Source organism: Bidens hawaiensis, unplaced genomic scaffold, assembly GCF_021521415.1.
Source record: "Bidens hawaiensis isolate Kalapana, Puna unplaced genomic scaffold, B.hawaiensis_p1.1 tig00046040_1, whole genome shotgun sequence".
NCBI lineage: Eukaryota > Viridiplantae > Streptophyta > Magnoliopsida > Asterales > Asteraceae > Bidens > Bidens hawaiensis.
The window spans coordinates 73245-139416 of NW_027498193.1; the positions used below are offsets into that span (position 1 = coordinate 73245).

At 36.6% G+C, this 66172-nt stretch overlaps 1 protein-coding gene across 1 annotated transcript; it reads left to right on the forward strand.

The window, feature by feature from the left end:
* The first annotated feature begins 26889 nt into the window (after window positions 1–26889).
* On the forward strand, window positions 26890–59865 carry LOC143596094 (uncharacterized). The gene is made up of 4 exons (XM_077074953.1): window positions 26890–27075; window positions 58662–59002; window positions 59171–59457; window positions 59546–59865. The coding sequence occupies exons 1-4, from the start codon at window positions 26890–26892 to the stop codon at window positions 59863–59865; spliced, it is 1134 nt and encodes a 377-aa protein (XP_076931068.1).
* Window positions 59866–66172: the final 6307 nt, after the last annotated feature.

Sequence of the window (66172 nt, forward strand, 5' to 3'; positions counted from 1 at the left end):
AAACTCCATCAGTTGTAATTCAAAGAAAGTGGAGGATGTATCAGAAGTTGGAATTGGAACTGGTGGTGAATCTTCATACACAACTTCACACTCATCATCAGTGTCTAATTCTGATCCAATGTGCACTGCAGACACTGTAAAGCTTCCATCAACTTCCTCCATTACCTTATCCTTCCCACCTTCTACTTCCTTCTTTACTTTCCACTGAAATCATCTTGGTTCAAATCCTTGTTTTAACAGAAAATTCTCATCACCATTAAGAACACCTGATCTCTTCTTAGCCTTTTCTTCATTTGGAGATCTTCTGTTCTTGTCTGTTGTTTTCAGCATTCTATCATCTTCTTTCAGCTTCAAATTTGCTTTGAGTCTTTAGCCCAACACAGACTGATAGTTCTTCTCTTCAGATGGATTTTTAATTCCCTTCAAGTATCTCTCATACATTTCTTTGTAGCTTTTCATATCATAGCCACTAACCACATCTGGAATTTCAAAACTATCCTCAAGAATCCAGCAAGAGTCAGTGTGATGCCCATATGCATCAAATTTTGTGCAGAACACTTTAGCAAAGTTTCCCAAATCCTCAAGAAGTTTCTTGTCCTTGATCTTGTCACTTGGTTTAGGGAAATAAAACCCTAAAGATGTTTTTGAGTACAAAGTGTTGGAAAATTCCATCTTGATTGGCTTGCTGAGATCAATTGGTTGGGAACATTTTTCTTTAACAAAAACAATCTTCTTCAGCTTAGATGGCAATTTTGAAGAACTTTACTCTTGTTCTTTTGAACATCTTCTTATTGGAGCATAGTCCACATCACCCACATCAAATAATTCATGACTAGAGAAAACTGGGTAGATAGGTGGACGACTTTGATTATAAGAGAATTTGCTTTGTGTTTCTGTTCTCATCTTGATGGCTGGTGGTGATCTAGCACATATATCAAATGGAACATGCTCTCTTCTTTTTTTCTCATGATGCTCTCTCACCTTTGATGTCATAGTTAGCAGAAGAGGAATTCTGTCACCTTTCTTCTTCTTTGCTCCTTTCTTCTTCTTCCTCTTTGATGACTAAGAGCTTCCACAGCTACAATTGCTTTCTTCACTGGAGTATTCACCCCACTTCTTTTTCTCTCCTTGAAGCTGTTCATTCACCACAGTTTCTTGCTTGTCAGCCTTTTTCATTACAAATTCTCCATTATGATCTACCATCACATCATCATATTGCTTGATAAATTCTGGCTTATCATCAAACAAATTTTTGAACTGTTTGAGATACTCATTTCTGCTCTCTTTATCAACTTTCAATGGATAACTATCACAGAACGGGGGTGGAACCTTCTTGTACTTCTCTTCTTCAGTCATCTTTTCAACATGCCCAACAATGTTTCCAGTAGAGACTAGGTTTTCAAAAACTCAATTTCAATCAACAAATCAGCATTCTTGAGTTTCTCTTCAGCATACATCTTCTTTAGTCCTTCTATCTCAATTCTCATTCTGGATTGAACTTGATATGCTACCATGCAATCATCCTCCAAACCTTTGATTTGACTTTCATATGTAGCCTCACTTTCAGCATACACATTTAGAAAGACATCCTTCCTACCACATTCAGTTTTCCATTTTCCAACCGCCTGATTTAATTCTTTAATTTTAGCAAGAAGATCAGAAATAGAAGTATCATAATGTACCTGAGTGTTGAAGATTCAGCCTTCTCATTAATTTTGGCCATGAATGCAACATCTGCTCTTTCCATCTCAGCAGCATGATTACTCCAGTCAAACTCTCCATCCTAAGCCACCCTTGCAACGGCCACATTCCCTTGATCTCTTTGCTGATTCACACCATTTTGAGATGGTTTGCTTTGATTTGTATGAACCTGCACTTGATTAGTTCTCTGAGGTTGAAATGTTTGTTGCTGGGTTCTATTATGATTTTGATAGGGATTTTGATTGGGCATTTGAGTCCTTTGCTGCTGAAAGTTCTGATTCTGATTCTGATAGAACTGACTTTGATTGAGTTGATTTCCAAACTGTCTTGGCATGTTGCACTCTCTTGCAAAGTGTCCAGGTTGTTGACAGTTATAACAGATGGCCTTGGATTTGTCAAATCCAATTCTTTCATTTGTTCCATTGAAACTACTTCTTCCAGTTCTGTTATACAACCTTTTACTTCTTACTGCCAACATGGCCACTTGCCATTTGATGTCCATATCTTTTAAATCATCAGCATCAATTTGTTCTAAGTCTTCTTGCACGATGCTTGTGTTTATCAGATTCTTGGCCACAAAGGCATGATAAGACTCAGTGAACATTGAGAACAAGGCCTGATTGTCTGTTCCTTGAGTCTGGTTGTGATATGCAGAATTTGATTGCCCATTTCCAGTAGATGGATGGTCATCTTCAATCAGTTGCACATTGAATCTTGACTGATTGTTACATGAGGAGTGTGCATCTGATGGTTCCTCAACAATAGTCTGTTGATTCTTGACAGAGAGGTTGCTCATGGGTGCCACAAGTGCATTGTTCATTTGGAAGCTTGGCTTGTCCTCTCGAATCATGTGATTCTCTATCATTTCATGTTCAGCAGCCTTGAGGAAGGCAATCACATCATCTAGTTTGAAGGTAGGAAAACTTGTCTTTTCCTTTATGAACTTGCTTGCAGTATACCATTCCCCAGATAGAGATGATAAAAGCTTCTTGTTAAGCTCAAAGTCGGAAATCTGCAAATCAGTGGTCCTTATTTCATTTACAATGGTCATGAACCTTTGTAACATTGACTTTAGACTTTCTCCTTCCTTAAACTTGAACCTGTCCAACTGCTGCTTCAGTCGATCTTTCTTTATGTCTATTAACTCAGTATTACCTTCAAACATTTCAATCACTGCATCATACATATCCTTAGCATTCTTATGATGATTTACAGTGGTTAGAATCTCCCATGAAAGTCCCAACTTCAGCATGGCCAGTGCTTTGTCATCCCTCTTTTTCATTCTTAGATCTACCGCAGCACTGTTATTTGGAGCGACTGAAGGAGTGTAATTCCCTTCAGTAATAGCCATCCAAAGTTCTGGATCGTTGTAGTTCACAGCAGCCACAAACAACACCTTCCACTTTATGAAGTTCTCTTGTCCAAGTAATCTTGGAATCTTGTTGGTTGAAACTTCTTGATCTTCCATTTTATCAGATCTGATGTTATCAATAGCAATGCATAGTTAATCTTCACTCTTCCTCACAAACCTTTAGTCCCGTGGTCTTCAGTGAGCTTACTCAAGCTCTGATACCACTTGTCAGGACTGTCTATTGGGTGCAACCTTAGCAAAGGTTTGACAAGAACACACCGACTTAATTACTCAAAGACCAATTGAGTATCCCGGCGGAATCAGGATATTCAATGATTGAGAATGAAAGCTTGTGGAGAATTATCAAACACAAAACAATAAATGATAATCGGTAAAGACTATTTCAACGACAAAGATTCACTATATTAAATGATACGTCAATGATACAGTGAATGGAATGTCTAGGGTTTTGTGTGACGGCGGCTTTTGATATTCGTCTGCAAAGATTGTTAGTATGCGTGTCAAAAACCCTTAAAAAACCCGAGTCGTACCCTAGGATGTCTATATATAGACCCTAAAATTCCATGTATACGTCCTAGACATTACATAATGAAAGATAAATCTAATACAAGTGTTTCAGACCTCGAGCAAGGTATATACCTTGCTCGAGCAAGCTTCCTATACAAGGTGTGCTCGGAGAGTGTCCTCGAGCATACTTTACTTAGAATATATTCTCTTTCGGAGAATACATATTCTCTTCGAGTAAGCTTCATTCCTCTTGACTTGTTTAAACTTTGCTCGAATAAGTCCATCGAGCAAGCTCATTCTTCTTGATGTCTTCAGCTTTTCTTATTTAGCAACCTTTATCATGCTCGGATGTAATCTTGCTCGGTAACTGAACTGTGCTCGAAGTCTTTGCTTTGATTCATGTGACATCCTCTTATTGCATCCATGCTCGTCCCCATGTGCTCGATCATCCTGTGCTCGTAACACTTGGCTGGAACTTGTATGATCAAGCTGTTTGCTTGATTGGAAATCCATGCTCGATAGAAGAATACCCTTGCTCGTTGAAGTGTAGCTTGCTCGAAGCCTTCAACACTTAGGAAGAGTCAACCATTTAAGATTCAGAACCTTGCTCGAAGTAGTAAAACCATGCTCGATCATCTTGGCTTGCTCGTATTTCATACTTAGCCGTTTCTGAGGAGGTTGAGAAGATTCCAATCTTCCTTATTAAGAAATCCAACCCAACAAATAACTTTGAAATTCATTATGATATGCTTCTAATAACCTAATGGTCTGTAACACCCCGCAACCGCAGCGGAAACGTAAACGGGATGCGACAGACACCTCTGATATCAACCACATTGTTTATAAAGAAAACTGAATGCATTAATATACTTCAAAATTACATTATCTCGTATTTCATTACCGTCTAGGTGATACACACATCATACAATACGATACATAATTCTATCTGTTATAATGTATCCTAACATCCCGCACGCAAATCTTACACACATCAAGCACTTAGCACGTAAGCAATCACTTCATCTTAATTGTACCTGAAAAGCATGTGAGAAAACGGGTCAACTACGAATAGTTGGTGAGTTTCACAATTCGAGTAAACCATGATAAATCATTATCAAAATATAATATTATCTGGGGACACTGTTAACCCAGTACTGTACTCACTCTGGGGGCAACGTTAACCCAGAAACACTTCCAAAGACATCTGGGGACACAGTTAACCCAGTAACACTTCCAAAGACATCTAGGGACACAGTTAACCCAGTAACACTTCCAAAGACATCTAGGGACACTGTTAACCCAGTACTGTACCCATTCCGTACGATTCCCGTACAATCAAATATTTATAAATACACGCAAATCCATGCGTTCAGTATGTACTTAAACATCTCAGTAAAAACATGCTTCCGCCCCGAGAAAATAGTCAAAAACAGTTCAGAAAAAGGGGCTCGTGAAACTCACCTTAGCACATGCAAGCAGGTAACAACAATCATTATCAGTTAACACGTCCAATCTGTAATATGAACCCTACGATCGTTACTATACACTCATTATTAATATAACTTTAACCAAGTTAACCGATACATCTGGGGACACTGTTAACCCAGCACTGTACCCGTTCTGGGGGCAAGGTTAACCCAGAAACACTTCTCCGGACTCAGATTGTGATATCGTTTAGAGTTCCATGGTCACAACTACTTTTAGTCGTTTTTCTCGTTTTGCGTGCCTAGCACGGTTATCCGTTTTTACGTTTCAAAAATGAGTTTGGTCACACACGACCCGAGAGTAGTGGTTGACTGATAATTTAATTAAAGATGTGAAATTAGAGCTCGGTTTAGACGCCCCGATTGGCCGCGGGACCCGTTTCTGTATTTGGCGTACCCGAAACTGTTAAATCGGTTAAAAATACCCAAATCATCCGAATTATTTTCGGATGATTCATTTTTACTTGTTTAACTCAATTATATGAAAATAGTTCATTTTTAGGGTTTTTATACACCAGTCAGCTCGCTTAAGCGAACTTCACCGGTTTACGCGTTTTAACTTTAAAAGTTTGATAATTAGCACAAATAATTATCCGTTTAACCTCGGATCTTGAAATTTTGCACAAATAACATTTTGACAGTGAGGAAATTTATAGCAATATTTCCAGAATTAAATTTTATATTTAAAATTTATTTATCTATTTTTAAACACCATTTAAACACTAAATATGTCGTAAATACCAAACGACCTTAGAAAAATCCCAAATTTTTCCTGGATGTCTCCTGCCATCCACATAGTCCCCTGTAATTTTTCCAGAACCAAAATCTTCTTTTACATGTCATTTTTACTAAAACCGAGCTAGAAAACCCTAGAACTCGTTTAACCGAAAAGCCAACTTAGACTTCTCCAACTGACCTCAAATTTTGTGTGTGACTTATAAATGATATAAAAAACTTATCTGTAATTTTCCAGAATTTTTCATGATATTTAACTATTTTTCACCATTTTTAGCCAAAACCGAGCATTAAATTCACCAAATATTCATCATTTATCCAAAAATTACCAAAACTTCACAGAACTCTTATTTTCATGTGTAGAACATCCCTGTAAAATTTCATGACCTAACTCTAAACAATCAACAATCTGTCCAGAAACTCCAAAACCGAACATAACCGAATATACCTTTCGTTTTCCGCCACTACAAGCTACAAACTCGTCTTTCCGCCTTATCTACCACTAAGCACAGAGCCTACAAACAACATACCACAATACCAAGCAAGTGACACTCACGATCAAGCCTCTTACACTATAGTTTCGGTTATTGCTTTAAAAACAAAGATTTAACCGTAAAAATTCGTTCTCGGTTCGTTTAACTCCTTTCTTGGACCAAGATCCCTTGTATAACCCGTATACATCACTTGATCATGCAAGAATCGGTTTTCATCTTTGAAACCTCATTTTCTTGCAAACAAACTCAAGAAACGAAGATGGAAACGTGATTAACTCTATTCTTTACCTTGTTTTCTTGCTCCAAAATCTCGGTTTTTAGATGATGAAGTGGAGAGGATTGATGAAGGAGATGGAATGTTTGTGTAAAAAGAAATGGGAGGCTAAGGGAGCACTCCCAATCCGATCGGAACTTGAGAGGGTGGGGTGGGACCCACCTCTTTCAATTCTAGCCACACAATTGGATTTCCGAAATCCGGATAATGTTTTGGATAATCTGGTTCAGTTCGTTTTTCGGTTAAATGTTTAATTCGGCTTAAAACGAGGCTAAAACGGTCGTTTTTCGGCTTAAAAATGAAATTTATATAAAACCGATTTAAAACTTCAAAAACTTAAACCATGACATTTATTAACTTAAAACATCATATCATTAATTATCGCGCATCTTTTTCGGCTTGATCGATCATCTCTTGCTCGGTTTGGTATTAAAGGTTTCGTTTAATGTACCGACGTACCATTAAATCGAAATTCTTTTTCTGTGCCGTACTTTACTTATCCCGAAGCATTAATGCTTCGTAACATCACTAAATATTATAGATATCGTCTATAATTGAACCCTCAATTCGTTCGGGTTTCAATAATTATCGGTCGATTAATCGCATATTCAATGCGGTGAATTATATATTCACGTACAATCAATACAATGAACCATGTATTCTCGTATAATTACCATGGTAACTCATGTACCCGACATTAAATATGACGTAACTATCGTCTACCGGTTAGGGTATCCCTGGTTTCGTCGGAATCGTTACATGGTCCAACTAATCTAGTCTTCAATCCTTAAACTTTAACCTGCAGCACGTTTAAAATAATATATTTTGTCAACAATAATGTTGGTGAGAATTCATAAAGTTTTGCATATATATAATATGAAAAGTGTAAAATTCACAAGTCAAGATGTATCATCTCAATCATAAAGTAAAAGAAAAATAAATACATAATATTTCCATTCACTTGACATAAGTCAAATCTACTAAGGAACCCCCGTTCGCCGAGCTACTTGGAGTATAGAATATGATAATGATACCGCCATTATTTAACAAAAGTTAAGAAAAATGGATGGCACAGGTATGCCCCGTCAGACCCTCCCACTTTGCGCTCATGTATGTGTATGAGTCTCTTCCACCAATAAAAAATAAACAACTAGCACATAATCACATAATTTACAAGCAATACGATACGAAGCAAATACATACAAGATACATGTGTGAATTTTAGTTTAAAACATGAAACATGAAATAAAAGTTTGGAACTGGCTACACCCCAAAATGTATAAAAGTAAAAAGGGGGCTATGAGAACTCACCTTTGAAATAGATGATAAACGAGAAACGGAATCCGAAAGCAATCGAGAGTGCGTTTAAAGAACTCGAAGCGATTGAACTTTTCGAACTATAAAAATAAATATGAAAATTCAAAGACTAACTAACCGGACTGGTTAATTATATAGTTTTTAAACATGTTGTGTTATTTTATTATCTTAAGGCGTGGATTATTCTAATATTATTTTAAGTCTTAACAAAATTATAACTTAATTTTAATCGTTTAACGAAATACAAGCTAACGAAACTAATTATTAAAGTTAATAAACTATTTCATTTAAATATTATTTCGATTAATAATTTGTTATTAATAGGAGAATTTTTATTATATTTATGAAACACTAGTTTTAACGATATAAGTGTTATCCTGAAAATAATTATTTTAGCGTGTTATAAAGTTAGCAAAAGAAAACAAAGAAAAAAAATATAATATCAATCGGTTTTAAGAAAACAAAAAAAGGGTTGGTTTTTAGGTGAGAAGTGTTAATATGATTTATAATTAATTTTACGTAACTAAAAAAATAATTTTATTTGATTTTTAATAATTATTTAATTAACAAAGTATTAAAGGTATGGCTTTTTAAAAAAAATACATAAACTAACACTGCACTGACTCGGGTTCGAACCCGGGTCCTTCTGGACACATTCAAGGAAAGTAACCACTGGACCAGATTGCTTTATTAGATTAGAAATTGAATTAGAAAATATACATACAATATTAATAAGCTTCAACTTCATCATCAAACCCTAAGGATCCAATTGTTTAAGCCATACTATGTTTATTTAAATTACAATAGGGGTTTTGTTAAATGGCTAGACCTAATGAAAATGCATATAACAATTACCCAGGGTGGTGTTGTTTTGATGGAGAACCTGGACTTCGCCGGAAGATTACCTTCGAAGATTAAATACGGATTTCTTTAGTGTATTTTAGTGTTAGTAGAGTTTGTGAACGAGTTTGGTTCGAGGTTAGGATCATATTTATACCGGTTATTGGAGCGTAGGCTCGTTAAATGGTCGTTAATGAGATTGCTGATTTTTCGGCGGTTTCAGACAGGCATTACGGGATTAATGGACGGTTAAAAGGTTTTTATAATTCAATTAATTTTTTTTGATTATCGATTAATGACGAAGACCAAAGACGTTAAACTAAATTAGTGAGTCAAATCGCGTATAATAATGGGATTTTAAGGTTGCCGGACGTCGCAGGCGCCGGAAAATATGGTGCCGGGAAACCGTGGGATGAGGGTTGGGATTGATTACTTTTAATATTATTATATAATTTAAATATATTTGCAATATGCTCCCTAAGCTGTTTTAAGAATTAATTTAAAGTATTGTTACAATTTAAACCTAACACTTTGAAACGTTATAAAATGAAAAAGAAATTATTAAACTTGGATTGTTTACGTAATTAATAAAAATTTGATGAACGATAACTATGAATACATTGAAATGACGAAACGGTCGGCTTAACGAATACGAATAAAAATGACAAATATCAAATAAAATACGTGCAACGAAAATTAATAACATTATAATATACATATATATATATATATATATATATATATATATATATATAGGGGTGGGTTCTAGTGAAAACTCCTCTTAAAGAGAAAACTTAAAAACTCCTAAAAACTTCTAAAAAACTATTTTTTAAATTTTTTTTGAAGTTTCTTTTTTTTCCATTATTCTTATATGTTGTTATTTGTTCCAAAATAAAAAAAAACTTGTCGGTATAGTGCGCATGTGTAATTGTGTGCATTACATATATGCAAAAGTGTTTGTATTGCATAGAATACAACACTCTTGCACATATTTGATACACACCATTGTATATATGCAATATAAGACTATTACATACATCGAATACACATTAGTACGTATGTGTAATACAACATTAACGCACATGTGCACCACATCGACTTTTATTTTATTATTATTTTTTTTCCATATAATACAACACTACTACACATATACAATACACAAATATTGAATATATGCAATAAAACACTATTAAACTCAAAAATACATAGTAATACACATGTGTAATATGACGATATCGCACATTAATACGTATGTGCATTATAGCGGGTGTTTTTTATTTTTTTTAATTTGTTTTTATTTTTTTATATTTTTTGAGTGAAATATAAGAAAATATAAGAATGATGGCTAAAACAGAATTTTGAAAATATTTTTTTATTTTTAACTAAAAATAATTCTTTAAAAGTTTTTAAGTTTTCTCTCTAAAGGTGAGATTTCTCTTGATCCTCTCCCCATCTAACCAATACAAGAAGTTGTTAAAAATTTCTTTTAGAAATTTTATATACATAATTAAATAAAAATAATAACATCGATCTTTGAATGCCCCGAAAGACGTCACAAATGGGAACACGGCAAGGACACTTATATATAGGATGTACCAGTGGCGTATCCACCATGCCCTTATCATATTGCATTTGTCCCGTCTTTCAAAATTATTCCAGGTTTTGAGTTATCACACACAACGTACTTATTATTTCTTTCATGCGAGGACTTGGATAATTACGTGTCAATCCATAATTACCTTTATCGTTGGATGGTACACATAATCCGTCCCATTGTGTGGGTTTGGATGAAATAAATTATTATGTGAAAGCTTTTAAACAATAAGAAATGAAAAATAACAAAAATATATAAACAAGTCCTTGAAGTCAAGAATAAGCGAAAACATTATGTCCAAATAGTTGGAGTTTAAACGAAATAACAATGTTATTGAAATTCTAATGAAATAAGCTAGATTCTAGAGTAACCTAGAATAATAATAACGAATGGAACGTTAAAGTCAAGAACATCAACATACTTAAACGAAACATTGCAGTCGAGAATAAAAATAAATAAATGTGGCATTGAGCCAACAAAATATAAACGTATAAGTCGGTAAAGCATTGGGTTCGAGAATAAGATAGGTAAACGAAATTTTAATACACAACAAAGTAAGTTTTTTTTGGGAGTCAATAATAACTCGTTAATCAAATGAAAATTCCAATAAAAATATCAAAGTGAAACATTTCTCTCAAATTGATAAAACACTGAAATCACGAATAAATAGTTGAAACTTCAAGATCATCATGAAACATTGATCAAATTGATGAGATATTAAAATAACAAATAACAAGATGTTTCGATGAAACATTGAGCGAAAAGAGAACCGAACAAATAACCAAAGCAATTCCGGTAAAAAAAATCATTATAAACTCAACAATTACACGTGACTTCTATTAGACAGATATAAACTTTGCCTCGGTTTTAAGAAAATGAATCCATTTAGAGGTATCCAGTCATAGATAGTCAACGTAAGAATACAGTTTCTATTAGATAACTATGTACACAACCATGTTCATAGTCCCAATTTTCACTAAACAATTATGTTTGTGGGAAATCGGTCATAGACCGCGAAAAACAAAAAGTAAACAACTTCAACAACGCGATTATGTATTATAGATGATGCAGTATTTTGTGTGTTTCGTGCTTAAGAGTAATATAAATGAAATTAGGTCAACAATCAATAAATAACCAAACTAAAATATAAAGTTCATAACAACCTTTGAAGAAATTAGATGAATAGAATTATTTCGATTATATCCAAATAGAATTATAAAAAAAATAAAAATATATGAAGAAGAAGGAAGGAAAACAAAATGGAGTTTGCGATGCTTGTCTTCTCGAAGGTAGGTGGGGTTGTGGTATGAAGGCTAGGGTGGGCGGTGCCATGATTTCTTAACAGAAACTCATCTGTGTTAACAAAAATGTGGGAGAAAAAAAATGATATTTGAGATTCGTTTTAGTTTGTGAAAATCAGTTACGAAAACTGCGTTTATAATTCAAAATTTTTTTTTATGATGAATAAAAGTCCTAAATTAGCACTAACGCTTGAGAAAATTTATAAAACTTTTAATGTAAAGGTTTTCTTTTGGGAGGCATCCTATGACAACTTTATAGATGATCGCCAGATAAAATGATTCTTTGAAAATAGAAATATAATAGTGTTAGTATAATAACCAACTAAGGCTTAGGACTTATTTGGAACAAAAGTTTTTTTTTCTTAAAGATTTATTTAACCTTGAAAATATATATGTATACTTAATAATAATAATAATAATAATAATAATAATAATAATAATAATAATAATAATAAATAAATGTGAAAAGTTATACATTTTTTAAATAGATATGTTTGACGAGTATGATGGGACTACGTATTGGTGAATGGCTACATGTAAGCTTCAAGTGGTCACGGAATGGGGTTTAAGGTATTGCACGGCGGAAACAAGTTAGCTCTTCCTTAGCATTGCGGGTGTGCTTCGGTATCTTGGGTTTGTGTTGGGTTCTGGATTGGTTAGAGCATAGATTTGGTATTTGCTCATGTTGTTGTGGTTAGTGATGAATTTTGGGTTATCATGGTCGGAATTGCAATGGTCAATTGCTTGATGATCTGGGTTGTCGTTTTGTGGGTTGAAAACGAGAAGACATGCTACGAAGCGTGAAGATGGGACGTAAATATGAATTCATATAACCAAAAGAAACATTCTATGAAAGATTCCTACAATCGGAATCGATCTACATAATTTATAAAATAACAAAGAAATGAACCTGTAACACCCGTTAATTTTCGGTTTAAAGATTTTAAAGCTTGTAAAGTATATATATTTCTCGGGGAGCTACCCGGCATTCCTCGGTGACCTTACCATCTTTTCGGTACGTTAAATTCATTTAACTTTCCACCCAAGTTGCTTCACACTTCATTCTTAAGGGACTAGAGTGTAACTTGTTATTTTATAACATAAAACAAAACCCTAACCCCTCCCTTGGTCCAATCGGCATTGAGCAGTCCCCCCCCCACCTGCGATTTTCTTTTTATGCAGCCAAGTTAAGGTCTAAAACTTCAATTGAAGGTTAGTTCTATGTTTCCCCAAGTCTTTTACACCTTAATTGATCATTATATCACGCGTAGTGATCGTTAATTACGTGTTGTAGGCTTACCGGGTGGCTGTCAATTCTCACCTTTCCGAGACTGTTTTGGTGGAAGTTTTTGCACCAACATCTTTCTAGGTATGTCTAGTATAACATACTTTAAGATTATGTACATTGGTGTTAGTTTGATTGGTCAACTAGTTGTAGTTTGAAAGATAGTTTTCGGTTGACTAGAATGGTTGATTGTTGCGTTTAACGCTAGGGATGGAGTAAGTGATGACCAATTCAGTTCGGATAGCTTCGGTTTAATATACGGGCTGTTGGAAAATGATTTTTATAAGCATTGGGGCTGAATTGGTTGTTGGTTTAATATCCCCACACTTAAGACTTTTTCGTCCCTGAAAAAGAGTTCTACACAAGATCATATCCGAGTTCAACCGACAACTCTTGGCTTTATTTATTTACTATTATTATTAATATATATATTTTTTTAAGTATTAGAACAAGTGACCCGTTACCCCTTCCAACTTTCACCTAATAAGCTAGATTAGGTCGATTGCCGGTATTGCTGTCCACTTTAAACCCATGCCCCTAATACTTACCGAGGCAAATAAGGCGTGACAATTCTATTAATTTGTATGACTAAGTGGAACCCACACCTAAAAGCCCTGCTGCCACTTCACCAATTCCATTATGGTTTTACCGGGCCGAGCCACCCCAACTTGACTTAAACCTTTTGCCACATGATTAAACATTTCGACTCATATACAAACTATAAACTCTAGCTCTATTTCAAGTGCACGCAATTACAAATGCATTCTTTCTTTTATTTATTTTTCTTTTTCTGCCTTTTGGCTTTTTGCAATTTTTTTTTTCTTTTTGAAATCTCAAAGTACATGGCTTTGCCTGAATAGAAAAAAATACAAAAGATAAAACAGCTAATATAAACAGACGATCATGTGACTCGAGGCTTGAGTATGACCCGGCTTTTCATTCCAAACCTGTCACGAGCTTAGTTTAACAAACAAAACCCCTAAGATGTTTTCCACTATAGTCAGGCCATTTAAGAGGTTCAATTAGGTCAACAACCAAACCGCCCTTTCATTCTCAAAGGCTGAGCCTACCGACACACGATTACTGAGTCTAAGCCATTCGGTTACCATACATTACGTGCGGGTCTAATGAGCACTGTTCTTATTTATTATATATATATATTTTGAAAACACCAGGAAGTTATAAAATAAACACTACTCGGTAATAATGCCATCTCCTGTTTAACGTAGAGAAAACAAATTTCAAGGGACTATTTTTTTAAAATTTTCAAATATTTTATTTTATTTATTTATTCTCTTTTTTTTTCAAAAAAAAAAAATTTCTACAACTAAGTAAAATAAACCCCATCCCCACACTTAGAACGAAATCGTCCTCGATGAGTACAAGGAAAAGAAATAAAATAAAATAAAAATAAAACAGAAAATAAAAATAAAGTATACAAGACTAAAACAAAGAACGGGTTACTCCCCTGGTTTGTGTGCAGAATCTTCAACAGCTGAGTAGTATCCAAACGGCCGTATAGCATTTCATTCGCGGCCGCAACCTCGGGAGAACCTGTTCCAAAATGCCACCATAGCTACTATGCGCATAATGTAACTTGCAAAACTCAAACTCGCTCGCATGTAGCGGCGTACAATACGGAAAACAAAAACATAAAGAAATAAACATATTTTTGTGTTTTTTTTTATAGAATACTCCTTAAATAGACCGACTCGAATGGAGATTGAGTATAAGCGGTTTCATCTTGGAATAACCTGAAATAGAAAAAACAAAGAAAACAAATAGCATCACACAAATACATAAATACAAACTCTACAACTCGGGCAGTCTCCCGAGTGTGCATCCATCGCGTCTAAGTCTCGGAGAGCGCGTCAAGGTAGAATACCTCGACCGTCTGGTCAGTCACCGGCTCGCCAATGTAGTGCTTCAGTCTATGACTGTTCACCTTAAACTTCCCACCTTTATCCTCTATCTCGACAGTGCCGTACAGGAAGACCTCAGTGACCGTGAACGGTCCCGAGCATCAGAATCTCAACTTTCTCGGGAATAACCTCAACCCGGAGTTATACAATAAAACCAAATCCCCACACTTGAACTGCTTGTTACACTTTAACTTCCTATCGTGCAGTTCCTTCGTCCGCTCCTTAAACCTAAATGACTGTGCGTAAGCGTGATCTCTCAGCTCCTCTAACTCATGCAATTGGTGGAAACGAGTGCTCTCTGCGGCAGACATATCAAAGTTGACCCTCTATAGGGCCCAAGAAGCACGGTGCTCCAACTCGACAGGCAGGTGGCAGGCCTAAGGCCCACAATGCATCGTCTAACTTGTCGGACCAATCCTGACGATTCGAACCAACCGTTTTCTCAAGAATAAGTTTGATCCCCCGATTACTCACTTTTACCTGTCCACTAGCCTGTGGGTGGTAGGCGATCGTAAGCCGATGGGTGACCCCATAGCGTCGCAACGCCTTCTCCATCTGCACATTGCAGAAGTGAGTTCCTCTATCACTGATCAACGCCTTCGGGACACCAAAACGAGCAAAAAGGCTCTTGACAAAACGGAGTACAGGTCGGGCATCATTCGTGGGTAAGGCCTTGGCCTCAACCCACTTCGAAACGTAGTCGACCGCCACGAGTATGTACTTGTTTCCACGCGAAGATGGAAACGGTCCCATGAAATCAATGCCCCACACACCGAAAACCTCACAAACCTGAATAGCGTTCTGGGGCATTTCATTTCGCGAAGAAATGTTACCGACCCGCTGGCAACGATCACAACTCCTCACAAACGGGTGCGCATCTTTAAAAATCGAAGGCCAGTAAAAACCACAATCAAACACCTTCTTCGCCGTCAAACTCGCACCGTGGTAACCTCCAGTCGGTCCAACATGGCAATGGCTCAGAATCTGCCATCCCTCTTTAACGTCAACACACCTCCTAATCAACTGGTCAGCACCTATACGAAAAAGATACGGGTCGTCCCACAGGTAAAACTTAACATCAGCAAAGAAATTCTTCTTTTGCTGGTAAGACATCTTCGGGTAATACCCGTCCACAAGATAGTTCGCGACGTCGGCGAACCATGGGAAACCCTGATCTTGAGCTGAAACAAACATAAGACTCTCTGTCGGAAAGTGGTCATTAATCATGACCCCCGGCTCTCCTAACTCAGCTCCCTCAAGACGCGAAAGATGATCGGCCGCCACATTCTCGGCCCCCTTTTTATCACGGATTTCAATATCAAACTCTTGAAGCAAAAGGATCCAACGGATAAGACGTGGCTTAGCATCCTGTTTGCTAAAGAGATAACGAATGGCAGAATGATCCGTGTACACAATCGTCTTGGACAGAACAAGATAGGACCTAAATTTATTGAATGCAAACACCACAGCTAGAAACTCTTTCTCGGTGGTGGTGTAACTCTCCTGTGCACCATTCAGGGTTCGGCTCGCATAGTAAATCGGATGGAAGTGTTTATCCTTCCGCTGTCCAAGAACCGCTCTGATTGCGAAGTCGCTCGCATCACACATTAACTCAAAGGGAAGCGACCAGTCGGGAGCAATCATGATCGAGGCGTTAACGAGTTTGTCTTTTAAAAGATCAAACGCCTCGACACACTGCTCAGAAAATACAAACGGCGCATTCTTCTCCAAGAGTTTGGTCATGGGTCTCGCAATCTTAGAAAAATCTTTAATGAACCGGCGATAGAACCCAGCATGACCCAGAAAACTCCGGATGGATCTCACGGAAGTAGGCGGGTGTCACACCCCGACTAGCACAATGCGGAAGCGTAAAACGGGAATGTAACAGACACCTCTGATATCAACACATTGTTTATAAAGAAACATTACAAACTGATTTACAATTTATTACATTTCTTCATTCTATCATTGTTTTACAGTCTAGGCGATACAAAAAAAACTAATTCGTTAACTATGCATTCTTACTACTATCGCCCTTGCTTCTATTCACATAGCATCAACCACGTACCTCAGACAAGTAACAGATCACCAAATCATTCCAATTTAGGTACACCTGAAAAGCAGTTTAAAACGGGTCAACTACTAAAGTTGGTGAGTTTCACGAGTTTCAAGAAATCAGTAATGAGTATTCACAAGTTAACACTTGTAATCATGAAATAAGTATGTATGTATGTAAATGATGTAATTATGCTAAGCTACAGTGAAGCCTTGACTGTATGTGCTGCGTGCATCCATTTCCCACGCTCAATCAACCACTGTGGCTCCCCTTCCGCCCACAACATTGCCCGGTAGCTATGTCTAACACTAAATAGACTGTTTGTATAAATATGGTCATGTGCAAACGGCTCTATATGACACGGAAATCATGCCGATTCCGTTTGGGTTTGTCAAACCAATAGTACTATTCACAAGCCACCGGCTCGAAGTTAATCACTGTGATCGTGGGGACTTTCGTGTGTTAGCACTTAGATAATTCACATCAATACATGTTTCAGGTATGTATTTGTAATCAAACATGCTTTTCACCCAAAAGTTAGCAAAATTGTTTAAAGAGTAGGGTCATGAGACTCACGGTTTAGTAGATATTCAGTACTGTATCAACTCGTGGTTTGTTCAGTCCGCTATCAGTAGTTCCTATAATCAATATTATAATAATATTAATATTTTAATATTATTATAATCTCAATACTAAACTGGGCTGTATAACTAATCTGGGTGTAGCTGGAACTCCCAGAAAGTGGCAATAGGCTTAGGTTGTGATGTTGTTCAATGTCTAATACTTAAAACCGAACTTGGCTCAGACTCCCGTTTTCCCAGCTGGGCCAAGTTGCTCGTTTACGCGTTCAGAAAGCAGTTATGGGAAAATAAGCTTGGGTAAATGTATTGGTTAATAACATGATTAAGTTATAAAGAAAGATCACATACTGGGGTCCCGGATTAGCCACGGGGCCCGTTTCCGTTTATTCAGTTTGATTTGAGAAGAAACGCGCACAATCCACCCGGATTGTCCAGGTTTCTCATAGAAAAGTTCATTTTCACTTAATTAGTCCAAACATATGATTTTTTATCACTCTTGGTGTTTTGATTTTCCCGCAGGTTCACTAGTCGCGAACTTGCCGGTTGTTATAAAAACTGAATTTGTTTAATATTCATATTAGCATAATTAATTAACCGTTAATCATTAAATTATGAAAATTTAACCACTTATCAATTAAAATATGTAGATTTTTATAAAAATGTTTCTGGAATTTATTTACTGATTTATTAATTTATAAAAATTTATTTTATCAGCTATATTTCGCCTGAAAATCGTCCGTTTACCCCAAACAATTTCCAAAAATTCCACAAAAATTCCTGAATACTCAAATCATGTCCCAAAACAATCTGTATCAATTCCAGAATGTAAAAAGCTCGTGCAATATTCTTTTCGGCCCAAATTCGGCTGTAAAAATTCACACGAACGCAAATAAAAAAAACACCTTTAAACTTCTCTAAATGATCCAAAAATTCATATGTGATCAAAATAAATTAAATAAGAGTTCCCAGAAAAATTTCATAATTTTTGAAGTAATTTAGCTATTTTTCCCAAATAAACGTCCCAATTCGGTAATAAATTCGCCAAATATTCTTGGTTGGTCGATAAATTACCAAATTTGAACAGGGACTCATTGACATGGTCCCTGATGTCCCTGAAAAATTTTAAGTCCTAAAAATATGCACATCACAACCTTAACCTAAATAGCCAGTAAGCGAGTGTTTCGGCATTACCTTAGCGGGTTTGGCTCGTTTCAGACTTTTTAATCAAGATTTCAGGTTCTTGTGCTTCTAAGCAAGCTAGGTACAAGTCCTATATCACAAACCAAGCAATTTTTCATCAACATAACAGCCCTTAACTTAGGGTTTCGGCTAGTGCACAAAAACGAACTTTTGAACCGTAAAAACGTCGTTTCAACCCTTTAATCCGTGTTCATGGCCAAAAAAACTATCAAAACAGGTTCCTTACCACGTGTATGATCAAAACATGTTTATGGACTATTTTTAGGATTTTTACACGGTTAGGAATGATTTTTAGTAACCAAGACGTCTTTTTATGGTATTAAATGAGTTTAAACAAGCCGAAAATCGATTATTTAAGACCTCTTTACCTTGTTTTTGCTGGTTCTTGGCTGGAGAAGAAGTTGTGTCCAGAGTTTTCAAGAAAATTATGTTAAAAATATCTTGTATCTAGTTTATATGTGAAAGAACAAAAAGGGGGGCTGCTGCTGCGATCGGGATTTATATAGGCCCACCTTGGGCCTATTTTGGCCCAAGTTTCTGATTTCTCAAGCCCAAACACGAAAAGCACGGTCCAGATTTAGTTCGGGTTCGGTTTTTGGTAAACGTGGTTTTCTCCTGGTCATCGGGAGCAATAGGAATCTGAAAGTACCCGGAGAAACCATTTAAGAAGCAGTAATACTGCTGACCTGCCAAACGCTCCAACATCTGATCAATGAAAGGTAGAGGAAAGTGGTCTTTCCTCATGGCATCATTTAGTCTGCGGTAATCGATGCAGACTCTCCAACCGGTCACAGTCCTAGTGAGAATGAGCTCGTTCCTCTCGTTGGTGACGACAGTCATGCCACCCTTTTTGGGAACCACTTGGACTGGACTAACCCACGAACTATCAGAAATGGGGAAAATGATCCCCGCATCAAGGAGTTTGATGATCTCCTTCTTCACGACCTCCTGCATCCTTGGATTAAGCTGTCGTTGCGCCTGAACGACAGTCCTATAATTATCCTCAATGAGGATTTTATGCGTGCAAAACGAGGGGTTGATACCCTTGATGTCGATAATCTTCCATGCAATGGCCTCCTTGTGCTCTCGAAGCACCCTCAACAGTCCCTCTCTCTCGACCTCCGTCAAAGCAGATGCGACAATAACCGGCAACTTCCTCTCCTCGTCCAAAAATGCGTACTCCAGATGGGCAGGTAAATCCTTAAGCTCTAAGGAAGGAGGGGGGCTCTCGATAGAAGGTCGGTCCATCGGGTCGTCACGTACGATCCCAGCAGACACTTCAGACTCAGGGTGATGTGACTCGGCGTCATCTTCCGTTGACTGATCGGTCAAGGCAACCATCTCAGTCCCTATCGAGAATCTGAGTGTCGGAGGCAGATCCTCCACAGATCTCGCTGAAAAACTCCCCAACATGCTCCATGATGGTATCGATAAAGTACAGGGAGTCATCAGCAGACTTGGGGTGTTTCAGTGACTGTCGAACGTCAAAGGTGACGTTCTCATCCCCAACTCTCAAAATCAACTTACCCTCGCAGACGTCGATCAACGCCTGTGCAGTGGCAAGGAACGGTCGGCCTAAAATCAGTGGTACGCTATCATCGTCGTTCATGTCCAGAATGACAAAGTCCACCGGGAAGATGAACTTGTCGACACGAGCCAGCATGTTCTCGACCACCCCTCGAGGGTATTTCACAGAACGATCAGCAAGCTGGATACTCATCCTGGTAGGCCTCGGTTCGCCTAAACCCAGCTTGCGATACATGGAATACGGCATGAGATTAATACTGGCACCAAGATCGGCCAGCGCATGAATAACCGTATCATCACTCAAGATGCAGGGAATCGTGAAACTCCCTAGATCGGCCATCTTTTCCGGTAATTTCCACTGTAAGACAGCAGAACAGCTAGCACTCAATGGGATGGATGCGACCTCAGCAAGCTTCTCCTTATTCGAAAGGATATCCTTGAGGAACTTCGCGTGTTTAGGCATTTGAGTCAGTTCCTCAAGGAATGGAATGTTAAGGTGAAGCTGCTTCAAAAGATCAATAAATTTGGAATTCTGCTCCTCATCTCTGTCTCTGCGGAGTCTCCCAGGGTATGGTAATCTGGGCTTGTAGACTCTCGGCGGCTCGCTCGGTAGCTACTGTCTCTCGGCCTGTGCAATACTCCCTGGGCTGCTCCTCTGATGCACATGGGCCCGTGAAGACTCCATCTGAATCTCCTCATCCACCTACTCCTCTAGAACTACTGTAGGCTCCTTGACGACTCCTCTCTGCTGAATCCCGGGCTCCTCTCGTGCCCCTGCACCGCATCTCATTGTCACAGCTTTTGCAAATCCCTTCGGGTTCTACTTGGTGTTACTCGGTAGTGAACCCTGCGGCCTCTCGATCAATCGACTGGCTATCTTCCCCATCTGCCGCTCGAGACTCTGAATCAACGCTCCTTGATTCCTCATGAACTGCTCGTGCTCTCGAAGCTTCTCCTGCGTCTCCTTGTGTCGGGAATCCTCACGCGTCATAAGCTGCGACAACATCTGTGTCTGTTGCGCCATCATCTCCTCCAAAGTGGGCTTCTTCTCCCCACTGCTCGCTCCCTCACCGGCATCCTAAAAAAGGCTCTGACGCTGCTGAAAACCGGACTGCCTGCCGCTCCTCCAGTTGGAGCTCTGATTGCCTCTCTATCCCGAATTATAAGAATTGAAAGAATTTGGATTTCGGTTTGGATTTCCTATGAAGTCTACGGCCTCCTCCTGCGAACTGACTGGGCACTGAACGGTATCATGCCCCCCTCTGCAGATCTCACACAACTTGCTCTTTGTCTGCATATCCTTCACCATCTTCGCTAACGCCTCGACCTGTGCCGTCAGTGCGGTGCTCGTGTCCGCCGAATGCATGCCTCGTGAGATGGAATCGACGGTCTTACCTCCTCTGGCGGGTGGTCTCTGGTATCCACTCATAGCTAGCCCATTGAATAAAGCGATACACTCATCAGGGTCCTTAGTCGTCAACAGATTTCCTCCCTCCGCCGTGTCGAGCATACTCTGCGTCGCGTACGTCACTCCATTATAAAATTTCTCGACAACCGCCCAATCTTGCAAGCCGTGGTTCGGGCACAACGCTAATAGATTCTTGAATCGCTCCCAGGTCTCGTAAAAACTCTCGGTGTCCTCCATCTGAAAAGAATGTATCTGGTTAGGCAAACGAGCGGCCTTAGCCGAAGGATCGTATTTTTAAAGAAATTAGGTCTGCATGGCAGCCCAAGTAGCTATAGAGCCCTGTGGGAGGGACTCGAGCCACAGACTCGCTTGATCAGCGAGTGAAAACGGAAAGACGCGGAGCTTAACGGCGTCTTCGGAAATGCCCGAAAGATGGAAAGTGTCACAGATACGCACGATGCGGGTGAGATGAGAGTGTGGGTTCTCATGAAGCAACCCGTGAAACTGAGCAGAATGAGCAATGGTATTTCGAATGTTCGACAGGATCTGCCAGTTCGTAGCAACTCCAATGGCGGGTGGTGCGATGCTGGATCTCGCGCCAGCATTGGCCAGTCGGGCCCGGTCCACAACTGTCCTCCTAGGTGGAATGTCGCCCATGATCCTATCCCTATCGTCGGGGTCAACGGATGAAGAAGTGGACGAAGGTGAAATGGGGCGATGTCTCTCACAAAACTCTCTCTCTGGCTCGGGGAATGCCTCAGTGTCGGGTGGTCCACGAGATCGAGTCTGTCGCATAAAAACTATAATTAGAAATAAGATTATCTAAACTATTCTAACAAATAAGTAAAATAAAACAAAAATAATTACAAGTAGCACAAAAGGTAAGTCCTAACTCGGATTGCTCTCAAAACGCCTAAAACCGTGTCCCCGGCAACAGCGCCAAAAACTTGATGTGTGTCTAATAACCCTATAATAATGACCCTCACAACTAAGCTTTAAAATTAAAACGAAAATCCTAAAACCACACACAACCTGCAAGTGTACCGATCGCAAGTAGTATAGACCAAGGAAGTCCGAGTATCGAACACGTGGACACGTAAGATGCTAACGATTACTAACCCTAGACAAGACCTACCTTAGAATAATATTTAATTGATTTTTGATTTCTTTTAACTTAACTGAACTAACCTAACTGACTGACAAAACTTACCAAAAATAGAAAACTTAACGACAAACTAACTGTGTTAACTTAGGATGGAGAAAAACGTCTACCTATGTCTGAATCAAATTGTAGACCTAACAAGCAAATAGATTGGATGACTTCAAGACACCGGTCTTTAAAGATTACACGAGTAAGGATCGCTCGGGCTCACTGGATTACCTCTCGGTCTCACTCAATAAACCGAAACTACTTAAAATCGGCTAAAACGACCAAACCGGAAAATAATTGCTAACTTGTTCTAATGCTAGATCACCTCTCGGTCTCACCAACACTCGACCCTAATGGCAATGAATAATACACAACCAAGGATAGAGGAACAATTCAACTTAAACTAAAATAGATCAACTAGTCACTCAAAACACCTAAACCTGACAAGAAACAAACTCGCTCTCGCACAATCCTTATTCTAGCATGTAAAGGCAATGAGATGACCCTAACTTCCTATCACCTCTCGGTCTCATAGAAGGTGCCTAACTGTTGTACTTAAATCAATTAATCATGCAACAAAACCCTACGGTTGTTCCTACCGCAGACAAACCCTAAACACCAAGTCTAGAATCAAACAATGCACCGATCAATCAACACACGGGGTTTATGCAATAAATTGACCACTAATTCCAGCCCTTAAACACAACCTATTTGAAGTCTAAATCAAACTTTACAATAACAATTAAGGTCTATTAATCAAACAATCTATAAAACCTATCAAATACTAACAATAATCATCATTCCTAGGTAGAACTAGCAAGTTTAGCCTCTCATATTATTTGGACAGCCATGAACAATTAATAAAAACAACATTAAACTCACACCAAACATCATAACAATCATCCAACAATCAATAACAATCATAAACAAGTCAATCTCTAACACAATTGCAAAACTATGTAGTCATTTGAACAAGTAAAATAATATGATGAACAATGTAAAAGATGGAAGGATATTGAGTGATTCCGGGCTGCTCCTTGGCTGTAAAATTGATGGTGAGTGATCCCGAGACTTGTCCTTGCCTTCTTCTTCCTTCCCTAGCCGCCACAACTTCCAAACCCTAGCCGAAAAAAGATTTTGCTTTGCTTCCTTCCCTGCTGTGATTTCCGATCAGCCAAGGGCTGTGTGCCTAGGGTTTTTTAATTTTTTTTTATGTTATAATATAATAGGGTCTTTGGCCTCCATGATGCATATGGGTCGGGCCTTGAGTTGTTTACTTGAAAACGTATGCGTAAAATGCTCGTAAACTGCTCCAAAAGCTCGGTTTCTTTCTTTCACCCAAAACCTAAAAGATTAATAAATATATGTAAAACCTATCTAAAACGAGTTAAAACATATAAAATATAACATAATATGTAGATAAAACGTGCGAAAAATACGTGTGTTTTACAACACATCAGTTATCATGGTCGAAATTGCGATGGTCAATTACTTGATGATCTGGGTTGTCGTTTCGTGGGTTGAAAACGAGAAGACATGCTGCGAAGCGTGAAGATGGGACGTAAATATGAATTCATATAACCAAAAGAAACATTCTATGAAAGATTCCTACAATCGGAATCGATCTACATAATTTATAAAATAAACAAAGAAATGAACCTGTAACACCCGTTAATTTTCGGTTTAAAGATTTTAAAGCTTGTAAAGTATATATATTTCTCGGGGAGCTATCCGGCATTCCTCGGTGACCTTAGCATCTTTTCGGTACGTTAAATTCATTTAACTTTCCACCCAATTTGCTTCACACTTCATTCTTGAGGGACTAGAGTGTAACTTGTTATTTTATAACATAAAACAAAACCCTAGCCCCTCCCTTGGTCCGATCGGCATTGAGCAGCCCCCCCCCCCCCCACCTGCGATTTCCTTTTTTTGCAGCCAAGTTAAGGTCTAAAACTTCAATTGAAGGTTAGTTCTATGTTTCCCCAAGTCTTTTACACCTTAATTGATCATTATATCACGCGTAGTGATCGTTAAATTGCGTGTTGTAGGCTTGTCGGGTGGCTGTCAATTCTCACCTTTCCGGGACTGTTTTGGTGGAAGTTTTTTCACCAACATCTTTCTAGGTATGTCTAGTATAACATACTTTAAGATTATGTACATTGGTGTTAGTTTGATTGGTCAACTAGTTGTAGTTTGAAAGATAGTTTTCGGTTGACTAGAATGGTAGATTGTTGCGTTTAATGCGAGGGATGGAGTAAGTGATGACTAATTCAATTCGGATAGCTTCGGTTTAATATACGGGCTGTTGGAAAATGATTTTTATAGGTATTGGGGCTGAATTGGTTGTCGGTTACTCAAACGGGTCGATACAACACGCGTGTGCGGTTATTGAATAGCTGGTGCGTTGTACTTGCGAGTTACCAACCCCTTTGACTCGTGTAGCGTCATGTGGACATGTTGGATGAGAATTTATCATCTTGGGTCCACACGGGGCAGAGTTGGATGTTAGTTGCCTAAACAACTCTTTAACGCGCATGTTAGTATCACCTTGTGCTTCCGGGGGTAATTTGGGAATTCTTTATTCCTGGGAGTATCTAAAGGTCGTGTTGGTTAATGTCAGGCCCCAGGGACTGTTATGATTGAGTTTGATGAGGTCGAGGCTTTAGGTAACTCGAATCACGTAAGAACGTCTCGTAGGATAAACGAGTCCTCTCGATGTCATTAGTGATGATTGTATGTAAACCAACAGGAGTTTGAGTTGTGGGGCTACTTGGGGATTCTCTAGCCCGTGGTGAATACGGGTCTTGTGTCAGGTGAGTTCATGATGCCCCTTTTTACTCTTTTTAAGTTTTTGGGCTAGCATGCACACTTAAGCGATTTTGCTTGATGAACCGTTAAATTATTTTGTATGGGCTTACTTGTATAGGGTAGGCCTTGGGATGATGTTATTGTATGTTCGTACGTATGTTTGTACATATATTATTGTATGGCCAATGTTTGGCGATGTTATTTAGTCGTTATCGACTAAGGATGTTTACGTATGCCTACTTTGTGTTTGCATATGTTGGATGAGATGTTACGTGTTTGGGTTGTACGTGTGCTCGACCCTGATGTTATTACTTGGATGATATATATGTAGGGATATAAATATAAGGATGTCTATATATATATATATATAAAGATGATTACTTATTGTTGATGATGGCCTAACTGTTATATCCCGTTTATTTTGAAACTCTTGGAATGACTATTATGATAATTATTATAGATGTTAATTAATAAAACTTGAACTCACCCAGCTCAAGCTGACTTTGTGTGTATGTTAGTGTGAGTTTCAGGTTAGGAGGAGGATGCATTACCGCTGGGACGTGCACGAAGCTACTTGGACGGTGGAGGGCATACTTAGTCGGAAGTTTTAATAATAATAAACATTTTTCCTTTAACGTTTTATTAAATACATTTCAATTTGGTTTTGGCATGATCCCCGGGTTTTGGGAACTTGTTTTATTACTTATGATTTTCCGCTGAATTATACATTGAATTGGTTATTTTAATGGAATGAACTGTCTTTGAGTTAAAGTATTTTGTAAGTATTTTGTATGAATACCAACTGTAGGATTCCCGGGATTCGGGGTCTTACAAGTTGGTATCAGAGCCATGGTTCGAGGGATCCGAGCATCCCCGAATGCTTGGACTCGAACTATAAGGGAAGAGACTATTATGCCCACCGCGAGTAGCTGCACGCCAAGAGGTAACTTCAATTGTTTATTCATTCCTTTGAATTTTAAAGTTTACAGTATATGATTAATTGTCTAAGTGTTAGATAGAACGCTAATGTGGTTAGGGGCAGGGGTAATTAGGACGGGCGGGTAAAGTAAATGACTAATTACACTTGATCAACGTCATTAGCATTTTAACCTTACCTTACATGTTCTAAATGCCACTTGTACTTGACCGTGTTAAAATTCTGTCTTTGTAGGGATAAGTCATGGTTTACACTCGTGCAGCTAAGAGAGGCCATCCTAGTGTTCGTGGTCTTGGTCGTAAGCCACGTGCCGAAGCCGAGAGTGAGATCCCTACTCCCCAGCAGGAAGAAACCCAGATTCATGAGGAGGGGGATAACCCCGCCTTAGATCCTGCTATGCGCGCATCAATCGCGATTGAGGTTTATCAGGTTCTCCATAGAGCCATTCCCGAGATAGTTACTGAGGCCGTTAGAGCCATGGAGGAATCATTGGTCGGTAAGAGTTCGGATAAGGAAAGGAAGGGTAAGGAGACGCAGGTCGAGGAGGAAGAGGTTTATGTGCCGAGTGAGGATGAAGAGGAGGTTTGTTCTATTAGTGTATCTACTCGGGGTTGCTCGTATGGTGACTTTAAGAAATGTGATCCTCCTTCTTTCGATGGTACTAAGGATGCTTTGGCAGCACATCAGTAGGTGAGGGAGATGGAGGCCGTTTTGAGAGTTAGTAAATGCAAGGGGGATGACATGGTGACTTATGCTACTGCCTCGTTTCGTTCTGAGGCACTATGTTGGTGGGATAATCTGGCGCAGGCCATGGGTGATGTTCGATTAGGAGGATGACGTGGGATGAGTTGAAGAAATTGGTTCTTGATCTGTTTTGTCCTCCACATGAATTGGATAAGATTGAACAGGAATTCTTGACATTGGAGGTGGGTAGTATGACGCATCGGGAGTATACCACAAAGTTTAATAAGATGGCTCGATTATGTCCCGATCTAGTTACTCCCGAAGCTAAGAGGATTAAGAAGTATGTGAAGGGTCTTCCGGTGGATGTTCGTAGGGGTGTGGTGACCACCGACATGTGCTCGTTTCACTCGGTGGTACCCTAGCAGGTACATTTTATGATCAGAGGGAGAAGTTACCGCCGACCGAGACTAGGAAGACGTGGAACTCAAATTCGTACGGTAAGCGGCCGGGGAAAGCAATTTTAATTAGTCCGAGAAGAGGGTAAAGACTGAGCCTTCAGAATTTAAGAGGGATGCAGCGGTTGGTAATTGCAAGAAGTGCGGGAAACCGCACAAAAGGGGAATGTAAGGTTGGGCTTGGTTCTGTTTTCGATGTGATAAGGTTGGACACCCCCATTTCGAGTGTCCGACGTTGACTTGTTTCCGCTGTAAGGGTGCCTGCCACTTGGCATCAAACTGTCCTACCAGCAAGGCGGGGGGGTCCGTTCAGGGGACTTCCTCAAGGGGGAAAGTGGAAGAGAAGCCGAAGGTCAAGGAGAGGGCCTTCAACATCTCCAAGAGAGAGGCAAAGGATGATGCGGACGTTGTTTTAGGTACTTTTCCTTATTTATCTTTTATTCCACCGTTATAATTTCTCATTCCTTTGGAATCGTATGTGATGATCTTGTAGCTAAGCAGTAGTATAATATTATCCCAGGTACCTTTTTACTTGATGAATTACAGGCGTCGGTCTTATTTGATTCGGGTGCCAGTAGAAGTTTCGTGTCTACCGCTTTCTGTTCCTCGTTGAATAAATCACCCGAGCGCGTAGTTCATGTGTTTGAGGTTGAGGTCGCCGTAGGAAAGTCTGTTTCTGTGTCTAGGGCTCTTCGAGGTTGTTCCATCGAGTTGTCTGGGTATATATTTCCGGTGCGGTTGTACTTGATGCCGCTTGGCTGTTTCGATGTGGTGCTTGGGATGGATTGGCTCGCAACTGTTGATGCTCAGATCGTTTGTGGTCAGAAACTCGTATGTCTAAGGGCCCCGGATGGGACCCAAATTACGGTCTTCGGTGATCGGAATGGTGCGACACCACATATCATATCCATGCTTAAGGCAGGAAAACTGATGCAGCGGGGGTGCGGGGCGTATCTGGCGTATGCTATAAAAGTGAAAACGGAGGTGGCTACCGTCGGTGATGTTCCTATTGTTCGGGATTTCCTGGATGTATCTCCAGATGATTTGTCAGATGTGCCGCCGGATCGCGAGGTCAAGTTTCAGATAGACCTTGTGTCGGCGCGAAACCCGTTGCTCGAGCTCCTTACCGTCTAGCATCAAATGAAATGAAAGAACTTATGGCTCAATTGGAAGACTTGCTCAATAAGGGTTTCATCCAACCGAGCATCTCCCCTTGGGGTGCCCCGGTCCTACTCGTTAAGAAGAAGGACGTTAGCATGCGGATGTGCATTGACTACCTTGAATTGAATAAACTCACTATGAAAAATCGGTACCCTCTACCAAGGATCGACGACTTATTTGATCAGCTCCAAGGAGCTAGTTGGTTCTCGAAGATCGACCTTAGGTCCGGGTATCATCAGTTGAAAATTCGTGAGGAAGATATCCCTAATACTGCATTCCACACTCGTTATGGGCATTATGAATTCCTCGTGATGTCTTTCGGTTTGACCAACGCATCGGCTGCGTTCATGGATCTTTTGAACCGGGTGTGTAGGCCGATGCTCGATCGTTCGGTTATTGTGTTCATTGACGACATTCTCGTGTATTCCAAAAGTGAATCCGATCACGCCGGTCACCTCACGGAAGTTTTGGAAGCTCTGCGAAAGAACAAGTTGTACGCGAAATTTTCTTAGTGTTCTTTTTGGTTACGCGAGGTTCAGTTCTTGGGTCATGTTATTAACCTGAGTGGTATTTTGGTTGACCCTACAAAGGTGGAAGCCGTAACGAATAGGAATCTCCTAAGTCTCCGCCCGAAATCCGTAGATTTCTGGGCTTGGCGGGGTATTACTGCCGCTTCATTCCCGACTTTTCAAAAATTGCTTCGTCATTGACCAAGTTGGCCAAGAAGAGTGTTAAGTTTGTTTGGGGTACCGAGCAGGAGGAGGCTTTTCTCGAATTAAAGAAAAGGTTGACGCATGCTCCGATTTTAGCGTTACCTGATGGCACTGACGATCTAGTTGTCTAGTCTGATGCCTCTTACCATGGGCTTGGGTATGTTCTGATGCAGCGAGGCCGAGTCATCGCTTATTCTTCACGGCAGTTGAACCCTCATGAGGTGAATTATCCTACCCACGATTTGGAGCTGGCGGCGGTTGTGTTTGCGCTTAAGTTGTGGAGGCATTATTTGTACCGTGTTTCTTTGCGTTATCTATACCGACCATAAGAGCTTGAAGTATTTCTTCGAACAAAAGGAACTGAATATGCGGCAGCGTCGATGGTTGGAGTTGATTAAGGATTATGATCTGGAGATTATGTAACATCCCGGTAAGGCTAACGTGGTAGCCTACGCGTTGAGCCGGAGGGAAAGACCGAAACCTATTTGTGTGAAATCTTATCAGCTTATTCTTAAACCTGATATTTTGAAACAGATAGCCACGTTCAGAATGAAGCTTTACAGGTGGAATGGATTATGTCAGAGCGTATTTCGGGTCAAGAAAAATTGTTGGAAGACGTCGGTGATGGGGTGAAGTATAAGGATTGGCGTTTATGGGTACCGACGTATGGGGGATTCAGAGGTAAAATTTTGGATGATACACACAAGTTGCGCTATTCCATTCATCCGGGCGCGACCAAGATGTACCAAGACCTGAAGAAGAATTATTGGTGGCCTGCAATGAAGTTTGAGGTGGCTTAGTACGTGAGTAAGTGTTTGATTTGTCTGCAAGTTAAGGCCAAGCACCAGAAGCCTTTCGGGAAACTTCAACCTCTGGAAATACCTGAGTGGAAGTGGGAGCATCTTACGATGAATTTTGTGACTAAACTGCCTCGTATTCCTAGGGGTAGCTATGACACCATTTTCGTAATCGTTGATAGATTGACCAAGAGCGCTCATTTCTTGTCGATTCAAAAAACTTTTAGTTCTAAGCAGCTGGCCGATGTGTTTATTCGTGAGATCGTTTCTAGGCACGGGGTGCCGGTATCTATTGTTTCGGATAGGGATATGTATTTTACCTCCAGGTTTTGGAAGAAGTTTCATGAGGAGATGGGTACCAAACTTCTCATCAGTACCGCTTATCACCCGCAGACGGATGGTCAGTCCGAGAGGACCATACAGACTCTTGAGGATATGTTGCGGGCTTTTGTTATCGATTTTGGTGGTAGTTGGGATTGTCACTTACCGTTAGTCGAGTTCTCTTATAATAACAGTTATCACTCAACGATTGGGATGCCACCGTTTGAGATGTTGTATGGTAGGAGGTGTAGGACTCCAGTCTGTTGGGGTTCCATTAGTCTGAAACAGTTGGGTAGTTTGGAGGTGGTTGAGGCTACGACTGAGAAGCTCAATAAGATTAAGGCTTTTATGAAGGCTGCTCAGGATCGTCAAAAGTCCTATGCGGATAAAAGGCGAAGGCCTGTTGTGTTTGAGGCTGGGGATCGGGTTATGTTGAAAGTTTCTCCTTGGAAGGTTATTATTCGTTTTCGTATGAGGGGGAAGCTTAGTCCAAGATTCATTGGTCCGTTCCATATATTGTCCCGTGTTGGTGAGGTAGCGTATAGATTGGAATAGCCCGAGGAGCTCATGAGGATTCATCCTACTTTCCACGTGTCTCATTTGAGGAAATGTTTAGCAGATGAGGAGGCCCATGTGCCTCTTAATGACATTGAGCTTGATAGTAAATTGAACTACGTTGAAGAACCTATCGCTATTCTTGACCGTCAAGAAAGGCGTTTGAGGAATAAAGTGGTTAGGCAAGTGAAGGTGCACTGGAGGCACCGTAGGGGTTCCGAGGCTACTTGGGAGTCTGAAGATGAGATGATCAAATTCTATTCGCAGTTGTTCCTGTCGCATTGGGATTTGGGGACGAATCCCATTGTAAGGGGGGTGGACTTTTAACACCTGTTAATTTTCGGTTTAAAGACTTTAAAGCTTGTAAAGTATGTATATTTCTCGAGAACTATCCGGCATTCCTCGATGACCTTACCATCTTTTCTGTACGTTAAATTCATTTAACTTTCCACCCAAGTTGCTTCACACTTCCATTCTTGAGGGACTAGAGTGTAACTTGTTATTTTATAACATAAAACAAAACCCTAGCCCCTCCCTTGGTCCGATCGGCATTGAGCAGCCCCCCCCCCCCACCTCCCACCTGCGATTTACTTCTTTTGCAGCCAAGTTAAGGTCTAAAACTTCAATTAAAGGTTAGTTCTATGTTTCCCCAAGTCTTTTATACCTTAAATGATCATTATATCACGTGTAGTGATCGTTAAATTACGTGTTGTAGGCTTGCCGGGTGGCTGTCAATTCTCACCTTTCCGGGACTGTTTTGGTGGAAGTTTTTGCACCAACATCTTTCTAGGTATGTCTAGTATAACATACTTTAAGATTATGTACATTGGTGTTAGTTTGATTGGTCAACTAGTTGTAGTTTGAAAGATAGTTTTCGGTTGACTAGAATGGTAGATTGTTGCGTTTAACGCGAGGGATGGAGTAAGTGATGACCAATTCAGTTCGGATAGCTTCGGTTTAATATACGGGCCGTTGGAAAACGATTTTTATAAGTATTGGGGCTGAATTGGTTGTCGGTTACTCAAACGGCTCGGTACAACGCGCATGTGCGTTTATTGAATAGTTGGTGCGTTGTACTTGCGAGTTACCAACCCATTTGACTCGTGTAGCGTCGTGTGGACTTGTTGGCTGAGAATTTATCATATTGGGTCCACACGGGGCTGAGTTGGATGTTAGTTGCCTAAACAACTCTTAAACGCGCGTGTTAGTATCACCTAGTGCTTCCAGGGGTAATTTAGGAATTCTTTATTCCCGGGAGTATCTAAAGGTCGTGTTGGTCAACGTCAGGCCCCGGGGGCTGTTATGATTGAGTTTGATGAGGTCTAGGCGTTAGGTAACTCGAATCATGTTAGAACGTCTCGTAGGATAAACAAGTCCTCTCGATGTCATTAGTAATGATTGTATGTAAACTGACAGGAGTTTGAGTTGTGGGGCTACTTAGGGATTCTCTAGCCCGTGGTGAATACATGTCTTGTGTCAGGTGAGTTTATGATGCCCCTTTTCACTCATTTTAAGTTTTTGGGCTAGCATGCACACTTAAGCGATTTTGCTTGATGAACCGTTAAATTATTTTGTATGGGCTTACTTGTATAGGGTAGGCCTTGGGATGATGTTATTGTATGTTCGTACGTATGTTTGTACATATATTATTTTATAGCCAATATTTGGCGATGTTATTTAGTCGTTATCGACTAAGGATGTTTACGTATGCCTACTTTGTGTTTGCATACGTTGGATGAGATGTTACGTGTTTAGGGTGTACGTATGCTCGACCCTGATGTTATTACTTGGATGATATATATGTAGGGATATAAATATAAGGATGTCTATATATATATATATATATATATGATTACTTATTGTTGATGATGGCCTAACTGTTATATCCCGTTTATTTTGAAACTCTTGGAATGACTATTATGATAATTATTATAGATGTTAATTAATAAAACTTGAACTCACTCAGCTCAAGCTGACTCTGTATGTATGTTAGTGTGAGTTTCAGGTTAGGAGTAGGATGCATTACCGCTTGGACGTGCACGAAGCTACTTGGACGGTGGAGGGCATACTTAGTCGGAAGTTTTAATAATAATAAACATTTTTCCTTTAACGTTTTATTAAATATATTTCAATTTGGTTTTGGGCATGATCCCCGGGTTTTGGGAACTTGTTTTATTAATTATGATTTTCCGCTGAATTATACTTTGAATTGGTTATTTTAATGGAATGAACTGTCTTTGAGTTTAAGTAATTTGTAAGTATTTTGTATGAATACCAGCTGTAGGATTCCCGGGATTCGGGGTCTTACAGAACCACCATGACTTGTATGACATCCTTAGGAGTGTAGCCATATTCTTTTCATAAAGAGAACATGGTCACGTTTGAAAGCATAAAGTTGTGATTCATATGACGTTTGGTGTGGTATGCTTTGGCTTAATAGGTTTCATGCCATTTCCGAACTCTCCAGGTAAGCAACCGGATCCGCGTCTGATTGGATTTGTACGCATTGCTTATCCTTAGGTTTCAATAACCTTGGTGTCAAGATTTCGGAAACAAGCACGTCCCCCTTACAGTTTACTACATACCCGCCACGTAGAACCATTTTTATGAGGAAGAAATATCGGAAAACCCCAGAAAAAAATTGACTTGAAAGTTTTTGAAAATCTTTGTTTTAGGCCTAAGCCTTAGCGTTTGTGTGTGAACAGGTGTGCAGGCGATGTTAAAAAATGTTATAAATATAAGTAAAGGCGTATGTATGAACTTTTATTATAAGTGCGGGCACATAGCACATGGAGTATACATGCAGTTTAGGCCCTAAATAAACTATAACTATAATAGGCCGATACGTCAACAACCTATCTTATAGTTACGGCTCTTATACCAATCTGTAACACCCTGGTTTTAAGCGGAATACGCCCGGGTGTAACGTACAGATCACTCATAAGCTCGCAACGCTATTAAAGCAACAATAATAATATTTATTTCATTTCATTACATCAAAAATACACAGTTTGGCATAAATCAAATAACAATACAATAACTTTGAAATTCATTATGATATGCTTCTAATAACCTAATGGTCCAACTATTCTAGTCTTCAATCCTTAAACTTTAACCTGTAGCACGTTTAAAATAATATATTTTGTCAACAATAATGTTGGTGAGAATTCATAAAGTTTTGCATATATATAATATGAAAAGTGTAAAATTCACAAGTCAAGATGTATCGTCTCAATCATAAAGTAAAAGAAAAATAAACACGTGATATTCCCGTTCGCTTGACATAAGTCAAATCTACTAAGGAACCCATGTTCGCCGAGCTACTTGGAGTGTAGAGTATGATAATGATATCTCCATTATTTAACAAAAGTTAAGAAAAATGGACGGCACAGCTACTTGGAGTATGTGTATAATTCTCTTCCACCAATAAAAAAAGTAAACAACTAGCATATAATCACATAATTTACAAGCACTATGATACGAAGCAAATACATAAAAGACACGCGTGTGAATTGTTTAAAACATGAAACATGAAATAAAAGTTTGGAACGTGCTACACCCCAAAATGTATAAAAGTAAAAAGGGGCTATGAAAAATCACCTTCAAAATAGATTATCAACGAGAAACGAAATCCAAAAGCAACTGAAAGTGCGTTTAAAGAACTTGAAGCGATTGAACTTTTCGAACTATAAAAATAAATACGAAAATTCAAAGACTAACTAACCGGATTATACGGGTTAATTGTATAGTTTTTAAAGATGTTGCGTTATTTTATTATCTTCAGGCGTGGATTATTCTAATATTATTCTAAGTCTTAACGGAATTATAACTTAATTTTAATCATTTAACGAATTACAAGCTAACGAAACTAATTATTAAAGTTAATGAACTATTTCATTTAAATATTATTTTGATTAATAATTTGTTATTAATAGGAGAATTTTTATTATTTTTACGAAGCACCGGTTTTAACGATATAAGTGTTATCCCGAAAATAATTACTTTAGCGTGTTATAAAGTTAACAAAAAAAGGGTTAAAAAAAATATAATATCAATCGGTTTTAAAAAAACGAAAACAAAGGTTGGTTTTTAAGTGAGAGGTGTTGATATGAATTATAATTAATTTTACTTAACTAAAAAAATAATTTTATTTGATTTCTAATAAGTATTTAATTAACAAAATATTAAAGGTATGGGTTTTTAAAAAAATATATAAACTAACACTGCACTGACCCGAGTTTGAATCCGGGTCCTTCTGGACAAATTCAAGGAAAGTAACCACTGGACCAAATTGCTTTGTTAGTTTAGAAATTGAATCAGAAAATATATATACAATATTAATAAGCTTCATCTTCATCATCAAACCCTAAGGATCCAATTGTTTAAACCAGATTATGTTTATTTAAATGACAATAGGGATTTTGTTAAACGGCTAGAACTAATGAGGATGCATATAACAATTACCCGGGGTGGTGTTGTTTTGATGGAGAACCTGGACTTCGCCGGAAGATTACCTGTGAAGATTAAATACGGATTTTTTTAGTGTATTTTAGTGTTAGTAGAGTTTGTGAACGAGTTTGGTTCGAGGTTAGGATCATATTTATACTGGTTATCGGAGCGTAGGCTCGTTAAATGGTCGTTAATGAGATTGCCGATTTTCCAGCGGTTTTGGACCGGTATTATGGGATTAATGGACGGTTAAAAGGTCGTTATAATTCAATTAATTTTATTGATTATCGGTTAATGACGAAGACCAAAGACGTTAAACTAAATTAGTGGGTCAAAACGCGTATAATAATGGGATTTTAAGGTTGTCGGACGCCGTCGCCGTTGCCGGAAAATATGGTGCCGGAAACCATGGGATGGGGGTTGGGATTGATTACTTTTAATATTATTATATAATTTAAATATATTTACATTATGGTGCCTACACTTTGAAGTTGTTTAAAGAATTAATTTAAAGTATAGTTACAATTTAAACCTCGTACTTTGAAATGTTATAAAATGAAAAAGAAATTACAGAACTTGGATAGTTTTCGTAATTAATATAAATTTGATGAACGATAATAACTACGAATACATTGAAACGACGAAACAGTCGGCTTAACGAATACGAATAAAAATGACGAATGTCAAATAAAATACTTGCAACGTAAATTAATAACATTTATATATATATATATATATATATATATATATATATGTGGTGGAGTAATAACAAGAATTGAAGTGTGTCTAAAAAGTGTAAGAAGTAATCTGGTGCGTTAGATATGGTAATCCGTTGGTCTAGATGGAAAGTGTGTTTTTTAGGTTGTGTGTGTGTTTTTTTTTTAATTCTTGTTTTATAACACTCTATGGTCAAAGTCGTCAAGTGTTATATTATATATGGAAACATTATCAATATATAATTAATATTTTTTTATTAAAATTTTAAAACACATCACCAAAAAAATCATAAGACATATTATAGTGTGTTTTAACTTTAATCCAAAATTTAATCGAGTTTAAAACACAAGACCAAGAATATCAAGAACAATAACACACTATGTTGAACAAAAACACAGTAAAAATCATACTAATACATTGACTTTAAACACTAAAAACACCACTACCGCAATGCACGAATGATTAGGCTGGAACCCGCATTCCAGCATCTCATTAAACACATCCAACCCTTCTTTTAACAACCCGACCTGTAGATACCCGTTCATCATAACACTCCACGACACGTTATTTCTCTTCGGCATTTCATTAAACAATTGGCGTGCAACTTTTAGTTTCCCCAACTTCACATACCCAACACACTATGTTGAACATGATCATCAGAACCGTTTTTTGATAGAATGTAATCTCAAAAGGCATAAAGCAAACAACTTCTTGTAAAAGAAACACATGTTCAACCACAAAATGTGGTATGGCCCTACACTAAAAAAAACAGTCCAACACATAATCCATCAAAATATATATAGTTTGAACCTATGATTAAAGCAAACTTTTTTGAAAAATGATATTAATATAGTTTAATATGCTGTTGACTTCAAAGAAAATGCAAAAATGTTATGACAAAATTTAATTTCCATAAAGTAATGGTACAATACAATCGTAGGTAGCATTGATTAACTCCTGGTGGATTAACCAGGAAAGAAACCACCACAAGCCACGGCCGACGGTGTAGCCGACCACCATTGCTGCCCCCCAACCAGACCAAAATTCCATCAATGGCGGATCTCCGGCGAAGACTACAACAACCACAACCGTCAATCGTAGGTCCTCGATTGTTGATCTCCTTAATCTGTCACCGTCGAAACATTGCTTCCACCATAAAAACTTCGAACCTTCCCACGTCTTACGATGCTGGTTGTTGAAATATAGTATTGCGGCATGGTGGTGGTGATAGCCGGATTAACGGTGGTGGTTAAATGAGTGAGCAGTGGTGGGAAGATGTGGTGAACGGTGGTGGACTTTTTGAGGAAGAGACAGAATATATTATAATAAATTATAGATAAATACCAAATGTAACAACCTAAAAATAGGACTGGAAAAACTTTTTTTAAAGACCTTATCGTTAGACAACAAGATTGATATTGGTCGAACAGTCGAAGCAGATCGTATGTTGGCCCGAACCTTCAAAACAATAACTAATGGAATTGAACCAATGATTATGTATAACCCGATAGAGATATGATAAGCCAATAATAATACCACGTTTTATGTAGAACCTTGAGGCCCAAATAATCAAACGAAACCGAGATTCCGAAACGAAAATGACCCGATTACTCCAAACATTATATGAACTACAATATAATTATTTAAATTATACCGGATATCTAAAATATAAAAGAAACTCAAACATCAAAAGATCTCTTATATCATTGCCCGGTCACCAAACGAAATGAAATGAGGGCCAATTAACGAGATTAATGACACATTAAATTTATATATATATATATATATATATATATATATATATATATATATATATATATAATGAAAACCCACTTGAGTTGTGAAAACTCTAGAAACTCATTCTCAACCACATGTTTTTAATTAATGTTTAAATCTTGTGATCCACATTTAAAGTGAATAAAAAATGTAAATATAATACAACTTTTTCTCTCTTCTGAAAACATATATAAAAATTAGTAAAAAATTTTAAAAAATAGCAAAACATATTTTTTCGATGTTTCGATGTTTTGTATTAAATGTTACAACATATATTACATGTAACAAAAAAAAACCGATGTTACATAAGGTTTTCAAGGGTTTTCGCGGGTCTTCACAACTCAAGTGGGTTTTCATTTCAACCTTACCCTATATATATATAGGGGTGGGTACTAGTGAAAACTCCTTTTAAAGAGAAAACTTAAAAACTCATAAAAAATAATTTTTAACTTTTTTTTAAATTTTTTTTGAAGTTTCTTTTTTTTTCCATTATTCTTATATGTTGTTATTGGTTCAAAAATAAATAAAAAAAAAACCTTGTCAGTAACCCCGTCGGTATAGTGCGCATGTGTAATAGTGTGTATTGCATATATGCAAAAGTGTTTGTATTGCATAGAATACAACACTATTGCATATATTTGATACACACCATTGTATATATGCAATATAAGACTAATACACACATCGAATACACATTAGTACGTATGTGTAATACAACATTAACGCACATATGCAGCACATCTACTTTTATTATATTATTATTTTTTTTCCATATAATACAACACTACTACACATATACAATACACAAATTTTGAATATATGTAATAAAACACTATTAAACTCAAAAATACATAGTAATACACATGTGTAATACAACGGTATCGCACAGTAATACGTATGTGCATTACAGCGGGTTTTTTTTTTTTATTTTTTCATATTTTTCGAGTGAAATATAAGAAAATATAATAATAATGGCTAAAACAGAATTTTGAAATATTTTTTTATTTTTAATAAAAAATAATTCTTTAAGAGTTTTTAAGTTCTTTTTATAAAGGTGAGTTTTCTCTTGATCATCTCCCTATATATATATATATATATATATATATATATATAAAACCAGTTCCTATCTAGTATTATAAGTTAATTAGTGAAGTTTACAAAAATAACCAAACTAATATAGTAAAAATTAATATTTCCAAAGTAATCAAATCATATCCTACACACCTAATTGAACTCCCTGTCGCCACCTCCTGCCCTCTATCCACGTTCCATCTTTTCAACTCCCAACCAGATCCCTTGCATGGCCTCTGCTCCCAAGAAATCTATGCTTCAATATCTTTTAACATATCCAATTAATCGGTATTATTCTTTATTGTAACCATCCTCAAACTCACTGCTCCCTCTCTAGAAGAATTCGAATCAGCCAGGAACACCAATAAATCGGGCCCCGAAACCTCTTGTTATATGCTTGCGGAATCAGTTCAAGAACCGGGCTTAATCTCTCCCTTGTGTGATTTAGGATTGCTACCAGAACCCACATAAGCAAACCTCTGGAATCCGTCCACCTGTTCGAGGTAACCACGAGCCCTTCTTTACCATTCTTTTCGTTTATTTCTAACTATTTTAAAACCCATATGTTCTAAAAACAACCAGGCTTATACATGAAAAATCGTGCTCATGTACAGATCACAAAATCATTCCAGAACCCTAACTCGTTAACTGATTTTCACAGGCCTCAAATCCTAACCGAAAACTCAGTTCTTAAACCGAACAAATGGGGTATAAACAGTACTTATTAATCTTGTTAAACTTACCAGAACCCACAAAAATATAACCTGTTTTGTAACCAAAAGTCTAGGCAGAAACGATGGTGAAACCATGACCAAACTGGAACCACCTTAGCTGCCAAATTCGCGAGTAAAACAATTCAAAAACGAAACCAAACCAAGACCATACAATCTGGAAATTCTCCATACTTTCCAAAAGCTTATAACATCACGAAGCCCCTAAAATGTCTAAGTTACACTTTCAAATGATAGTATACACACCTTGATATTTAACTTAAAAACCATCACTTGTAAAAACCAAAGAACTGACTCGAAAACACAATCTCCATGTATGACATCTTTTATGTCCAAGAATGATATATATAATGGGGTTAGCGTAAGCAAGAAATTTGTCCAAAAGCTGTTAACGTTTCACACGCCGTTATCAAAACCAAATAAAAGGTGCTAACGGGCCAAAACGAACCAATAAGTGGCCATGTAAACTTTTGTACGTTTAAAATGTTTTTTTAAGAGGTTAAACATGTTTATTTTAAGTCCTTAAACCTGGAAAAGACCAGCCCCAACTGAAAAAAACAAACCGTGTATTTTAAACCCTTTTAACCGACATTTTATTGAGTTACTTAACTAAGAAATAAGCGCTGCAACCTAACTGATATTTTAACATCTTTTTACAGCCCTAAACATAAAATTTTTATGGTTTATAATCTAACCTAAAACTATTTTATATGAAACATACATTTAAAAAGCGAAATTATGTCCTTAACGGGCCAAAAACCGAAACCGCAACATTAATCGAAGCGCTAGTTGTTTTATGAACCAATATATGATATTACAACATGCATTTTTATATTATAGCAGGCCATAAATGGTTTGATGATCAAAACTAAATTTATGTTGATTATATAGCTAAAAGGGTATTTTTGAAACAAAACTTTGGTGGGTTATATCCCTAAATTGTGGTTCTATACAAATATTGTATCAAACTTAAAAATACATGACGTTTCAGCTAAAAGCAAGTTTTAAAAATATTTAGGACTAACTTGGACAGGAAAAGAAACCCGCTTACGAACCTAGACGCGTGTTTCGCTTAAAAACGATAATTAACCAACATATATAAGTCTAATTGTTTCAAAAAGATAAAATACATGTCTTTATAGAAAATATACTTCAAATATCTTATATTAATGATATATAATCTGACTGGAACCATTTTTTCATGAACCGTCGTTTTTAAAACCGAATTAAGACCCGAAAGATCTAAAACTGGGCCCGTTAGCAAAAATGCAGCCATGAACATCTTTTAAAACCTATGAAATGTCAAAACAACCCATTTTTATTTATTTTTAAAAGGTCCTAGCATGTTATATGACCAAAAGTGAGTTTTTGTAAAAAAAAATATAACGAAAGGGCATTTTTGGGAACGGGTTATTTCTCAAAAACTGTAAATATAAAAGTATTAACTTGAAACATAAATATATGAGTTAAATTTCTAAATATAGGTTATAAAATATTAAATGATTAGTGGATTTAGAAAAAGGGCTCGTTTGCAAGCTTAAACTTATTGTTTCGTTTAAAACCGACAACGAGCTGGACTTTAAAAGACAAAAATATATCAAAATTATAAAATGGATATTTTTTCATAAGGGATATGTAAAATAATTTATTGTAACTTTGCAAACCATTTTCAATATTTACAACATCCTTTTTTTAATGAAATTGCGTTTAAACGTGAGTTGTGATAAAACTGGCATAAACCAAACAAGCGTTTTGAAGGATACAAAATTATGAAGTTTTGGATTTCTAACAGAAGGTATAAGAAAACCATAATTTGAGTATTTACTTATTTTACAAAAACTTGCTAAGTCCTTAACCCAAGTTTTACCAAAATGAACATTAAACGAGAGTTTGGAGACTAAACCTGTTTTACACAAAACTTGCTGAGACATGAAAATAACATATTTTTGTATAATATATGTTTATGTAAAATTTGATGTTTTGATTATAAGACCATTCATTTACTTAAACTATTCTTTCAAAACATCTCGTTAAACCGACAACACTAGTGATAACCGACATTGTTAGCTTTTGTAAACACAAGATGTGGTTTTTTTAAACAAGAATCATTAAACTTCTTATATAAATATATTATATAGCTTCTAAGGTCATATGGTAACCCGAAACCTAACCGAAAGCCCGAACTTTCCGAAAATGGAAACTTTATCGAAACCCTACAAATGAACCAAGGTAACAAAAACCCTCGGAAGTTGAAATATATACCTAAAACACAAAACACCAATATTATAACATTATTTAAGTGGAATATTTCCATAAAAGGAAACTTTATTCACCAAGAACCAAACGTTGTGGCCAACACTTAGAATTAACTAGTATACAATGCCAATAACAAATTTTACATTGCTGCCAGTAACTTATTGTGAAATAATGATATACTAGGCATACTTGGTGATTTCTAGCATAGTGCAAGCTCATTGATTATCTTTCATATACATATTGCAAATGGACTGAGGTGATTTTCGTGCTGCCCTTTTTACTTAAACCTTTTGGGCTGGATACATGCTGGTTTTACTTATGGTGTAATGTTTATCAAGACTTGTTTTCTGCTATATTTTTGTCCCACTTTAAATTACGCAATCATTAACTCAGGGAGTGAGCCTATGGCTCGTATGGGTAGTACTATTTGCAAGACTCCACGCACAGTGACCCTATGTCGGGTAAACCACACTGAGGTCTGCGGACCGTTGCGGCATATGACCTAACGTTTGGATTATTTCTTGGCAGAGTAATAATCGGGGACGAGTGCCGTTCATTTGTAAGTCGAGGGGAGGCTTATGATCAAATGCATGAGTGATTGTGGACTTGATTGATATGCACCATGCTTTATACTTGCATACACGCAGACCTGCGCGCTTTTATAAATTAACTCTTTTATGTGTATGTGAGCTAAACTCACAAACTCTCCAACTTTTAAGTTGACACGTTTTAGCATGTATTCAATGGTGATTAGATGCCAAGGAGATTAGTAGAACTCAACGCGGATTAGAGGCATATGCCGAAGGATAGAGGCATATGCCAAACAAGAACAATGGAGATTAGATGCCAAGGAGATTAGTAGAACTCAACGCAGATTGCAGCAGTGTCAGAGAAGAGATAGTTGTGTAGTTGCACCTTCTAAATGCATAGTACAAATGTTATAGCTTATCTTTATTAATGATATTCCGCTGCTTACATTGTTACAAATTTCTCCATAAAATGACCAGGCCCCCATGACAGGGTGTGACAAATTGGTATCAGAGCCAAAGGTTTCAGCAAATTAGAATTCATTAGAGATTTCTAAGCTTTAACCGAAATGCTTTAAGGATCCTTACTCGCAAAGACTAAGACTCTGACACTGCAAAGTCCTTGACTAATTAGGTGTATGAAAACATTTAGGTGCGATCAAAATAGCTCTAAGGGTTGACTATTGGAATTGACTAGTTCTATGATTTGGCTTATAGACTTCGCTTAGGGTATTAACTACTAAGTGACGACCTGATTGATTTGAAAGTGTGCACATATGATAAGTTATCGATTTTCTCATGAATACTTGTAGGATATTTATGCACACATGATCAGTATTATTTGTAAATACGGCACACTAATTTAGTTGGAGCGAGTTATGCTCGAGAGTATCTGCCAATGCCAGAAGGTTACTATATTGAATGGAGCATGTTATGCTCGAGACTAATGGGGAACTTCGACCCCGTTTTTGTGTTAAGTATTTATTTATTCATTTTTTTTTTGCATGCTTAGCAAAGAAGGTTATTTGATTTACCTTCATTGCTACCCATAGAAAGCCATATACCGAGTAACATAGGGGCCCATATTGCATTACTAGGAGTGCCATAAGAGCTTGCTTAGGGAAATACAAAACAATAACTATGAACAAAAATTCATAAGACACCTAATGGGACAAAATTAGAGTGATCATGCAACACAAATTTATATTATGGGTGATCAACATAATTATAAATTTGCATGTGCCTGTGAATTCTAGTGACCCTGTTATGGTAACCAACACTCCCAACCAAACTATTACAAAATATCATGAATGTATATTTACAACTAAAACGGGCACATTGCTAATTCAAAATTTAAAGTACTTTGTGAGTTATCATCCATGATGGCATGATGGTACCTTCCATTTGGAGCATAATGAACTCTTTCACTTTATCAGTTCTCTTTATCCTAATGACTTCTGAGTAGTCGTTTTCAAAACTTGTTATAGTCATATAATTTCAAACAAATATTCCTATAAGTTGGAATTTCTGCTTCTTTAACATATATGTGTTAACCTTTCGCAGCGCACAACCTCTAATCCAACGCAACAGCCACACCAATAAGATTTTCAAGATTGTAGTAGTCCCGTCTAGCATTTTTGGACACTTTGATCGGTCAAGCACGCAGAACACTGATTTTGTTTTTCCTCTATTCATTAGATTCTCTCTATCTTAGCGCTTTTGATATTTTTTAGGCTACTTCATTCCCGTAGTTGGCATGCCTTGGTTCTACGCAACTACTATCAACGACTCAAGTGAAACTACCCAGACTTCCCTGCACTGATGCAACCTTACTCACGAGTGCTAGCTCATCATGAATCATATTTGAAATCAATATTAATATTATACCTAGGACTCGGAAAACCCAACTAGAGGTAAGTGACTGTCTCAAACCTCATTAAGATCTATTAAAAGGTTCTTAACTTATAACATCTGGCATGCATCTAAGTTTAGGGATGGCAATGGGTTGGGTTTGGGTCGGGTTTAGTCATTCACAAACCCATACCCGATTATGAAAGCTTGTCCCAAATCCGTCCCAAACCCGTAGGGTTTTAATCGGGTAATTATCCGTCGGGTTTCGGGTTTTCAATCAGGTTTTGTCAAAATACCCATTGAGTATACCGGCCCAAAACTCATAAGGTTTCCATCGAAATTTGACAAAATATAACTAATCTATTACAAATAATGATTACCATAAAATAAAATGTCTCAAATAATTGCTATAACAAGTTTCAACAATAATATATTTAAAATATTTAAAGTATACCATATATAAATATAGAAAAAGTTATGTCGAGTACATCGGGTATATAATCGGGTAAATGGGTTAATGTTATCGAGTAATCGGGTTGGGTAATCGGGTATATTACAAATCCCAAACCCGTCCCAAACCCACGAAAAATTTCAAAACTAATCCCAAACCCTAATGGGTCGGGCATTACCCGTCCCATTTATGTCGGGTTTCGGGATTTCCCATCGGGTTCGGGTTTTATTGCCATCCCTATCTAAGTTTCTCAATGTACACATGCCTCGATGGTGATAAGCCATCTATATGTTTGAACAAACTCACATGACGTGAGAACATGGCGACTCGAGTTTCATACACATTAGACCCATATATCATGTCCAGAGTTTGTCATATCCATGTGTGATCATGCTACATATGTTAGAAAGTTACCTAAAAGGGGTAGACGGTGAACTGTCCTTGACAAGTAACTTATATATAAAACTCAAAAGGTTAATACTAATGATATGTAAAACCGCTAAACAATCCAACAACACTAAGTGTTGAATTCATCAATATCCTCATGTGCCAACACCATCTCAATCATTCCATGTTAACATTTAGTATCCAATTATCATTTTCATCAAAGATAGTGTCGGACCAGCGAATCCTCGAAATTATAAACAAAAATTTTGGAATTTTCTTCTATAGAGAACTAATTTCGTAATCCACACAACGGCAATGCATACCTAATCCTTGGTATTGTTTTGTCTTTTCCTTTTATTATGCATTTAAAGTATGTTCCTTCATTATAATGTATGTATAACTAATTCTAAAAATACTTGTTACTTTAATCATTAGATAGTAATTAGGAATCTTTGCCTTATACCGTTTTTTAAATTCTCCAGTTCTAATGATTATGAAAATGATTCATACGAACACCTCATGAACCACGCGACGCACTACGACCAGGTAAGTTCGAACGTTAAGTCACAAAATTCCCAAATTCGTGATAGCATGATTTAGTGATCAACATACAATGGTGAGGTAATCTATATGCACCGATAAACTACATGAGTTTAGAACTCACCAGCTAGTTTCCAATACCAAGACCAAGGATTATTTCAACTCCCCTTATTTGCATTCTTAACCCAGGAGACCTTAACTTTTTAGTTATGTTCTAACCCTCCTTTATTTCTAAGAGTTAACTTGATATCCTTCTAGGATCACTCTAATGATTTTGATCCGTATTTGTATTAACAACAATATCACTAGTTAAACTATATTAATTCTGCGAATCTTGTTATGGATAACTAAGAGTTTCTTAAAAATATACAACCCATATATAAAGATTTATTAAAGTTGAACAAAACTTTTATGAAAGGATTATAAAATTTCTTTCTAAATTTTGTTAAAATTTACTAAAATTCTTTTTTCAAATCTACAAACTTAGTGCCAATGATTATATTAACAAAAACTCATGGTTTTTTTTTTAACTCTTTTACCTCATTCAAGTTTATCACTATCTTTTCATTTTGGTAGAACTTTTAAACGAAAAACGTATTTAGCGTCTTATCTGATTTTTTTTCTTTCCAAGATAACGGTTTAAGGACCTTTTAATCCATAAGTTTCTATTCAAAATGATTCGACGTTATAGACTTTTCATAACTTATGTAATCAGTACATACTTTATTCTAGTATGTCTAATACATATATTTTCACTGTTACACTTGTTAAACTGGTAGTTGAGAAAAATGTGACTTGAAATCAACATCCTCGTGATATCTTATTCACTTTATTTACAAGACAACTTTGTGAAACTTTTCTAAGACTACCCTAGCCTAAGTGGAGGAAGTTGTTAACACCCATGCCACATCTCGGTCTAAGTCCAACTTAGTTACTTCATGTCTATAGTGTTTAGTTATATCTTCTAAGCACAATTTGTTTTTCTTTTATTTCCAGCATGATAGCTATACCTAACAACCTCGTGGTGGATTCCCAACGAGACGTGGGATTGACCTTAGTTACCTTATGACTGCAACATCGCTTTGTTTCTCTTTGAAATATGTAATCTGCTCAGTATAAATATAAGTATATTGCTTATTTTCATTAGCATACTTCCTCATTGGAAGTAGCGGATTCGATTAAACTGAGTTTTCAAACTACTTTCCCACAATGACACTTCTCCTAGAGGATCGTGAGCGTCTAAATAAAGTCCATCCCGACAATCATTAGGAACATTCTTGAAATTCACTCCTCAAAATGTGGAATTTTCCTTCATTATATTCCATGATTTATTACTACTTGGAAAGGATTCAGCAACATCACAGGAAGAGTTTCGACATGGTAGTTACAACCGTCCCGTCCACCGGCTCACCGACATCAAACAAATTTTCTTTTGATTAAAACTTCCATCCAATTAGGATACCCTGCTTAACTTAGCCATTTCTAATAGTTCCATCATATTAGATAACCCCGCTCCATAATATAACCATTTAGTTTTGGGAAGGATACTGATTTCTGCCAATTCCTTGAATTACCTCTTGGTATGAATGCATTCCATTGTTTTGATCACTCCTAATCGATCCAAATTCTACAAATGAATAAGTTTCATGAACGAATTGATGCTCACGACATGAGACGATACAGTTCGACTAGAATTCTTGGGTAGAATATCAATTTTCATACCTACCGCATAATTAATATAAGAGTCTAAATCTTCCTTAGAATATGACAAATTACCCTGGGTGAAAAGCTTATGATCAAACCTGAAATAGGAGTCTACGCACCGACAAAAGCTTGTCTACTTATATTTTGACCACATCATCCTAATCCAATCTTGAGGAATATAACAAATAGGGCGTCTTTCGACTTGGCATTCAATGATTTTCAAAAACCTCCTTCAGGACAATAAAGTCCATAAAAGGAAAAATATAACCTTTATTACTAAACCGTTATGTTCTCGACTAAACCGATTGCTATATCATTACCTCTCATGGAATTCCATTATTTTCTTATAAGTCAAAATGGCTAATCATATTTCATTTAGTGATTCTAAAACCTCTGGATGGTGTCAATTATTTCAATAATTTGTTTGGTCTCGTGGTGAATTCCTAATCCAAAACATCCTAGTCAACTTCTAAAAGCGGGTATATTAAATTAACAAAGTTATAAACTATAAAACAAGAAAAATACGTGTTACTCTCAACTATATAACCTACACTGAATTTCTAGGACGAAATTCCTGTAAGTTGGGAAGACTGTAACAACCCCAAAAATAGGGCTAGAAAATTTTTTTAAGGACCTTATCGTTGAACAACAAGTTTGATGTTGGTCAAACAGTCAAAGCAGATCGTATGTTGGCCCGAATCTTCAAAATAATAACTAATGGAATCGACCCAATGATTATGTATAACCCGATAGAGATAGGATAAGCCGATAATAATACCACGTTTTATGTAGAACCCTGAGGCCCAAATAATCAAACGAAACCGAGATTTGTCTAACCGAAACGAACATGACTCGATTACTCCAAACATTATCTGAACTACTCTATAATTATTTAAATTATACCAGATATCCAAACTATAAAAAAAACTCAAACATCAAAAGATCTCTTATATCATTACCCGGTCACCAAACGAAACGTAATGACGGCCAATTAACCAGATTAATAACATATTATATATATATATATATATATATATATATATATATATATATATATGTGTGTGTGTGTATAAACCAGTTCCTATCTAGTATTATAAGTTAATTAGTGAAGTTTACAAAAATAACTAAACTAATATAGTAAATATTAATATTTCCAAAATAATCAAATCATATCCTACACACCTAATTTAACTCCCTGTCGCCACCCCCGCCCTCCATCCACGTTCCATCTTTTCAACTCCAACCAGATCCCTTGCATGGCCTCTGCTCCCAAGAAATCTATGCTTCAATATCTTTTAACATATCCAATTAATCGGTATTATTCTTTATTGTAACCATCCTCAAACTCACTGCTCCCTCTCTAGAAGAATTCGAATCAGCCAGGAACACCAATAAATCGGGGCCCGAAACCTCCTGTTATATTCTTGCGGAATCAGTTCAAGAACCGGGCTTAATCTCTCCCTCTGTGTGATTTCGGATTGCTACCAGAACCCGCATAAGCAAACCTGTGGAATCCGTCCACCTGTTCGATGTAACCACGAGCCCTTCTTTACCATTCTTTTCGTTTATTTCTAACTATTTTAAAACCCATATGTTCTAAAAACAACCAGGCTTATACATGAAAAATCGTGCTCATGTACAGATCACAAAATCATTCCAGAACCCTAACTCGTTAACTGATTTTCACAGGCCTCAAATCCTAACCGAAAACTCAGTTCTTAAACCGAACAAATGGGGTATAAACAATACTTATTAATCTTGTTAAACTTACCAGAACCCACAAAAATATAACCTGTTTTGTAACCAAAAGTCTGGGCAGAAACGATGGTGAAACCATGACCAAACTGGAACCACCTTAGCTGCCAAATTCGCGAGTAAAACAATTCAAAAACGAAACCCAAACCAACACCATACAATCTGGAAATTCTCCATACTTTCCAGAAGCTTATAACATCACCCGAAGCCCCTAAAATATCTAAGTTACACTTTCAAATGATAGTATACACACCTTGATATTTAACTTAAAAACCATCACTTGTAAAAACCAAAGAACTGACTCGAAAACACAATCTCCATGTATGACATCTTTTATGTCCAAGAATGATATTTAAAAAGAGGTTAGCGTAAGCAAAAAATTTGTCCAAAAGCTGTTAACGTTTCACACGCCGTTATCAAAACCAAATAAAAGGTGCTAACGGGCCAAAACGAACCAATAAGTGGCCATATAAACTTTTGAACGTTTAAAATGTTTTTTTAAGAGGTTAAACATGTTTATTTTAAGTCCTTAAACCTGGAAAAGACCAGCCCCAACTGAAAAAAAAACAAACCGTGTATTTTAAACCATTTTAACCAACACTTTATTGAGTTACTTAACCAAGAAATAAGCGCTGCAACCTAACTGATAGTTTAACATCTTTTTACAGCCCTAAACATAAAATTTTTATGGTATATAATCTAACCTAAAACTATTTTATATGAAACATATATTTAAAAAGCGAAATTATGTCCTTAACGGGCCAAAAACCGAAACCGCAATATTAATCGAAGCGCTAGTTGTTTTATGAATCAATATATGATATTACAACATGCATTTTTATATAATAGCAGGCCATAAATGGTTTGATGATCAAAACTGAATTTATGTTGATTATATAGCTAAAAGGGTATTTTTGGAACAAAACTTTGGTGGGTTATATCCCTAAATTGTGGTTCTATACAAATATTGTATCAAACAGAAAAATACATGACGTTTCAGCTAAAAGCAAGTTATAAAAATATTTAGGACTAACTTGGACAGGAAAAGAAACCCGCTTACGAACCTAGACGCGTGTTTCGCTTAAAACCGACAATTAACCAACATATATAAGTCTAATTGTTTCAAATAGATAAAATACATGTATTTATAGAAAATATACTTCAAATATCTTATATTAATGATATATAATCTGACTGGAACCATTTTTTCATGAACCGTCGTTTTTAAAACCGAATTAAGACCCGAAAGATCTAAAACTAGGCCCGTTAGCAAAAATGCAGCCATGAACATCTTTTAAAACCTATGAAATGTCGAAACAACCCATTTTTATTTATTTTTAAAAGGTCCTAACATATTATATGATGAAAAGTGAGTTTTTGTAAACAAAAATATATATAACGAAAGGGCATTTTTGGGAACGGGTTATTTCTCAAAAACTATATAACAGTATTAACTTGAAACATAAATATATGAGTTAAATGTCTAAATGTAGGTTATAAAATTATCAAGGATTAGTGGATTTAGAAAAAGGGCCCGTTTGCAAGCTTAAACTCATTGTTTCGTTTAAAACCGACAACGAGCCGGAATTTAAAAGACTAAAATATATCAAAACTATAAAATGGATATTTTTCCATAAGGGATACGTAAATTAATTTATTGTAACTTTTCAAACCATTTTCAATATTTACAACATCCTTTTGTAAAGAAATATCGTTTGTGATAAAACCGACATAAATCGAAAAAGCGTTCTGAAGGATACAAAATTATGATGTTTTTGATTTCTAACAGTGGGTATAAGTTAATAAAACCATAATTTGAGTAGTTACTTATTTTACAAAAACTTGCTAAGTCCTTAACCCAAATTTTACCAAAATGAACGTTAAACGAGAGTACGGGGACTAAACCTGTTTTATACAAAACTTGCTGAATAATTAGAACTGAAAATAATATATTTTTGAATAATATATGTTTATGTAAAATTTGATGTTTTGATTATAAGACCATTTGTTTACTTAAACTATTCTTTCAAAACATCTTGTTAAAACCGATAACACTAGTGATAACCGACATTGTTAGCTTTTGTAAACACAAGACGTGCTTGTTTAAAAAAAGAATCATTAAACTTCTTATATAAATATATTATATAGCTTCTAAGGTCATATGGTAACCCAAAACCTAACCGAAAGCCTGAACTTTCCAAAAATGGAAACTTTATTCACCAAGAACCAAACTTTGTGGCCAACACATAGAATTAACTAGTATACAATATGAATAACAAATTTTACATTGCTGTCCAGTAACTTATTGTGAAATAATGTATATACTAGGCATACTTGGTGATTTCTATCAGAGTGCAAGCTTATTGATTATCTTTCATATGCATATTGCAAACGGACTAAGGTGAGATTCGTGCTGCCCTTTCTACTTAAACCTTTTGGGCTGGATACATGTTGGTTTTACTTATGCTGTGATGTTTATCAAGACTTGTTTTCTGCTATATTTTTGTCCCACTTTAAATTACGCAATCATTAACTCAGGGAGTGAGCCTATGGCTTGTATGGGTAGTACTATTTAGGAGATCCCCACGCACAGTGACCCTATGTCGGGTAAACCACACTGAGGTCTGCAGACCATTGCGGCATATGACCTAACGTTTAGATTATTGCTTGGCAGAGTAATAATCGGGGACGGGTGTCGTTCGGTTGTAAGTCGAGGGGAGGCTTATGATCGAATGCAGGAGTGATTGTGGACTTTATTGATGTGCACCATGCTTTATACTTGCATACACGCAAACCTGCGCGCTTTTATAAATTGACTCTTTTATGTGTATGTGAGCTAAACTCACAAACTCACCAACTTTTTAGTTGACACTTTTTAGTATTTATTCAGGTACCTTGTGGATAGCAAATTGGATTAGCATTGTACTGAGTATGCCTAAGGATAGAGGCGTATGCCGAACAAGAACAATGAAGATTAGATGCCAATGAGATTAGTAGAACCCAACGCGAATTGCAGCAATACCAGAGAAAAGATAGTTGTGTAGTTGCACCTTGTTCTAAATGCATAGTACAAACGTTGTAGCTTATCTTTATTAATGATATTCCGCTTCTTACATTGTTACCAATTTGTCCATGAAACGACCAGGCCCCCATGGTAGGGTGTGACACCAAAAATAAAAAAACATCTATGGACAATCATACCCCTATGTGTTTTAATCCATCCAATGGCCAAGATTACTTCATACTCTTCTTAGATATATATATAAACAAAACCGAAAAGTCTAAATGGGTTGGGTTTTCGGGTTTGAAAAGTAACTAATGTTACAAATTGGGACTACGAACATGTGTTGTGCGTAGTTATCTAATAGGAGTCATATGTACAAATTTTACTTTGACTACCCAGATTCCCCAAACTCACTTCATTCTCATGGTACTATTTTCTCATCCGTTTTTATAATCTTGACTTCAAGCCTCATCTATTATTATATTTATTTAATCATATGATTTGTTTGTTGTGTGAACCTATCTATCTGTATACATATTCGTGAATATGATTATCTTCGCAAGTATTATATACATCGAATGTGTAAATTACTTATCTAATTTCAAAATTTCCTCCATCTAAATTTTTTTTCTTTTTGTTGTTATTATTATTTTCAATGGTTAACTTCAACAATTTTGTTATATTTTATTTATTTTTTTTTCTCTTTCTCAAAGTTTATTTACTCGTTATTCATGATCATCAAATTTCATGTATTTATTTAGTTTCATTTCTCTTGAGCAATTAATGCTATTTAAATTTTGATTTAAAATAATAATAATAATAAATTCTTACCTTGTTTTCGAACCCACGCGACGGGACAAACTATGTGAATCAAGCGACGATCTAAAAAATTATGAGTGCACACATAATTACCAAAATCCTCGCATGAGACTCATAGTGAATACGGTTGTGTCATAACCCAGAACCTAGGGTGATTTGGGTAACGATACAAATATTGACGTGATAAGAGCATGATGGATACGCTGCTAGTACATCCTATATATAAGTGTAATTATCATTTTTTCCGTTTGTAGCGTTATTCGGGTCATTCGAAGATCTATGTTATTTTTATATTAAAAGAGAGAGAGAGAGATTTCTCTCCTCTTAACTTTCTTCATTTATGTTATGTTTACTTTAATTTCGGGACGAAATTTCTAAAAAGTTGTAAATACTGTAACATTTGTTATTTTCAAACCCGAAACCCGTCCATTTTTTTTAAATTCTATTATGTGGATTCACGCGTATTTAATAAAACAACTAATCCTTATGACTAATATCATTTTCGCTTATGCACATTTTAACCCCTACACTTAGTTCGAGCAATGTTTGATCTGCATCCTAAACTCCAGGGACCAAGTTGCAAAAACAGTTAAAACATTTTATTATTATTGTTTTTCTCCCTTCCTTTCCCTCTCGCCACCAACAGCAGCACCCCCCTCCCCTTCGTGAATTGACCCACAAATCAAGCAGTAGAAGACAGTACTTGGCTGGAATTCATTTTCTTCGTTGACACGTTGTTGATACATAAGGTAACTTCACGTAATTGACAGCCTACGTACTCCAGTCTCATCCTCAACAAACCATGGTCTAATCATCCCTGTAACACTAGAAATATACGGTCATATGTTAATTAATCGTGCACACACCATCCTCTCATCATCGCTAAACTAAACCCTAAATCAATCGCATATTAGAAGCCATTTAAGGTCAAGTTGGGCTTGTGTTCATATCAAAAACCCTAGGTTACGGTTCCCTATCAAATCTGCATCAGTGCTGGTAATTCCATTATGCTTTGATGTAACGTCCTCGTTTCGCTAAACAAATCAATAAAGTATTTCGAGTTTATTTTAGTGATCGTGTCGAGAGACGGCATTTAAGTTAATTAAATAATAAGAAGAGTATAGATAATACTAATAGAGGTTATTGGACTAAGGGTGATTATGGGCCTAAAAGCCTTTGGGCTTTGCCTATTTAAACCCTAAAACCCTAAATCTATCCTTATCCTCATTATTCCATCCTCATTCTTCCAATCATTATCACCCCCATACACACACACCAACCTCCTATACACCAAACATTCCAATTCCAATCTCATCAATTCAGGTTATTCAAGTTTAATCAAATCCAAAAGGTAAACCTTATAATCATTTCAATATATTTCTCGTTAAGATTGTTAACACGTATACTGAGCCAAACTGACATAAAACGAACCGGGCTAAACAAGTTTCAAACAAATCTAATAACAATAATATCATGAGATGTAACATAATACAAATAACAATAATAAACGGTGTAAACGTGTGTCAACGAGACCCAGATCCCGAGCAGCTCGGTAGCGAAGAGCTCGAACAGAACCCAAACGGGTCCGTGAGTGAGCCCATAGAAAAGCTGAACCCGAAATGAAACCCCACTGTTGAAACAAACCCGAGCCCAGATCTGAATCACAACTGACTTGACGAACCTCGTAACCAAACCCTTTCCCCTGTGTACGCTGGTAGGTGGTCGTGGGCAGCCGTAACTAAGAAAAACCCGCAGCAGATCCAAGACTATTAAACCATTCGCATGAAACCGACTCCGTGCGAATCACCCCCAAAGCGAAACCCCTCCATGTGAATTGATGAATTCACATCTCGTGCGAACCCCTCCATGCGAACTGATTGAATTCGCATCCTGATTCGAATCCTGATGCAAATCCAGCCGTGCGAAATCCCGTGCGAATTCTCCCTTGTGCGAACCCTTATATGCGACATGCAAATCATGCTTCTGTGGCGCGATGGTGGTCATCGGCTGGTATGGCAGTAGTGGGGAGGCCGTGATTAAGGAAGAGGAAAGGAGAGAAAGAAGGTAAGGAAGAAGGAGAGTGATGTAAGGTGTTAGTGACGGAGGTAGGATCCAAGTGTCGCCAGAGATGGAAGCGGCGGCGTGATGTGTTGCCTGAGAGGGTTGGGTGGCGACGGTGGTGTGGCAGTGAACAAGAAAGGAAGAAGAAGAAGAAGATTGAAGGAAGGGGGCGGGCGGGTAGGGTAAATAGGAAGTGGGGTTAGTTGGGTGGAGTAATATAATAGTAGCAGTACCAGTAGCAGTAGCAGTAGCAGTAGCAGTAGCAGTAGCAGTAGCAGTAGCAGTAGTAAAGCTAAGATAATTAAGAATAATAATAATAAAAGTGTAAGTGGGATACAAGAACTTAAGCAAGACCCGAACCCGTCGTTTAGCGCCTCGTGACTCGCCTCAAGCAAAGGAATGAAAGTTGAATATGAACCCACACGTTAAAGAAGTGAAATCTTTAATGAAGTTAGGTGTAGACCCGACACGAACCCGAGACACGACTCGTTTAGAACCCGAACTCGCTTAAGGACGTTAACTCATAAACGCATTAAGGACATGAGTTAATAATAATGAAGTGGATATAATATAAGTATATAATAGCAATAAATGAGGTTTAAAGTATATTAAATTAATATGAACAGTTAAAGAAGAGTACATGTTGGTTCGGTTAACTTGAAAGTTAACCCCGTTAACTTAAGAAATGGATAGCAGGAGATTATAGAGGATTAATATGTGTCCGTTATTAACAGTTAGTCGAGCACAGTTGAAGAGAGGAATTAACATTAATTCGGAAAGGAATCGCTTACAGGTGAGTTCTAGCCCCTTTTATATGTTATGTTTTCGGGGCTGTGTGCATACTACGACGTGTTAGATTAATACACTTACCTTAAATGGTAAGTGTAGTAGATATGATTGTGTATGTATGTGAACATTATTGAATGATTAATTTAGTATGTCCGTAGTTATAATTAAGTATATTATAATTGAAGGATAAAGGTATGAAACGAATGAATATATCATTGTATGGTTGAACGGTTAATAAAGGGTTGCGGACCCTACGAATATCTGCGAAGAGTAAAGGGTTGCGGACCCTACCAATATCTGCGAAGAGTAAAGGGTTGCGGACCCTACCAATATCTGCGAAGAGTAAAGGGTTGCAGACCCTACTAATATCTGCGAAGAGTAAAGGGCTGTGGACCCTAATAATATCTTCAAAGAATAAAGGGTTGCGGACCCTAATAATATCTGCGAAGGTTATAGGGCGAAAGGCTCTTTAAAATATAGAAGGGACACGTATGTATTAATTAAAGAAAGTCAGATAGAGTATGGAAGATTGTATGTATGTATAATTTATGTATGTATGTATGTATGTATGTATGTAGGTATGAATTTTAGAATAATAGGTAACTAATTAATACGTATCTTCGGACACGTATTAATAAGTAAGTGGATGCAATGTATGTTAATTAACTAGAACTCACTCAGCGTAGCTGACTTTTAGTATGCACGCAAGTAATTAGAATGAGGCAGGTTGCTTAGAGTAGGACACGTGGCCAATAAATGAATACTGGCATCGAAGAAAAGAAGAGTCACGTATTATTTATGTTTTATATTTAAGACTTACATCATTTCTGTTTAAGACAAATTAGTTAAGTTATGTATGATAATTAACTTTTTTTCCAAGAAATGTTTTAATTAACTCTGATTTCCGAATTATGTGAATGAGTAAATCCAACCAGCGTGAAAGTAGGGTTCCCGGGATCGGGAGCCTTACATTTGAGTTTGTTTTTAGCTGGAAATCATTAACCCCAAATTAATTATAAACAACAATAACAATTTAACTTGAATTCGGATTCTAGGGTTAAGATTTGGGGAAGAACACGATCTGGTTATCTTTATTAATTTCCGTTTCTGTCATCTAACCATCCCAAGACACTGGCCTGATGGCCATGCGTGTTTGTTTAAGGCTATGGAATGGGCCAGGGCGCGGGTTCGAACCCCCTGGACCCGTTATTGTTATTATTATTATTATTATTATTATTATTTTCTTTTCTTTTATGTTAACAAATTTTAATTACAACATATTGACTCAAGAAACTTTATTTTAAGGAAACCGAACCCGGAATTTGTGTTTTTCTTGTCTTGAACCCTTGTTTTTCTTAATTAACTTTTAATATATATATACACACACACAAAATATAAGTCTTATACAAAATATATATATTGCATAAATAAATATGTTAATAACATTTTACCATTCGCTTAACGAACCGAATTATCTTAGACGACCGTAATAACGTTTTTCTTTTAAACCTTCCCATATGCATATAATACTTATCTACTTTTCAATAATTAATATTTTTATTCATAAATACCAACTAATAATACTATTAATAATAACAATAATAAACCACTAAAAGTATGATAAATAAACTAATAGTATTCTAATTATAAGTTATTTAATTCCCGATCACATCCCAAATCGGTCGTAAGTCTTGTTATTATTTCGTCATAATTAATTAATATTATTGTTAACAATTAGGGACTCTCGTTGAAATTTTGAGGAACTCAACCGCTTTTATGTTAATTTCTTAACGCAATCTCATCTTCATTAATCCACTCGTCAAGGTGAGTTTGCATACCCCCTTTTTCTATCTTTTATATTTTGGGGGTAGCGTGTATACCTTAGTCACTTTTACTCATGTTTTTATTACCTCATCTATTCAAAACTCAATTCAATATATGATTATATGAGTTCATTGCATGCTTTATGATTATGCTCAGTGTTTATTTTATGTTTAGTGGTTATTATTTCATCCTCATCTATTCTCATCTACTATGATCATACACTTACCCAAGTACATTAATTTCGTATCAATAGGAACGGGTCCACATCTATTTAGTTGTTTTAAATTTTCATAAGAATTGTAATGCTCACCATATTCATACGAATTGTGATTTACTTATCTATGTATAAAACAAAACTTATGTATTCTAACCAGCATTCGTGTTAACAAACTCTATTTTCGTACATGCTACAGGTACAAGTAATTGATGTTGTTCAAGATCGAAGAGATTAGTTTTTGCCTTAGGATATTTATTATAAATTCAAAATATGTATTTGATTCAGTTATTGCAATTGTGTACTTGTTTTGATGTTATTGAATTAAATAATTATTGTCACTTTAATTAGTGTCTTTTGAGCTACTATCCAATCAATACGTTAGGCCCCTGCATGTTCCGCCGGCTTTGGTCTGGGTGTGACATATAGAAGACACGATTCGGGTCAATTTGTTCAAAAAGGAGACATCCAATTAGATAACAGAAGAGTGGTCCCCTACAACAAGTACCTATTAAAACGATATCAAGAACATAGTAATGTTGAATGGTGCAATCAGGCATCATCTATAAAGTATTTGTTTAAATACATCAACAAAGGACTTGATCGAGCTACTATTTATTTTTCCAAAAATGATACACAAGCAGACGTCGAACAGCCAGAAGTTGATGAGATCAAAAAAATTTATGATTTTCGCTATTTATATGCTTCTGAGGCCGCCTTGCGTATTTTCGGATATGATGTCCATTACAGAATGCCTTCTGTTAACCGACTACCTTTCCATCTTCCAGTACAAGAACATGTAGTTTATGGTGCGGACGATGATCTTGATAATGCGTTGGACAAAGTTAAAAGTGTCTCATCTTCCATGTTTACTGCTTGGATGAAGTGCAACCAAAAGTATGCTAACACGTGTAAATTGACTTATGTTGAATTCCCTAATGAACGTGTTTGGCATGCTCTACCCCTTCCTTGGGAACCAAGGAAATTGGAATTTTCCATACGTAGAATTCATGTAGTGTCTCCTGCTGATGAAGAAGCGTACTTCTTATGAATTCTTTTGAACAGAGTTGAAGGTCCAAAATCGTTCAAAGAAATCCACACTGTTAACGGTCGTCTTCAACCTTCGTTTAGGGACGCTTGCTACACTCTTGGATTATTAGAAGACGATCAAGAATGCATTGAGGCAATTGAAGAGGCAAGCAATTCACTGCTGGGTCATGGAGTATGCACGTTGTTCGCTACGATGTTGTCAACTGATAGCCTTTCTAGACCAGAACATGTCTGGATAAATACTTGGAAATGGCTTTCTGATGACATTCTTTACAACCAACGACGTCTTTTAAACTCACCAGGTATCAGTATTTTGGAAGTGAGTTTTACAATCTTTAATTTTCATATATAGTCATTAATATTACCAAATTTTTTATTCAACTTTTACAGAGTTATCGTTAACTAAAGATCAAATCAAGCAGCTCACTTTTTTTAAGATTGAAAAAATCTTGCTGCGTAACAACTCAAGCTTAAGAAAATATAAAACCATGCCTTTCCCTGATGCCGAGTATATATCTATTGCATCTAATAGTTTGATTCATGAAGAGGTGTCGTACAATCAAAACTTGCTAAAAGTAGAGTTCCAAACTCTATTTAATTCAATTACTCATGAGCAGAAAAATGTTTTCGATCATATAATGATGGATGTTCAGCAGAATAAAGGGTGTGTGTTCTTCGTATGTGATTTTGGTGGAACAGTTAAAACATAATTGTGGAAGACCTTATCAACTGCCATAAGATCAAAAGGCGAAATCATCCTAACTGTTGCTTCAAGTGGAATTTCTTCGCTATTGTTAACTGGAGGTCACACAGCACATTCTAGGTTTCATATTCCGATAAATCTGAATGAGGATTCAACTTGCTACATGGATCCAGGCACAGGCGAGGCACGTTTATTAGAAAAAACCAAATTAATAATTTGGGACGAAGCTCCAATGGCTCACAAACATGGCTTTCAAGCTCTTGACAGGTCTTTAAAAGATGTTTTGTCTTCTAATTTGTTATTTTGAGGAAAAGTTGTTGTATTTGGTGGAGACTTTCTACAAATCTTACCTGTGTTTCAAAAAGGCACTAGACAAAACATAGTAAACGCCTCTCTATGTTCTTCTACATTTGGAGTGAATGCAATGTCTTGAGATTAACATAAAACCTAAGGTTAACTATGGGTAGGCCATCATTTGATGTTAAAGAAAACAAATTATTTGCGAAATGGCTTTTAGATATAGGTGAAGGTAATGTTGGCGGACCTAATGATGGTGTTGCAACGATAGATATACCTGACGATCTACTTACAAAAAAGATTCTGTTGATCCTATATCAAAACTTTTTGACTTTGTATATCCTAATATTCTACAAAATTACGAGAACCAACATTACTTTCAGGATAGTGCCATACTTGCACCAACAAACAAAATTGTTGATGAGATTAGTGATAGTTTGCTCAAGTTTTTCCTAGGTGATGAAATCGAGTACTTAAGTTCAGATACCATATGTAGTTCAAAATATATCAATGACACGGCTGATACAGCTTTATACTCGCCTGAACTGCTTAATGGTCTAAGAATATCCAGACTACCAAACCACAAGCTTGTGTTAAAAGTTGGTGTTCCTTTTATGCTCCTTAGAAATCTTAACCAGAAAGAAGGCTTATGCAACGGTACTCGACTACAAATTATATCTTTAGGTAATCGTGTAGTTGAAGCAAAAATTATTTATGGAACTAACATTGGACATAGAATTTTGATCCATAGATTACCACTGACTCCAACAGACAACAAAATAGCATATAAGTTTCAAAGACGACAGTTTCTCCTTGCAGTATGTTTTGCGATAACCATAAACAAAAGCCAAGGTCAATCATTAGGGTTGGTTTGTACTTAAAAGAACCCGTGTTCTCACATGGACAACTATACGTCGCCTTGTCAAGAGTTACAAGCAGGTGTGGGCTAAAGATTCTGATTCTTGATAAACAAGGTAATCTAACCAATACACTCACAAATGTAATGTACAAGGAATTTTTTTCTTATTTATAAAATACTTGCGTAATGTTTGTTTTGTAATTCCTGTAATTTTAATGTAAGTTGTAATTGTATTAACAAGATATGATAATTATGTTACTGATTGTATTTTGCTTAATGTTTAAATATTATAATTTTCATTAATTCCACGTGTAATACATGAGTCTCAAACTAGAATATATAGGGGCGTCAATGTTAAATTAAGACATTTGAATTTTTAAGTAATTACAGCATTCTTAATGCATGTGGTGTATATCCTAAAGCTACTGTAAGAGGGGCAAAATTGTATTTTACATAATATAATTAACGGTAACATTTTTTTCTTCAAATAAAGTTACAATATTGTCCCCTCATCGCTACTAAATTTTTGTTAATTTAAAAATATTACACTTTGTCCCTCATCTTTACTCATATGTTACTTTTAATTTTTTTTAAACCAACTTTCAACATACAATTTTTACACGGCTATGACTTTTTCATGCGCTGATATTTTTTCTTTAAAAAATGCACCATAAAAAAGAGCATCTTGTTTACTTTATTTTAAGTATGCTGTCCATTTAGTTTTTTTTTTTTAATTAAGAAAAAAACTAACATGCTATAAAAGGGTGTTCACGGTCCAGTTTTAATGATCGTTATGTTAAACCATAAGCCAACCGTTAAAGAAAACCGTTTGTTATGGTTTGAAAATTTTGAATCCGACCAATTAAAAGTTGAAGAAAAAAATCAACCGTGAAACCAAACTGATGGCCAGTAATTAAATTATTTCATGATTTCTAACCAAACAAGAAACACTCATAAATTTATTAAATGATAAGGAGGGTTTAAATTTCTCGTCACATCATCCGGACACCCACAACTGAAACAATAAATATATATGCAAAGGGTTGTTATTATCAATAGGATTTAAGATATTAAATATAACGGGCATGCAAATTTATGTTATAATTAATAGTATATATTTAATCTACATAATAGTATATATCTTTAATCCTACACTTATATCTACATATTTTCGTCCTTTACAATGAGGTGTACTAATATGAATCCTGAGTTTTTTTAAATGGAGATTGAGGTTCAAACCCCACTGATAGCATTTTGGAGTGGGCATGGATGACTCAATGAAGGAATAATGAGTTCTTTTTTTTTATCTCTAGTTCGATCCTGACAGCGTCTAGGTTTTACCACCAGTGGGCCTTCGGGCATGTGGGTTTTCTCAGGAACTGGAGATAACTACGAGTTGCTTAAGGGCTCTAAATGGCTGGGTTAGGCCAGCTGACGGTTGCCTTTTGCCATTAGGTCGCCCCGTACAAAATACTTAGCCAATTCTCTGTTTATTGGCGGTTAAAAAATAAAGAAATAAAAAATCTACATATTTTCATCTATGAGATATTTTCTAACACCTTGGTTCCACTATGTCAAAAACCGCCACAAACCCCTTGATAAGTTTTAATTTTTTTTGAACGGCCAATTTTATTGATAAGTTTTAATTAAATAGTGTGTTATTTTGCAAATAACGACATATTTCTACTGTTTGTCGCCGTGATATTTATAAATATACATATACGGGTGAACTTGGCATTACTATGCAGTACACTGTGCTTGACTGATTGTAACCAAAAGCCTGGCTTATACGTGCTACACGTGGTCTGGTACGTGGTTTTATCTAATGACATGTTGTACACCAACTTTCCAAATGTGTGGTCAATAAAGAATGGCAAATGTTATCTTTTGGGTATTGAAAATAAACCTTCATCTTTCTCTCCTCTCATCTCGATTGTGCTTTTGACTCACTTATCAGTTCTCGATTGCCGCCGTGTGTTGCCGGGTTCCATATTGGTAACCATAGGCGGCCATAATGGTTTGAGGTACATTGGCTGTCTCTGTGTTCCGTTTTGGAAACCCTAAGCGACGGCGATGTGGAGTTACACGACTGTATGATGTTTCGTATAGAGAGACACAGGATTGTTGTCATGTCGTTGTCATCAGCTTTCCAGCCGTCTATGGCACCGGCAGCGGACGTCGACTGTTCTTATGGCTATTTCTTCTCTGATTTTGCATTATGATATTGCCACCGTTTCCGGGTTCCATTTAGGAACCCTAGGGGCGGTGGGTCGACGAGAGTGTGACATCATAAACGACTCTCTTATTGTCACTGTTTTCGGGTTTCATTTAGGAACCTGACTCTCTTATTTAGACAAAGAAATAAACGAGAGTGTGATAGTGATGATTATCTGAGTCTATATTTGGGTGATTAAGGCTAATGATGAGTTTGGCCTCATCTGAGCCACAATAGTTGTTAATTCTTTATGTTGATGATGATACAAAACGACTATGTTTTGAGGTTATGATGATAGTCCATTATCTAAGCCTACTTTTGTGATATATGTTTTTATATGGGTTTTTTTTTTACTTAATTTGTGCTTATTATTTGGTTTTATTTGTGTGTCTTGAATTCATTTTCCAAGCGCTAAGTTAATTCAGTTGATATTTGTTATGAGGAGAAATATTTGGCATACCATGACCAACGGTGCTTGATTTAACATAGAGTTTTTGTAGTATATATTGCAAGTTAGGAGGTACGAGGATGAGAAATTTTAATCAGCATTCAGTGTTCTTCGCTTAGGTTCGTTAACGCCAGCAGGGTGTGTGATTAATCATTTTGTGATCATTATGCTTAATTCAGGTGTATTTTGAGGAATGGTTGAATTTAGGTGTTGTGGATTAGTTGAGAAGGTAGTAAACTCTTTTTTAAAAATTCCAACTGTTGTGTTGGTGACGATTTCAGTGTCTACAATTCACAATTTATAAGAGATTTTACTATCCAGCATTTGACACACCACCTTACTATCCATCATCTGATCCACCACTGCCGTTTCATTCCTAAAACTTTGCTGCATATGAAACACCATATTTGCTAAAACTCTTAAGGTCCACCCAAAAATGTCATTTGATGGTATATATAAAAAAAGGTCTAGTTGACTTCAACAACCTGGAAAACAAACATGAATTTGTGCTAATGATATGAGAGGATTTTTGCAAAAAGCACTCTTGCATCATATTCATATATCGGTTTTTTTTACTTGGACATAGTTTCATAGTATGCATGTATGAACTAATAGTCAAATACATTATTAAGTTCATATCTTTTAAGTTTTATACCTATTGTGATTACACCTTTTGAGACGCGTTCATGTCAATATGGTTTTTTGTACGAGGTCTGAATTTCTACACACAAATCCAGCACAACGCGTGGGTGTTAAAAACTCTAAAATGACACTCGAATAGGATGCTCAGCCCCCCCCCCCCCCCCCCCCCAACGCGACAGGTTAAAATACTAGTTTGTTTTCTATTTGTGGATATTACTATCTTTAACAAAATAATAAAAAACTACTAATTTTGTTTGTTACAAATTGGGTAGAAAGAGTGTAGAATTAGAGTGGTGATCGTCTTATTTTCTGATTACATAAACTTAAATTTTTAGGGTTTATATATTCATCAAATATATTCATCAAATCTTAATTTAATTAAAATGCATGTTGGCAATTCAGATTGTAATTGAATAACAAACAACAATGAATTGACAAATTCGCACTTAAATGTTAGAGAATATGTTCGTACAATGATTAGATCAGTGAATTTTAAGACACTTCTTGGGTTTTTATAACCCTGATTTCCAATCAACGCATTGTTTAGCACACGACATAACTGTTAGACTTTCACATAATTACATACTTGACCCCTAGAATTTACAAATATGCATACTAGACATAAACTATACTTTATGAAATGGCTAAAAGACTTCTAATATTTAATTTATATTTCAACAAGGAAGACGGGATACAAAGATGGTAGGCTCTCGAATACAAAAAGTTTTGGTTTATTCATAATTCATACGTGTATTATACAACATCAAATTACACAGAAGCAATAATTCAGCACTATGTTATAATGGTCCTATGTAAATCATAAATACAACTTTACAACAAGACATGCAATATATTTTTTTTATGTTTTAAATCTACTTAAAAAGTAGTGATTATATTGATATAGAAAGAAAATGAGCAACAAGCCACGCCGTTATCTTTTTTTGAATTGTAAAACCCAATCGTTTAAAAATTACATTTATTGATCTTGGAGTCATAACATTACTATGCATGACCCACTGTTAAACTCGGCTAAATAATATATTTATTTAAGAATTTGGGATTGCTTATTTTTACCAACTTATAATTTATTAACTTTTTGAAAAGTAATAAGGTGTTTGGAATTAGTTATATTGTGTGAGAAAAAGTTTCATAAGTTACACTTTTATAACTTATTAACTTAATGAAAAGTTATAAGGAGGTAAAATAAGGAATCCCAAACACCCCCAAAATTGGATTTCGAGTTAACCAGAAACCCGATTTTTTTTCCCTAAAAACGAACCTAAAACCCGATCCTATTAACAATTTAGGTTATTTGAGTTAACCGCAATAACCCGATTAAGACTCTTTCACCCTATCTAAATAACTTATTCGGGTTCAGGTTGGCAGGCATTTTGAACACCCCTACCCGTATCCAATTCTAATACGTAGTACCCCTACGGCCTACCACTACGCCCCTTAAGGGGGTGTTTGGTACAGAGAATGGAATTGCAGAGAAATGGAATAGAGAAATGGAATTGCAGAGAAAGGGAATTGGTCTGGAGAATGAGAATTGACTGTTCTGTTTGGTAGTACAGAGATTTCAGTAGAGAAATATAGCTGAGAATCATTTCTCTTGTTTGGTATATAGGAAATAAACAGAGAATTATATCAACTTTATCATTAGCACAAGTATTTTTTTCATAACAAATATTTATTAAAAAATAAAAAACATATAAAAAGATGCATAAATTCCAACCAAAATATGCATTGATCAAACCAATTCACATATAAAACATAGTTTTTAAGCAAAAAACATCAACCATAGTTAAAACCAATTCACATACAAAACATACTTCAACCATACACAACTATCG

Bases quoted from the DNA above. Each gene is read 5' to 3' on its own strand.
- LOC143596094 (XM_077074953.1), top strand. From the start codon at position 26,890: ATGCGCGCATCAATCGCGATTGAGGTTTATCAGGTTCTCCATAGAGCC. The intron at 27,076-58,661 runs GTTTGTTCTATT...TGGTGCAATCAG, and splicing joins CGAGTGAGGATGAAGAGGAG to GCATCATCTATAAAGTATTT. The intron at 59,003-59,170 runs GTATGCTAACAC...TCTTTTGAACAG, and splicing joins TGGATGAAGTGCAACCAAAA to AGTTGAAGGTCCAAAATCGT.